This window comes from Lolium rigidum, chromosome 7, assembly GCF_022539505.1.
Source record: "Lolium rigidum isolate FL_2022 chromosome 7, APGP_CSIRO_Lrig_0.1, whole genome shotgun sequence".
NCBI lineage: Eukaryota > Viridiplantae > Streptophyta > Magnoliopsida > Poales > Poaceae > Lolium > Lolium rigidum.
In genome coordinates this window covers 322,632,906-322,704,550 of record NC_061514.1, presented here as the reverse complement: position 1 = coordinate 322,704,550, position 71,645 = coordinate 322,632,906, and the positions used below count along the sequence as shown (strand labels likewise).

At 47.2% G+C, this 71,645-nt stretch overlaps 3 protein-coding genes and 2 pseudogenes across 5 annotated transcripts in view; 2 read left to right on the top strand and 3 right to left on the bottom strand.

Annotated features, from left to right (window-relative positions):
* Positions 1 to 24,296: 24,296 nt before the first annotated feature.
* Positions 24,297 to 32,948, bottom strand: LOC124673304 (annotated as a pseudogene).
* Positions 32,949 to 39,388: 6,440 nt separating this feature from the next.
* On the top strand, positions 39,389 to 41,031 carry LOC124673303 (annotated as a pseudogene).
* Positions 41,032 to 43,865: 2,834 nt separating this feature from the next.
* On the bottom strand, positions 43,866 to 48,186 carry LOC124673302 (KNR4/SMI1 homolog). The gene is made up of 3 exons (XM_047209412.1): positions 47,755 to 48,186; positions 46,814 to 46,912; positions 43,866 to 44,539 (listed from the first exon to the last, which is right to left on the bottom strand). Exons 1-3 carry the CDS (start codon positions 48,184 to 48,186, stop codon positions 44,300 to 44,302), a joined length of 771 nt encoding a protein of 256 aa, XP_047065368.1. The 3' UTR covers positions 43,866 to 44,299.
* Positions 48,187 to 63,050: 14,864 nt separating this feature from the next.
* On the top strand, positions 63,051 to 67,545 carry LOC124679322 (probable carbohydrate esterase At4g34215). The gene is made up of 2 exons (XM_047215105.1): positions 63,051 to 63,735; positions 67,090 to 67,545. Exons 1-2 carry the CDS (start codon positions 63,055 to 63,057, stop codon positions 67,300 to 67,302), a joined length of 894 nt encoding a protein of 297 aa, XP_047071061.1. The 5' UTR covers positions 63,051 to 63,054; the 3' UTR covers positions 67,303 to 67,545.
* An 847-nt stretch (positions 67,546 to 68,392) lies between these two features.
* LOC124679321 overlaps positions 68,393 to 71,645 on the bottom strand; it is a 4,878-nt gene continuing 1,625 nt past the window's right edge. For 2 of the 3 annotated variants that reach the window (XM_047215103.1, XM_047215104.1), the window contains exons 3-7: positions 71,448 to 71,526; positions 70,818 to 70,909; positions 70,624 to 70,733; positions 69,835 to 69,912; positions 68,393 to 68,764 (exon numbers count right to left, since the gene is read on the bottom strand). In XM_047215103.1, coding sequence (XP_047071059.1) covers positions 68,719 to 68,764; positions 69,835 to 69,912; positions 70,624 to 70,733; positions 70,818 to 70,909; positions 71,448 to 71,526 — 405 coding nt within the window. In that variant the 3' untranslated portion in view covers positions 68,393 to 68,718. Of the gene's footprint in view, positions 68,765 to 69,834; positions 69,913 to 70,623; positions 70,910 to 71,447; positions 71,527 to 71,645 lie in introns of all 3 variants that reach the window. The other variant, XM_047215102.1, reaches the window with a different exon arrangement.

Sequence of the window (71,645 nt, the reverse complement as noted above, 5' to 3'; positions counted from 1 at the left end):
TCTTGTGCCTATCTTGCTTAGCCCTAGTTGCTATTGTTACACTTAGTTGAACTTAGCATACTTAGGGTTTGTGCTTGTAAACTAAACGTTAGTTTAATTCCGCATTCTTACAAGACAAATCCGCGAGAGTTTGTAATTGCCTATTCACCCCCCCCTCTAGGCGACATCTCGATCTTTCACCCCCATCTTGGTGGCGCCAAAAGAGAAGGAGCCTCTGTTGCCGTATATTGCGGCCACACCCGGGTAGTAAGCACGGTCCTTGTCGTCGAAAGGGAGGAAGAAGGAAAACTCCACGGAGTGCGAGAGGCCAGTATACTTTGTCAGCGAAGTTTTATCGCCCTCAAAACAAAGGTACCCTCAGTACCAAAAGCTAGCATATGGAGTGTTCACAACAGCACGAAAATTGCGCCACTATTTTTCGGCACACCCGATCATAGTGGTCAACGAAGCTCCCTTGTCAAATATACTAAACAATCCAGAAGCTACGGGTCGTGTCTCCCTTTGGGGAATAGAACTTTCCCCTCGGGACATCACCTATGAAAAAAGAAAAGCAATCAAGTCGCAGATTTTGCCAGACTTCATCGCAGAGTGGATGGAGCTGCAAAACACAGGACCACCAGATTTATCGAGAACCTGGACCATGAACTTCGACGGATCCAAGAGATTAGAAGGAGCTGGTGCAGGTGTAATACTAATATCACCAGAAGGCGACAAGCTGAAGTACGTCCTGAGGATGACGTTCCCAAACGCTTCTAACAATGAGGCAGAATACGAAGCCCTCATACATGGGATGAAGATGGCAAAAGCTTTCGGCGCAACTCGACTAAAAATCTTTGGTGACTCGTAGTTGGTGGCTCAGCAAGTCATGAACCAATGCGACGTAGTCCACGATAGTATGATAGCATACAAAGAAGTCTACAACGAGCTCGAGAAGTTGTTCGATGGATGCGAAGTAAATCATATCAGCAGATTGAGCAACGACGAAGCCGACGTTCTTGCAAACATCAGGTCGCAATGTCTTGCAGTTCCGCCAAGTGTATTTTGGGAAGAGATAACAGAGAGATCTACGAAGTCGACAAAACCAAAAAAGAAGGAGAAAAAAACCCTCGGGGGCTACCAAGGAAGAGCAAGAGGAAGAAGAAGAAGATCAGGACCTGGTCATGATGATACAGATACCATGGATGCAGATGTACATATCATACATCCTGAAGAAGGAAATACCCGACGATCCAGTTGAAGCGAGGCGAGTTATTAGACGATCAAAGGCTTTTTCTGTGGTCAAAGGGGAGCTATACAAACGAAGTATTTCGGGAGTACTACAGAGGTGCGTCACACCCGAGGAAGGAAGGATGATCCTGAAGGATGTACACGAAGGAATTTGCGGCCACCACGCAAGTAGCCGAGCTATTGCTGCCAAAGTCTTTCGAGCTGGATTTTACTGGTTGACAGCAATAGAGGACGCAAAGGAGATAGTACGAACCTGCGACGCGTGCCAAAGGTTTGCCGCAAAACCCCACTCACCTGCAGCAGAGCTGATGCCAATACCCTTGTCTTGCCCTTTGCTCAATGGGGCCTCGATATGGTGGGAAAGTTACACAAATCCTGGCCAGGAGGAAAGGAGTACATGCTAGTAGCTGTCGACAAATTTACAAAGTGGATAGAAGCGAAGCCGATAAACTCACCAGACGGGGCATCCGCAGTTAAATTCGTAAAAGGCCTCGTCTTCAGATTTGGAGTGCCCCACATCATCGTCACAGACAATGGCAGTAACTTCACATCCCACGAGTTCAAAGATTATTGCGAAGAAGTGGGTATCAAGTTACACTTTGCGTCAGTTGCGCACCCGCAGACCAACGGTCAAGTCGAGAAAGCTAATGGAATTATCTGCAACGGCATCAAGAAACGCTTGTTAGCACCACTGGAGAAAGCTCGACACACCTGGCCAGAGGAGCTGCCCAGTGTATTATGGAGCATACGAACAACACCAAACACAGCAACACAAGAAACTCCGTTCTTCTTGGTTCATGGAGCAGAAGCAGTACTACCAATCGAGATAGAGCATGATTCTCCACGAGTCGTGGAATATGATGAAGAGGCGTCGAGGAAAGCGTTAGAAGATGACGTCGATGCACTCGACGAGGCTAGAGACGAAGTACTGTCTCGGGTAACCAAATACCAACAGGACTTGAAGAATTACCACAGTCGACGTTTGCGGCCAAGATCCTTTCAAGTGGGAGACCTAGTTCTTTGGCTCACGCAAAAAAGTCATGAAAAGCTCGAGTCACCATGGCTTGGCCCTTACATTGTCACGGAAGTAATCGGAGGAGGAGCATACAGGATAAAGGACAAGAAGACAGGGGTGGAGGAGCAAAACCCCTGGAACGTGGCGCAACTCAGGCGGTTCTACGCCTAGAGTTGAAATAGAGTCCTTGTAAAACTTCAATGTACTGAAACGCCCGCGAGTTTTCAGACACACTCTTTTCCTTTTTCGGGGCACCGAGTGGGGCCGGGAAAGGTTTTTAATGAGGCGGGCTCGCGGTGCTGCAATATAATAAAGATAGTGACAATATAGCTTTTCTTCATCGACACGCTCAAAGGCTCAGACCCGACGAATTTCAATATAGTTCTTCGAAAAAAGAAAGCCTCGCCTTGGTATTAAAATACCTCGCGAGTCAATAAAAATACAAAATAGTACTCGACAAAGAAGCTCGGGGGCTGATACTCGCCAAAACTACATATTGAATAAATGCCTTGGTTCAAAACCTCGCAATACACAAATACAGAAAATAGCCACCGAAACACTCGGGGGCTAGACAAATATAGAAATATGATGATTGCTTCACAATATAATCACAATCGTGGTTTACAAAGAAGAGTCATCCACCAAAGGAAAATAATTAGTCGTGATTCAATATGTCATCAAGGGTAATTCCGCCTTCTTCGGGAGCGAGCGCCAAGAAAATCGAGCATAATGACCGTCCGCAAAAAAGTCGGCATCCATTCGAAGAAGGTCTTCAATCATTTCTTCGGCTATAGGCGAAACCTTCGTGTTAATTCGGTCGACACCAACTCTTCGACGCCTTACCTTCTCATGAACTTTCGCAACAACTTGGGTCGAGTCAAGCTTCGAGTGGCAGATCTGAAGCATGATAAGGGCAAACCTGGCGCCAGCTACCAGTTGAGCTTTGACAAAACCATGGATCTTGTGGGAATCCTTAAATTTCCCCATTAGCCCGGGAAGAGTTTGTGGCTGAATGTTCCGAGGAAACATGGAGTTATAAACCATAGACAGGGTCCTGGTACAGAAGTCAAGGAAGTCGCGAGTTTGAGAGGTGCGATCCTGAAATCTGACAATCTGTCGGGTCCTCTCCGGGGTAGCCCAGAACAGAGAACCATGGTCAAGGGCAAGGTTAACAAGGAGGTTTGTCCTAGTATTTACCCTCTCTTCTTCAGCAGCAGCATCAATAAAGGAATCTATCAAACAACAGAGCAGAAAATTTTAAGTGACGTGGCATGAAGACGGAAGGTATCGTGGTCTTATAACAAAAAGAGGGGGGAGGATGCGATAAGCATACCCGACATATCCGCGCTGGCTTCATTCATTAACTCGAGCATGAAATTTTCTCGAGTAGTCGCCTTTTCAGCCTCGGAAGCAGTGATTTCCTTAGCAGCCACGGCCTCGCGAGCTTGCTGAAGTGCAATTTTTTCAGCTTCAGATGCCTTACGAGACTGTTCCATCATCACAAGTGTTTGCTTCTTTGCATACTGAAGTTGTTGCCGAAGTTCATCCAATTCTTGCGACAAGGAATCTTCGACAGGTGTAGTATTAGTAAGAGTTCTCCTTGAGCGAGATGGAGAAGGCGAAGCATTGGAAGGAGCGGAAGACGGAGTATAGTTATCAAATACCAACTGAAATTTAACAACAAAAGTCGACATCAATCAACAAGCAAGATAGAGTTTTCATTAATCTTTCGGAATAATTACAAAGGCGTTACAGTGGAGCTAATGGAGTACGTGTCGCCAAATAACTACTTTAGCGACATCATTAAAAACAAAAGAAAGAAAAAGAGAAGGCGTTCAACTAGACCTCCGGCTTTGAGGAGCTGGGAGTCGAAGCTGGCTTGATCCCGAGATAGGCCAAGATTTTCTTCGTGTTGGGCTTAGCTGCCTTGATCAACGAACGCCATTTCTTTCGTTCTATCTGCTCGGTGGCGCCAACTTTCGTCCAGTCGACAGTTTGTTGGCTGTCCGCGACCAAGGCAATAGTGCTTTCGACAGCAACTTTCATGTTTTCCTGGCGCATCTTCAGTCCAAGATCTTCTGACGAATTAAATTCCTTGGCAAGGGCAAGGAAAGTCTTGGGCTCCTCTTTCTTGGGGAAGAAGTAGGGGAACAACTTGGATAAACCCGCGTCGGCATGATCTATGCCCTCGCGAACTTCAGTTCCATGAAATTCCAAGAAAGAGAGTGCGTCTAGAAGAGGATCATTGTCGGGATCTTCAAGCTCAAATTCTTGGTTTGTTTTGGCTGCCGAGGAAAATACACGTTGGTTGCCAGCAGGAGGGAAAATTAATATTAAAAAAGGAAAGGATAGAAGGGTACGATAAAACTACCGACAAAGCGCCGGTTCTGCGAGGTCAAGAGTTTGGTGATTACCTTTTCACGAGCAGCTTGGGAGGCCTTGTGTTCATCCAAAGCAGTTTCGGCGTCAGCCAATCTCCTCTGCAGATCTTCGACACCAGCAGCTTTGGCTGTGGCTTCTTCGACCTCTGTTTTAGCCCGGCTAGCATCAAGATCAGCCTTCTTGCGAGCCATTTCACTCTGCTCTAGTTTCGAGTGAGAGTGTCGACAAGCTTGTTGGCTTCGCAAGTTTCTCCGCAACAATAATCAAGAAGTTTTAAAAATACAAGCAAAGCAGGAGCAGGAAATCGTAAAGCGGGTGTCATAAAAAATTAGTACCTTCAGCTTTGCTAGCACATTCACGGTACCCAACAAATTGGGCACCGATGCGAAGAAGCTCTTTGACCATAGGCTGTCAAAGGAAAAAGAAAGCAAAACTGTCGATATGGGAAAAATACGAAGGCATGCAGAAGAAAACAAGAGGAAATTTAGACAGTGATAAGCAGATTGAGAACTTACGTCATCCAAGAAGGAATTGGAGGAGTTACCCAATTCAAGGGTAGGTTCCACGACTGGCTCCACCCTTGTCCTTTTTGGGGAAGGAACAAGGGGGCTCGAAGGAGGAGTGGGAGCACCAACATTCAGTTGAGGAGGCGAGGATTTCTCTCCTTCGAGTCGGTGTCTCTGAAACAACTAGAGTACGCGACGAGCTCGTTCGAGCAGCCGCGTCAAGAGTTGGTGGTTCTTCCTCATCATCACTGCGAACAAAAGACGACAGCATAAAAAGCAAGATAGACAAAACACTTCGAGTACAAAGATAAGAAGAAGTAAAGACAACTTACGAGCTGATGAGGGATTCAAGATATGGATCATAAGCCACCTTCTGACGTGAAGGATCAACTTCTTCGGCTTTGGAGGTGCCGGAATCCTCGGCGTCATTCCTTTTCCTTTTGTTCCTTGGAGAAACAGCAGGAGGAGGAGATTGTGCCGATGTGGTGCCCTCGGAGGCAGCATCTTTTTCGGAAGAACCCGCAGATTTTCGAGAATCTACGGGTTCATTCATAAACGAGGGGGCGTCTTGGTTGTCTTCGGCGACGATAGCCCTTTCTTCGACTTCTCCATCCTCAGGAAGAGGAGGAAGGGACGCCAAAGTAGGATGGTTCTACAGGAAAATAGCGACAAAAGAAAAATTATAGAGATATCAATAAAATATGATGCAGGAAAAGTTCGGGACAAGACAAAAAATTCGAGAAGACAAAATACCTGAGGGGGAGGATTGGCGGCACTATATGGTTCCACGCGGCAAGAGGAGGGAATAGGATCCTTCTTGCTGAGCGAGGAAATTCTTCGAATAAGCTTCTCCAAGTCCTTCAAAGAAAGATCCTTGGAGAGCCTATTGGCGTCATTTGCACCAGCATACGTCCAAAGGGGATTTTTGCGAGCCTGAAGGGGCTGCACTCTAATCCTAAGGAAGTAGGCGGTGATTTGGACACCAGGCAGCTCCTTGCCTCGAGTATTTTCAAGTTGATGAATACGAGACATAAGTGCTTCTGTCGCCGTTTTCTCTTCTTCGGAAGCTTCAGCATCCCAGGAGCGGCGGCGCAGAATTTTGGCACTTCCGTCAAAAGGGACTATGTTGTGCTCAACAGAATTGGCACTTTCTTCGTGTATGTAAAGCCACCTTTTGCGCCACCCTTGGACAGAGTCGGGGAATTTGACGTCGAAGTAATCAACGTCAGTTCGGACACAGATAACAACGCCGCCTATGTTATAGGTGGCGTTGTGGGAGCCATTGCGGCGGAGGCAGAAAATGCGTTTCCACAGAGCCCAGTTAGGAGGGACTCCGAGGAAGCACTCGCAAAGAGTGATAAAAATGGCGACATGGAGGATGGAATTAGGGGTCAGCTGGTGCAGCTGAATCCCATAAACAAAAAGAAGGCCGCGGAGGAAATCGTGAATTGGGGCAGAAAGGCCGCGGATGAGGTGATCAACGAAACTAACCCGGTACTCCATTGGAGGGGTTGGGTAGCTTTCTTCGCTGGGAAAGCGGATGGCGTCCTCCTTCTTCATCAGGCCTAGCCTCTTCAGCATGTTGACGTCTTGGTTGGAGATTTTAGATCTCTCCCACTCAAGATCTTCAGCGGCCATCTTGGATTCTGGAGTACTGTGGCGAGTGAGACGCGCGCGCGGTGGCATCAACGGCACTGGAGAAGCAAAGTTCGTGCGTGCGTAAGATCAAAGAGAGTTGGGCGCAGTGGAAGTTTTTGCAAAGAGGAGCAGTGGTGCGGCGCAAGCGAAGGTGCGAACGGAGGTTGAAGAAAGGTTTATATAGGAATTGCGCGAAGCAATGCACCGTTGGATGAAGAAATCGTGCGGTAAAAAAAGATCTTGCAGATGAAGGGTAAAAAAGTATTTTTACTGGGATGGAATGGAACAGGCATTACAGTACGTGCGCCAGGAAAAGCGGAGGACGTGTGTCCCCCACTTGTACGACGTGTCAACGTGGTGGAAACAATGGACCCACAAGGCAGAAAAATTACGACTATTAACAGAGATGAAGTAAATTTGACTAAGGGAAAAATTTCGACAGGGAAAATAAAAGAGGATTGACGACAGGGAAAATTATTGAATACTTCGGGAGCCTTTGATCAAATACAAGTTTTTGCCCAAATGCTCGGGGGCTACTTTGAAAAAAGTAAATTTCGAGTATGACAATATAGACATTGCGGGAGCCTATGATCAAACGCAAGCTTTTGTTCATAGCCTCGGGGGCTACTCCCGTCGGGAGCGCTGTTCGCGCACCCGAGAGATGAAAAGAAGAAAATATCGAGAAAGAATGACAATATAGCGACAAGGTGTACTAAAATGTTGAGCCTACAACCAAGCACAAGTCCTTGGCTGTAGCCTCGGGGGCTACTCCCATCGGGAACGCTGTTCGCGTTCCCGATGAAAATTATCAAGAAGAAAAATAGAAAGAAAAAAAGTAAGGGAAGGAAGAAGGAGCATATTTCGAGTTATAAAGATAACTCTACATATACTCCCATCGGGAGAGCAATATAAGTCATACATTGACTCGATGAAATGTGCTATTCCAACAGCCGAATAAGCACTCGACAATATATTCTCAGAACGCCAAAAGTTGCGAATAAATTCTGAATGTCGCAAAACACTGCGAAGGTAAGACCCCAGATCCGTTTTGTGCGGCGTGGCCCCATCTCTGACGATGGTTTGCTACTTTTATCCGTATCAACAGATACGAAGAAAAATCCTAACGGACGCGTTAGGTACCCGATAAATTTAACTGGGACTCGACGGAATGGTAAGACCTTAAGCGGCACTCGTCGAAGTTTACACCAGGTATCCCGAGATCATGTCCAGGGACGTGATCTTGAAGTAGGTTTTTGCGGATTGCCACTAGAGCAGTTAACTAGTACCTGATCCGTCAGATGAACTAGCCCCAACTACCATTATCCCTGTACAATATAGAAATTCATGTGAAGAAATATAGATAAGTCAAAGTTGTCGAGTAAAAATAAACAGGGGAGATTTTCCCTGACTCTACGATTCAAGCAAAATCTCGGGGGCTAATGACATAGGCATCCCCAATGGGCCTGCCAAGGATAGTACCCGGGGTTTGATGAAGGCCCACTACCCGAAATATAGGAAGACTCGGAAGCCCGAAGATATTATTAAGGAAAGTTAGAGTTGTAATAGGAAGAGTTGTTTGTAATCTTACGGGATGAGTTAAGAACCTTCCCGGACTTTGTAACGTGTACAATATGAATCCCTCGGCTCCGCCTCATATATAAGGGGGGGTCGAGGGACGAGAGGATCATCGAATCATTGTTGAACAAACCCTAGCTTTATTTCGTCGAGCACTTTTCGGCTGAAACCTTCTGTTGACTGTCAAAACCCACCGGCGGGCAGCGACGGTCAACACTGTAGAGCCGGGAACAACCTAGAGCTGCGGCTGGCTGAGGTCCCTCCGAGCGACGGCCCGCAAAGCCTTCTGGTCACACGTCCGATGCTGAGTGCAAGGGCGTGCCACCTGACCTATACCCGGTCGGGAAGGTGATGGAGATGCCTCGCTTAGTTTCCTGCATGGCATACACGTAAACATTAAATACGAGCCTCGATCGGCTCTCGAGTTATCCCGTGAATCGGCTCAAGGAGCCGATCCACCCATGATTCGTACGGGGTGCACGAATATATGGTGGTCCTGCTTGATCAAGATAAAGCTAATTAGATCTACGACGATTTAGGGTTTTCACCGCATAATCGGATCATCCTACTCCAGGTTGGGCCTCGCGGCCACGCACGGTGATCGTAAGCCGATCCTAAACAAGGCCTAAAAACCAACACGAAGTTGATCCCCGGAACATCCTGTTTAGGACTAGCGAACGACACCCTACGTGCCGCTGGATCCTCCCCCTTTGTAAGGCCTAACTATTGCAGATATTAAACTAATCCTTGTAGAACAAGGAGCAATCGTAACGGATCAGATCTACTAAATAATGATCAAGCGGGTGCCGCCCCCACACCTAAGATAGGTGTGAGGGCGGCTAGACATGCAAGGGTTGCACTACGATAGCATGTTACGCGAAGAACTATGCTAACCCTAACACATCTATGATAACTACGTTGCTCGCCATCAACAAGGCTTCGATACGAGCAACGCATGAACAACGTGGGGCTTGTGCGGCCTAGATCGCAAGATGCGATCTAGGCAGCATGTCGCTTACCTGGTAGAAACCCTCGAGACGAAGGAGTTGGCGATGCGCCGAGATTGATTTGTTTGGTTGAACGTGTGTTGTTGTTTATTCCATAAACCCTAGATACATATTTATAGTCCAGGGGACTTTCTAACGTGGGAATAATCCCCACCGTGCACGATACAAACTCTAACTTTTAATCTAAGATACAATCTACCATAATTAAAGATACACGGGCAATCCAGCCCAAACTCCTCGTGCAAGGCCGCTTCAGAGATCTTCTACACGTAATCTTCCAAGCCCATCTCTCGTACGGCCCACCTCCTGATTTGGCCAAAATCTGGTGATAACACATGCCCCCCTGGTTTTGGCAATGATAATTCCAAAACCACTCTGTTTTTCCTCTGAAGGGTCATGTTGTGGCAGAGCAGAGCTGTTGCAGTATCCGTCATCATTATGCCCTGTCTTCTCAGCTTCTCTGCAAAATTCGATAGCTCTGGCGTCATCTCCTCGAAAATTGTAATGACATTAAATTTCCACCAGGCTTCTCATTATTTAACTGTGCCGATCGATCAGCCCTCTTCATCACCTTCCTCCGTCCCTGCCATCGGCAACAAAAAACCCTCTTCTCCCTCAGCCATGTCGTCTTCTTCCTCGTCTTCCGTCTCTCTCCAATCCTCTTCCTCAAGCGAGTTGGTTCCAGAGCACGACAAGCACTGCGAGGCGTACAACCGCCGGCTCCCAAACATTGGGACAAGCAGAAGTGGGACTTTGACTTCGTGCGGAGGGCGAGGACCTCCTCCGGTCGATGGGGACATGCCCCTAACCGACGGGGAAGATGACCTCCGCTACCCGGTTGACGAGCATCGGAGGCGGAGAGCGAGAGACGACCCTCCCTTCCGGGTAAATTCACATCCGTCACCAAAGGGAAGAAGAGGATGTCGAAGACGAAGACATCTCCTCCGACATGAAGAAGGAACGGAGGACGACACCTCCTCGACGAACCGCCGTCGAAACGCATCCGGGCGGGCACGATGGACGAGGACGATGATGATGACGAGGAAGAAGCCTCCGGCCGAAGGTTACGATGCAGCAGCGACGAGGAGCTTCGCCGACGGCAGCAATGAGGACAGCTACCGCGGCGTCGACGAAGACGGCAACGACTCCTTAGAATAGGGACCTACTAGCGTAGGATTAGCACTAGGCAATCAGTCCCTCTTTGACTGAGCAATCGGCTCCTCTTTGTAAGAAATCTTATTATCAATGAAAAATTTCTTTTGATTTTGCCGATGTTCTTTATGCCGACTCAGCCGATCTGACCTTGACGGTTGCTAACCAATGCTTAATGACCAGCGAGACAAGCTAATTCAGTCATCCTTCCAAGTTAACTAGCCCTGCCGATGACGATAGCACTGGGTGCAGCCGATCGCAGCAGACCGGCTTCCTTTGATTTTGAGCGGATGTTCCCAAAAGAATCCCGGAACTGTTCTTTGAATCAGCTTGGATCGTTGAGCCGATGACTACGTAACCAAGCATCATTCTTCAGAACAGCTGCAACGTGGAGCCAGCTGATTCCAACAAAAATTGGCTCCCAAAGCCAAGAACCTCTCGGGCGAGTCGCCCTCCGAGCCCCATCCAAAGCGAGCCAACGCGTCGTCATTGATTTCCACGTTGTAATGCAGAAACAGCCGATTCCAACAAAATCGGCTCTCTAAAGATATTTTAGGGCGAGCTGCCCCCCGAGCCTTAATCAAGGCGAGAATACCGGCGAGGATGCACAGATCGTTGATCAGCTTTCTTCCACTGAACGTCGATGTTGATGCAAACTCTGAACATATAGCCAGTAGGTCTTGGTCTTGTGTAACTGTACTAGAGTCGATGGCTGCGCATCGGCTTCGCTTCTTGCGCAAAAAAAAATTTTTTATTTGGCCGATTTTTCTTAATCGGCCCCCAATGTTTCACTGCACGCATGTTTACACATGTTTATCTGCACATGTTCATCTGACTATATGCCCCCCGAGCCGAATCCGCCGAATGACCGCGGATATCGGCTTTTATGGTTAGCCAGGGTACTGCGCTTGCACGTCGGCTCCGCGAGGATTCGTGCTGACTTTCATCCGCCGACGTGGCCGCTGCCCAGTGGATCGATGCTGAACACAAGCAGAACATGTGGTGAAGACAATTTTGGCCGATTGCTGGAATCGGCCTCCATATCCATTGGAGCGCTGACTGAAGGTTCTGTAATGTTCCTTCATAATTTTGGGGCCGATCACAAGGAACAGCCTCGCCCCGTTTGCTCATTGGTTTAATCTTGCTACTCGGTCAGGCTGGTGGACAAAACCAGCCCAACCTCTGACTTGATGCGCCTGCTGTCGTCCACCTTGAGCGCATCGTAGAATCGTGGAGCACTAAGCTCCGTCGGAAGGACGAGCACCATGTTCGTGCCAGCCGATGTTTCATCATCGGCTTTCTTTTGCTTGGGACGCCACTCCATTTTCCGTGGACGACCCTCTTCATCCAGGGTTCGCTGAACTTTCGCAGCCAGATCAGGCCGTGCCTTCCTTAGCGTATGCAGGTATAACCTTTCGGCTTCCTCCAGGCCGCGCAATCGCCGAACCCCGCGCTTTTGTGAACGGCTGAGTCCGTCGGGGCACCACCTTGGACGGTGGTACCTGTCCTCTTCTTCTTCTTGTCCCTCGTCTTCGGAATCCTCGAGATCTGCCCACCGAGGGGACTCGACGCGTTTGCTTTGTGGCGGGAGAGGCCCTAAGCGCTCGAACACGTACACGTTGGCTGCCTCCTTCTTCTCTCGGTTGCATTCGGGCAATTGCCGATTGTGGGCAATCGGCTCATTCCTGAATCCCAGCAGTGTCTGAAGAAGGGGCAGTCCCAGTGTCTGGCGTTGTCATCTTGCTCCCTTGATTTTTCCGTGGCACGGCGCTCGTGCTCCTCCTCATCGCGATCGTGCCGACGATGTCCTCTCGGCTTCTCTAGCCGGACGATCTCCTTCATCATCATAGCGGACCGTCGGCGTTGGTCATACCGACTTACATACTTGTTGAGGAGGTGATCGAGAGGGGTCGCCGATATCTTATGTTCTTCACCTCTCCTCCGTGACGTAGCGCTTGCCATCATGATGGAGCCGATCGCGTGGAGCGGCCTCCTCTCGTGTCCTTGCTACGAGAGCAGCTGACCTCGTCTCCATCTTTGCCGAGTGGTTCCCAGTGTCCTACCATGTTGATGCTGAACGAGGATCCTGGCTGGCAACCTTCAGGGTAAGTGCACTCCACCATGTTAACGGCGGGAAAGGGCTAGGTGTCGACCTTCATGGCGTATCGGTTGAAAATTAGACGCCCTTTTTCTATCGCCGCTTGGATGTGCCGACGCCATACCCTCGCAGTCGTTGGTGGCATGGGAGAGCGAGTTGTGCCATTTGCGTATGGCTTTCCGTTCAGCTCTTGCACCGTGGGGAATTTGAGACCTTCAGGAATCGTCAACTCGCTTCTCCTTGAGCAGGAGGTCGAAGATTTGCTCAGTCTTGGTCACGTCAAAATCAAATCCCCGGGTGGGCCCGGTGGCTTTACCCATTTGCAGGACACGGGGTTCCTCCCCGAGTCCATTCAGCCATCGCTACCTCTTGGTCTCCCGCAGGAACTTCGTCTTCCTCCGCATCGACCGGGACTCACCGCACGCTTGAACTTGTCTTGGTACAGGTCCGGGTGGCGCTGTTCATATGCTCGACAGTTTCGAACCATGTGCGCCAGTGAGGGATAATCTGCTTGGGAGGCCATGTCCTTGAGCTGTGTTGCAAGGCCTGCTACCGCCAACTCGATCGCTTCTTTTTCAGTTATACGAACCGAATAACATCGGTTCCTAAGATTCCTCGAAGCGCTGGATGTACTCTGTCACAGCTTCTCCGCGCTTCGACGTAGTTGTGCTAGATCGGCAATGCCGGACTCGGAAGCCTCCGAATGGTACCGCATATGGAACCGCTCTTCCAACCGCTTCCAAGTCCGGATGGAGTCCGGTGGCAAAGAGGTGTACCATCCGAAAGCCGATCCCGTGAGGGACCGTGAGAAGAGCCTCACGCGTAGTTGATCCGACACCGAAGCCGGTCCTAGTTGCGCCAAATATCGGCCGACGTGCTCGATGGAGCTGGAACCATCCGATCCACCGAATTTGGAGAAATCAGGGAGCCGATATTTAGGTGGTAGCGGGATCATCTCGTAGTCGCTCGGGGTACGGCTTGGAATAGCCGATTGCCCTCCTTTTCGGCACCATGCCGAACCGGTCTCTCGGCATGGTACCGATCTGATCCGCTGTGCTGGTCTGCAGGAGTTGAACTCGAAGATTCGCCGGGTGGCGTACTTAGCCAGCCATGTTTGCTTTTCCAGCCTCCGAGCCAACCGCAGGAGCTGAGCTCCGGAGGTTCGTCGGGGTGGCGTACTTAGTTAGCCACGTCCGCTTCTCAAGCTCGTCGCCGACGTTCCTCCTGTTTTCCCGTAAGTCCCCGATGTTGTGGCCTGGTTTGTGAGTGCCCGGCTGCCACAATCCGGCACATACGTGCACGTGTACCCGTGAGGGATCTCCTTAGGCGCCTCGGGCAAGAACTCGGTAGTCACTAGGGTCACCACCGATCTTGTAGACGACGAATGCCGGTGTAGCCGGCACTTCCGGTGCTGCCAACGCATATGGCAGCGGTGGACGGGACCGGAGTGGCAACTCTCCTTGATGCGTCCCGAGAGCTGGTCCCGACGGCGAGTACTCGGTGCCTCATGATCTCCTCGGATCACGCGAAGAGCGACACGCTCCAACGTGTTGACCAGGTTCTCGCAGTGACGGTGTAGCGAGTGAGCCACCAAGTAGTTGATCTCCTGCCGCAGGGACCTGGTGCGTTCCTCCGACGGCGCGAGAGGTCTATCCCATCGAGTGCACCTTGCGGTGAGAACCCCTTCCATCTGATGCCATGGGAACGGGTTCTCTGAAAAGAGCCGATGAGGTCGGCTTCGAGGGTGACTTTGATCTCGTCATACCTCTTCTTGAGCTCGTCGGGCAGCTCCTCGTAGGTGACTGGCGTGCCGTCCGCCATCTCAGCTGTAGATGATGGTCCCACCGGGCGTGCCAGAATGTGTTGACGTCAGAAACCCACCGGCGGGCAGCGACAGGTCAACACCGTAGAGCCGGGAACAACCTAGAGCTGCGGCTGGCTGAGGTCCCTCCGAGCGACGGCCCGCAAAGCCTTCCGGTCACACGTCCGATGCTGAGTGCAGGGCGTGCCACCTGACCTATACCTGGTCGGGAAGGTGATGGAGATGCCTCGCTTAGTTTCCTCGCATGGCATACACGTAAACATTAAATACGAGCCTCGATCGGCTCTCGAGTTATCCCGTGAATCGGCTCAAGGAGCCGATCCACCCATGATTCGTACGGGGTGCACGAATATATGGTGGTCCTGCTTGATCAAGATAAAGCTAATTAGATCTACTGACGATTTAGGGTTTTCACCGCATAATCGGATCATCCTACTCCAGGTTGGGCCTCGCGGCCACGCACGGTGATCGTAAGCCGATCCTAAACAAGGCCTAAAAACCAACACGAAGTTGATCCCGGAACATCCCGTTTAGGACTAGCGAACGACACCCTACGTGCCGCTGGATCCTCCCCCTTTGTAAGGCCTAACTATTGCAGATATTAAACTAATCCTTGTAGAACAAGGAGCAACCGTAACGGATCAGATCTACTAAATAATGATCAAGCGGGGTGCCGCCCCCACACCTAAGATAGGTGTGAGGGCGGCTAGACATGCAAGGGTTGCACTACGATAGCATGTTACGCGAAGAACTATGCTAACCCTAACACATCTATGATAACTACGTTGCTCGCCATCAACAAGGCTTCAGTACGAGCAACGCATGAACAACGTGGAGCTTGTGCTGCCTAGATCGCAAGATGCGATCTAGGCAGCATGTCGCTTACCGGTAGAAACCCTCGAGACGAAGGAGTTGGCGATGCGCCGAGATTGATTTGTTTGGTTGAACGTGTGTTGTTGTTTATTCCATAAACCCTAGATACATATTTATAGTCCAGGGGACTTTCTAACGTGGGAATAATCCCCACCGTGCACGATACAAACTCTAACTTTTAATCTAAGATACAATCTACCATAATTAAAGATACACGGGCAATCCAGCCCAAACTCCTCGTGCAAGGCCGCTTCAGAGATCTTCTACACGTAATCTTCCAAGCCCATCTCTCGTACGGCCCACCTCCTGATTTGGCCAAAATCTGGTGATAACACCTTCGAGATCTACTTGCCCTCTACATCCAACGAAACCCTAGTCTACTACTTGTAGGCATTGACAAGTTAATACCTTGTCACTGCTGGCAGCTCTTTTGTCCCGGCTGGAGACACGAGCCAGAACATAAAATCCAACGGTTCGTTCCTGCGCGGAACCCGATCGTCCTCGTGATCACTGGCGCACAGAATTCGGGTCGCCGACGCGCACAGAATTCGGGTCGCCGGTGCCGGCGGCCAGCCTCTTCATCTTCACCTTCCTCACCTTCATATATGCTTAACATCTCCTCACCATTGCCACACATCTCTTCTCACATCTCTCATATCGCTCCCACAAAAGCTCTCTCTCCCGTCGACATTCAGGCCTCAATGGAGCACCTCACGCGCGCCAAGGCTCCTCGATCTCGGATATACCATCTCATGGCCGAAGGGATGGCTTTCAAGGTCACGGTCGCTCTCCGTGCATCAAGAGTGGAGAAGTAGATCCGCGACCTCAAGAGGGACTTTCTCGACTCCGCACCGACCAAGTGCGTCGGCTTGGACTATGAGTTCACCAACCCTCGCGAGGGTGATCAGCGCGCCGCCGTCCTTCAACTCTCAGTGGCGTCCAAGACTTTGGTATTCCAGATTTGTTGTGCCGATGAAGTGCCACAAGTTCTCAAGGAGTTCTTGCAGGACGGGAACATCAGATTTTGCGCCGCGGCTATCGGCAATGATGTGCAAATGCTGAGTCCCTACGGTATTCATATTACTTCGCGTACGACCTCCAGAAGATACTCCCGAACCCCACCAACAAGCCCACTCCGAGTCTATATGATCTGGCAAACTCTACCATTTGGAAAAATCTTGAGACGAAGAAGCGGAACAAGTACAAGAAGATGGACATCGCCATGCAAGAAAAAGAAGATGAGCTGACTTTTGGATGAGCCAATTTTCCATTGAGCTACGAGCAAGTGCATTATGCCGCTCTAGACGCTCGCATGGGATTCGAGATTGCTAGGAGGCATTGGATGCTGGTTGGCTACAATAGCCATGTTGATCGTCTCAATATTTAGAGATGATGAGTAGATGGTGGTCTTCTATATTTGTATGAACTATGAATCGTTTCAATATATCGAATATTTTTTTGTTATTTAAATTTCTCATATTTTTCGGCTTGCAGTTTACAGATTCCTCGCATATTAATTATGTCGTATCCAAATTCCCCACATTATTTGGCCATATTCTTGGGGATGCATATTCCAGGGTATATGATCGAGTTTTCTTATGTGGGATGCATAAGTATCTAGGATTGTGTCTCTGCCTTGAAGAAGGAGTGATGTTTTGGCACATGGGAGCGTATGCTCCCTTTATTTTGAAATACATGTTAGACACATTTTAAAATGTCAAAAAATTTGAAACAAAAATTTCGCACGTACATCTCCATGTGCTACGCGCTCACAAAGTCGTTTCATGAAAAATCGACATGTCATGTGGCGTGTGTAAAAAGACAAAATTCGGTGCTGAAACAAAGACTTGTCCCAAGATAAATTTTCTCTTTTTCGCTTAGACTACAAAAAATATCACTTTTTCGTGAAACTGGACGAATACACATATATTATGGAGATGTACATGTAAATTTTTTTGTCAAAATTTTTTAACACTTGGAAATATGTTTTTATGGTAGAGGGATCATACGCACCCGGGAGCCGAATTGAGTTTCTGTTGAAGAAGAGCAAACTATCATCTGAAAACTCATCCAAAAGGTTTTCACTGAATTTAAATTGTATCTCACCAAGGTGACACATGCTATTATCCAATCCACCAATATGAATACTGCATATATGAATAATTCGGTGATTGAGTTTGCGATGTTAAAAGATATGCATTTGTAGACTACAATTTCTAATACATAAAAAGGTAGAAAATAACAAGACAAGGTACTAGAATTCTTTATGTGCATTATGTCCATTTTAGATTCTTTACATATTAGTCGAGAGTTCTGGAGCACACAAGTAAAATGAATATCTTACCAGAAGTTCGTACGCTATGATTATATGAATATCTTACCAGATGTTCTTGTGCGGTTTAAACATTTAAAGATATTAATTATTTGGCCATACTATATGAATAATGCATATATTATATGATAATAATAATAAATGAATGAAAACAAAAATTATTTCATATTCAAATTCTTCATATTTTCTAATAGTTATGCATATATTATTTGTCCAGTTGTGGTTTAAACATTTAAAGATATTAATTATTTGGCCCTATTATATGAATAATGCATATATTATATGATAATAATAATAATAATAAATGAATAAAAATAAAATTAATTCATATATAAATTCCTCACATTTTTCTAATAGTTATGCATATATTATTTGTCCGATTATGGCTTAAACATTTAAAGATATTAATTATTTGGCCATATTATATGAATAATGCATATATTATATGATAATAATAATAATAATAAATGAATAAAAACAAAATTATTTCATATTCATATTCCTCATATTTTTCTAATAGTTATGCATATATTATTTTTCTAGTTACGGTTTAAACATTTAAAGATATTAATTATTTAGCCATATTATATGAATAATGCATATATTATTTGATAATAATAATAATAATAATAAATGAATAAAAACATTTATTTCGTATTCAAATTCCTCACATTTTTCTAATAGTTATGCATATATTATTTGTCTAGTTGCGGTTTAAATATTTAATGATATTAATTATTTGGCCACATTATATGAATAATGCATATATTATTTGATAATAATAATAATAAATAAATAAAAACAAACTTACTTCATATTCAAATTCCTCGCATTTTGTAATTGTTATGCATATATTATTTGTCGAGTTGTGGTTTATAGATTTAAAGATATTAATTATTTGGCCATATTATATGCATATTCAAATTCCTCACATTGGAATTCTATATTATTATCTTATGATAGTATTTACAACAAGGTACAATCACATTCGTGGAAGCACAGCAGGAAAGAACCGAGCAGTTAAGCATGCTGAAGATGGGTGATCGACCGGTAAGTGACCAAGTGTAGAATTTAAGTATATATTAAGTGTAATTAGTGTTAACAATGGTCAAAGTGAGAGAGTAACGAGTCAAACAAAAAGAAAATAAAAATGAAAAATGAAAAAAGCAAATGATAAATGATAAATGATAAATAAAAATGAAAAATGAAACCTTTTGTCCCGGTTGGGATTACGAGCCGGGACAAAAGATACTCCAACCTAATCCCCTGCATCGCAGCCACGTAGTGAACTATATATCCCGGTTAATAAGCGGGCCGGAATAAAAGGTTGGACTTTTGTTCCGTCTCTGTTATCCCGGTTGCCCAGCCGAGATAAAAGGGTCTTACGGGCCGGGATAATAGGTTTGTTCTGTACTAGTTAGTGACCGCTGAGTGTCATGCTAGGCTTCACTGTCCAAAGTTCAGCTTCGATCTGCTAGGATGCATTGGTTGCCTACATCACATTTTTCGTCTCGATCTGGCACTGCTGAGGTGAGCAGGGCCAAGCAAAAACAGGGATTCAGTTACGTTGTGGGTATCGTTTGGTTGTCTGCATACGATTTTTTTGCACGAGGAGAGCCGTTTGGTTGCCTACACTCCATTTGTTTACCAGATAAATTAACAACCATTAACATAGACATGTAAACAGTCATTAACGGCCACATGAACAACTGCAACGTGTTGCTTTCATCTGCATCTCCACTAGAACCGTGGCCGCGCCGCAGTCCTCATCTGGATGCACACCACCGACATGGCAGCGGCGCGTCAAGCACGCCCAAGTTCGTCAGGAAGGGGTGGCCTTCATCCTCGGCCACGAGCAACAGGACGACACTTACAGGAGAGCCGCAAGATGGACGGCAAGAATACTTTTTGTACTGCGAGTGAACAAAAAAAAAAAAAAACGAGTGAACAATTTTTTGTCAGTTGATTCCCACTTGCACACTTGCAACATGTAGAGGCGCATAAATTACAAATCAAATCTAAATATCTAATGGCTATGAAGCTGACCGAGCACTAACTAAATCTCAGTCTGATGAGAATTAGCAAAACAGATTTTATAGGGGAAGTCAGTTGTCAATTAAACAGGGTTACTGCAGCTCTCTAACGGGAGTAGTTTATCCAGATAGTGCAGATGGAACAACCTGCAGCTGAAGTCCGCTTTCTTTCAGCGTGAACAAGTTAAGACAAAGCTAAAGACATTCGCAAAAAAAAAGACCATTTCCTTGGTGAATGAGTGGCCATCCTGCAATCACATGTTGATTTCACTCCTGTAATGCTCCTACAGACTTGTACTTAGCTGAAACTAGTCGATAGGTACTTCCGTCGAAGCAGTACTACCGGGGCGAGCAAGACCAGGTGGCTGCAGTACAAGCTGTACTTGCTCAGTTGCTCCCGCTCTGTCCGCCTGTTGAGCATCGACACAATGACGACACAGTGAGTAGTACGTGCGTACTTCTCCCGGCGACCAGCAAGTAGCAGTACAACACCTCAGATGTCAGATCCTCTCCCTCGGCCGCACGAAAAGCTATAAGACCAAATCCTGAAGAAAAGGGATCGACGGCAAACAGATTTCGGTCAGCATCTTTACAAGAAGAATAGGGTAGCGCATATGCGAGGAAGTTCCTGCAGGGTCGAATTGGGAACACATGAGATGGATATGTCGATGAGTCAGTGGAGCTCCGGATGACTCCCACTCGTGTGTTCTCAGGTCGCCCCTGCCGGAGCACCCTCAGCGGACACCGATTGTGCCGGAGTACACGCCGCCGGCGACATCGCGTGAACCAGCCTCCCCATACGGCCAAGACACCGCGGCGCCATGAGGTATACGCCGGCGGTTTTTCGTTGGCCTCTTCTCCTCTCGCGCGTGCGCTCTCTGCTTGCTGCCTCGTCCTACACAAGCAGGGAAAATGTACATGCAGTCAAACCTCGGGCGTGTTGCTTCTAGGATCGCGCACCTAGAAAAGAGAATTCAAAACCCAAATTCATTGTGTATCAAATGTGGCTATGGATCGCATCGCACCTTTTCCAATTGGGATCATTCCCCTTTCAAAAATGGAATGTTTTTGGTAGGAAAACCCGCTGCATGGTCTCAGCATCGAAAACCATACTACGGGGTAAAAAACCTACCTTACCTATATAGTTCAACAAAACCAAAAGAAAACACCACACAACACAATCTAGGTTCCAAACATCCATACGACACAACTATCACCACATCTACCGATCACCCTTCTGTGATCAACAATTGACCTGGCACTGGAACAGTAGCTGAACAACTTGAAGCAGCACTTCCCATGAAACCTGTTAGGTCCGACGCCTTGGCCATCAGCTGATCTGTAAGTGCAAGACATACAAGACCTTCACTGCACTCATAGAATCCCCGTTTGAATGGATGCAAAGTAATTCATTTAACTGTTTGATCTGTGTATGGACTAAATTCAGAAGATAATGTACTTAACCAGGAGTTCATGGGTTGGGTTAACTGCATGCTACAGCTCCTCAGAGGAAGCTTATAAAACCAGAAAACAAGGCATGTAATCCTATCACCGTAACTGTTGATAGCTTACACAGTTGGCTGCTCATGCCGGACAGAACGCACACAAGTGCACGCATCTTGATTTCCAACTTTAAGCCCAATCATAGATAACAGCACACAGACATATCGAACTCCAGCAGGCTCAGTTGCATCGATGTCAACTATCCACGAGTGATGCCTAGTTTATCAGGTGCATGCACGAAGCTAAACTTTAACAAGACAGCAGGCAGCATCACCCATGCATACCAAACGGTGCACCTTCTTCAGAAGTACGCTTTTTACACTTCCTCAGAGAACAGCAGCTTGCCGCAGAGATCACTGCTGCACGTGTTAGAGCCTTAGAGGGTGCCATAGCATATTCCCTGACGAAGACGTCTCTAAGTTTCGCCCCCAGCTCGTACCGCCCAGTTTCGCTCCAAAATTGCTCTCTCAAGATGATCTGCAAAGCTCTCACGTCTCGCCTCCAGCTGCAGATCGGGGGGCTCGTCGACGCCGACCAAACGGGCTTTCTTGCCGGCAGGAGCATATCCGAGAACTTCGTCTACGCCACCGAGCTGGTACAGACTTGCTTCCGGCGCAAGGTGCCGTGCCTGGTCTTGAAGCTTGATTTTGCGAAGGCTTTCGACTCGATCGAGTGGGCGAGTCTGCGGCGGATCCTTGTGGCGCTGGGCTTCCCGACGATGTGGTGCGATTGGATGGATCAGATCCTCACCACTTCCAGGTCAGCGATCCTGCTCAACGGGGTCCTGGGCGGTGGATTGACCTCCGGCGGGGGCTCAGGCAGGGAGATCCCCTCTCCCCCAACCTCTTCCTCATCGTGGCGGATGTGCTGCAACGGATGATTAAGATGGACGGGCGCCTCCAGCACCCCCTCGTCGACGGCCTCCCCTACCCTGTGCTCCAGTACGCCGACGACACACTCATCATCCTCCGGGCGGAGGAGGGTGAGGTGCACAGGCTCCGAGGCATCCTCGACAGCTTCTCCCTCGCCACCGGGCTCGCCATCAACTTCCACAAAAGCACGGTGGTGCCCATGCATGTCGACGAGTCGGTGATGACCGTCGTTCGGGGCGTCCTCGATTGCAGTGTCGAGGGGTTCCCCCAGACCTACCTCGGTCTCCCCTTATCGGCGGACAAGCTAAAGCTGGCGGCGTTTGCGCCGCTCATCGCCAAGGTGAACAAGTACCTCTCCGGGTGGCGGGCGCTGCTCCTATCTTAGGGAGGGCGCCTCGCGCTCGTCAATGCCGTCCTCGACGCACTCCCCACTTACGCCATGGGGGCCCTCAACCTTCCCCCGGGAGTGTTGGAAGCTTTCGACCTCTGTCGTCGCGCCTTCTTCTGGGCGGCCACGGACCGCGTTTCCGGGGCGCAATGCCTCATCGCCTGGTCCCAGGTTTTCCGGTCCAAGGAGGAAGGTGGGCTCGGTGTTCGATCACTGCGTGAACGATTGCCTCCAGGTGAAACTCCTCCACAGGCTCCACATCGCGGCCGAGACCTCGTGGCCCGCATGGGTCTGGTCTCCCCTTGGCGGCAACTCTCTCGCGGCGGAGCGTAGCGTGGCCCTGTGTGGGCCTCACTGGAGTGCGCTCCGTCGCCTGCTGCCGTTGTACCGCTCCATCAGTGCGGTTTCCCTCGGCGACGTGAGTGCCACGTCCTTCTGGATCGACGTTTGGCTCCCCATGGGTGAGCTGAGCGTGGCCTTCCCTCACCTGCTCTCCTTCTTCGCCACGCCGGAGGCCACGGTCGCTCACGTCCTTGCGCGGGGCCTGGACGCTTTCCTCGCGCCCCGGCTATCTACCACCCGCCTCTGCTCAGAGGGCCCTCCTCCTGGCTGCTCTCAGCGCCGTCAGCTGCACGACGTTGCCCGATGCTCGCTCCCTGGTGCGTTGTGCCGCTCCCCATGGCAGACTCCGGGTTGTTGAGCTATACAAGCTCCGCACCTTCGGCGGCGTGCAATGCCCCTTCTTCGAGTTCGTCTGGCTCAACCACGCTCCGCCACGGGTGCGGGTCTTCACTTGGCTGTTGGTCCAGCACCGCCTCCCGTCGCGTGCCAACTTACTCCGGAAGACGATCCTGACGGAGGAAGAGAGTAGCTGCCCGCTATGCGGGGAGGTGATTGAGACCTGCTCCCACCTCGTCTTCGGCTGCCCTTTTGCCAGGAGTTTTTGGGATAGCATCGGCGCCTCGCCGCCGCCCAGGCTGCTGGCCTCGGATGCCGCCCTCGTCTCCCTGCCCGGGGATATCCCCGCTTCTACGAGCTCCTCCTTCCGGCCGCTTTGCCTGTGGCATCTTTGGAAGCATTGGAACGGGGTGGTTTTTCAAAACCTCGCCCCATCTCTGGCGCTGGTTCGCAAGTGCTGCCGCGACGACGCCCTTCTTTGGAGGTGTCGTCTCCCTCTGGACCGACGTGATGACGTGCTCTCCTGGGTCTCCTTGCTTGGGGCGCACGGCGGCTGGATTGCCCCGCGCCTCTCCCCTCCTCCCTCATGTATATAGATAAGAAAGTGGGGGCATTGGTGGATGCATTGTTTTGAGAGCGGGGACTATCTTCAGGGTGAAAACCTAAGATCTTTGATCGGGCGACGACGGTGTTTGAGCACTGTTCCCTTCTTGAAGGCGTCGTTTTTTGGAGGGTCTGTAATTCAGGTGTTGTCATGGTGGTGGATGTATTGCTGTTGTTAGGCCCGAGCTACTGTAGCGGGATTTTTGTTTCTTAGTTTTTTTTTTTCCTTTTTTGGTTGTGTGTGCATCCGTAGTGCCATTAGGGTGGTGCGCTGTTGCAGAGGCTGGATGTAATTGGTATCTTCTTGATATTAATATATTCCCTTTATCGAAAAAATATAGATAAGAAAGTTGGTTGGGTTGGGTTTGTGTGAGTTTGTAATATAAACTTGTCGGGGCCGCCGGGCTGTGGCGATTCCCTTCTCCCCTGGGATAGTCTAGCCCACATAAATCTGAAAATGAAAATTCAGGTGGGGAATTTGTACCCCCCCCCCCCCCCCCGGGGAACTTTGGAAGAAAAAAAAAGACGTCTCTAAGCATACGCGTGCAGTAGAGGGGTGTGATCAAGAGAGGCGACACAATTGCAGTGGCTGCTACAGCTTGCCACCGGAATTCACTCGCATTGTGGGTGATGAAAAGGAGGATCTGCAAGACAAAGGCAATGTTCTGCAGGAAACAAGAACGGAAAAAGCAGATTAGGTTATGAAAATGTTTGCAAAATGGCAGAAGTAATACATGCACAGCTAGCTTGGATGCAAAAGTAATAAGATACTAATATATATGTCAGTATCCTTGACAGTGTTTGTAGCCTGATGCTGTAGTAAAAGTGGTCACGGCCAATCTAAACAGACAATGGCAGAAACGGTGACCGAGTTCCATACTTCCATTGCATGAAAAGAAAACGTCATGTGAAATTGCAGTTTTCCCCTTCAGCTTTGGGGAAAGCAGGGTTGGGATTAATACTAGTGAACTATCTAGAATATACCTGATTCCCTCCGTCTATAAATAGATGTCTCAACTTTGTCAAAATTTGAATGTATCTAGACCCATTTTAGTATCTAGATACATTCAAATTTGTCCTAAGTTGAGACATCCTTTTATAGACGGAGGTTAGTACAAAAAATTAGTTGTACTATTGTCGGCCGTTGGATCACGAAAATAAATGGGCCAAAACTCATTTGATATACAGTAAAAGGACTCAGGAACTAACATTTTTGTGGCTATCCGCACCTTGCGAATAGTGTATTTTTGTATATGAGTATCATCTTAATTAGGACCCTGCTAAGAATCCCTGAAGAATTTTTGGCTAAAGAGGGGGGCCACAGCAATTTTTAGGCTTAATTGCGAAAACTAGGATTTGAACTCGAGACCTGGGGCTCTGACACCATGTTAAGCTTCATGCACTAGCCACTTGAACCAAAAGTCCGAACTGATGGAATGAGCTAGACAATCTACTTGTACACTTCACAACACTGACATGCATGTGTCCAATTTCGGCCAAATCGTGATTTTGCTTCATCAGAGCGGACACAAAAAACAAAAAACCACTTTTACTCAATTAAAGCAAAAAAAAAAAGGTTCGCCTAATCGTTTTCCATTATCTTATTATCCCATATGGATCTTTTACGGAACCACCTGAGCATTTGAAATGTAACTCGGCGGGTACAGCAGAGAGGCAATGTTTTTGTGATGATGATTTTTGACTTCTCGATCGGGGAATTTTGGAAGGATCCAAGATTCTATTATTTTTCCTGGTAACATATATAGGTTCAAGGAATAATACTAGTGATAATAAGAAGTATCATACATTAGTATCGTGCATACACTAGTAGAAAACCTCACATCCATCTAAGCCATTGGTACCGGTTCCCTTACGAACCGGTACCAATGGGGCCATTTGTACCGGTTTGAGGGCTCAGGTGGGCGAGGGGCTTTCGTACCGGTTTGGGAGGGGCTTTCGTACCGGTTCGTGTTAGGAACCGGTACGAAAGGTCTTCGGCCAAAATTCAGACGCGTGGTGGGGCCCGGGCTGGACCTTTGGTACCGGTTCGTAACACGAACCGGTACCAAAGGGTACCCGAGCCATATCAAAATCGCCCAGCTCGTCCCGAGCCCCCTGCTGGCTCTCATTTTCTCATCTTCCTCACACTCTAAATTTTTCTCCACCTCTCACACACTCCAATAATCTTTATTTTTCTCCACCATTTTAACAAGATTAACGGCATACATCTATCCAAGGGTTAGCAATATCATCCTTCCTTCCGGCGTTCCTAATTTAGCTCGAGTTCTTTGGTAGTTTTAACTCGTACTATTTTTGTAGTGCAATCAAGGTGTTCGATGAAATGCCTAAGTTAGTGATTTTATTTTTTTATATGCAATTTGAGCTGAAATTATGGTATGTTTTGTAGGTTTTAATTAGTATCATCCCCGTCCTCACCGCCGTCGATCGCTAGCGTCGTCCCCTAGCCGGCACGGTACCACCTCGGTGAGCCCCTCTTCTTTTTTATAAAAATAACTTAAGTTGGTCACTCATATATCCATGATGTTGTGTACTTAATGATTTTTGATATACATATAAAATGCAGATGAGTCGACAATGGATGTACGGTGACCGGTGCCATCCCGAGTTCATTACTGGCATGCATTATTTTCTCAACGTGGCTGAGGCAAACGGGCGGTCGAATGGTTTCATGTATTGTCCATGTAGTTCCTGTAAGAATATGAAGGATTACTCTACCTCGAAGACCCTTCACGTCCACCTGCCTGGAGAATGGTTTCATGCCCAGCTATAATTGTTGGACCAAGCACGGAGAAAGAGGAGTTATATTGGAAGACAACGAAGAAGAAGAGGATAGTGACAACTATCCCAGCTTATTCATCGAAGACGGTGGTAGTAGAATGGGGGAAGATGAAGGTGAAGAAGAGCTCATTTTCGATGAGCCGATTTTTGATGACCCGGATGACGATTTGGGTCGGGCCATTCTTGATGCGAAGATGAACTGCGGAAATGAAAAGGAGAGGTTGAAGTTGGAGAAAATGTTAGAGGATCACAACAAAGCTGTTGTACCCAAATTGCGAAAATGGTCGGAAAAAGCTGGGTACCACGTCTGGAATTCGCTGCGGTGGAAGGCGAGAGAATGGTACTTCGACAAGGGATTTGAAAAGTTGCTGAAAATAATAAAGAAGATGCTTCCGGGGAGAACGTGTTGCCCTCTAGCACGTACGAAGCAAAGAAGGTTGTCTGCCCTCTAGGATTAGAGGTGCAAAAGATACATGCATGCATCAATGATTGCATCCTCTACCGCGGGGAGTACGAGAATTTGAATGCATGCCCGGTATGTAGTGCATTGAGGTATAAGATCGGGCGAGATGACCCCGGCGATGTTGAGGGTGAGTCCACCCCCGGGAAGAGGGTTCCTGCGAAGGTGATGTGGTATGCTCCTATAATACCACGGTTGAAACGTTTGTTCCGGAACAAAGAGCATGCCAAGTTGTTGCGATGGCACAAAGAGGACCGTAAGAAAGATGTGATGCTTTGAGACACCCCGCCGACGGGTCGCAGTGGAGAAAAATCGACAGAGAGTTCAAGTCATTTTCGGATGACGCAAGGAACTTAAGATTTGGTCTAAGTACGGATGGCTTTAATCCTTTCGGGGAGCGAGCTCCAGGTCATAGCACTCGGCCGGTGACTCTATGTATCTATAACCTTCCTCCTTGGTTGTGCATGAAGCGGAAGTTCATTATGATGCCGAGTGCTCATCCGGGGCCCGAAGCAACCCGGCAACGACATTGATGTGTACCGAGGCCATTGGTTGAAGAACTTTTAGAGTTGTGGCGTGACGAAGGTGTACTCGTGTGGGATGAGCACGAACAAAAGGAATTTAACCTACGAGCGTTGTTATTTGTAACCATCAATGATTGGCCTGCTCTTGGTAACATTTCAGGGCGAGTCAAACAAGGGATACAATGCATGCACACACTTGTTTAGGTGAGGCTGATAGTATTTATTTGGGAAACAAGAATGTGTACACGGGGCATCGTCGATTTCTTCCAAAACAACATCACGTAAGAAAGAGAGGAAAGCATTTCGGAGGTGAGGCGGATAACCGAACCAAGCCTACCCGCCCTAATGGGGAAGTTATATATGATATGGTCAAGGATTTAGAAGTGATCTTTGGAAAGGGTCCCGGCGGACAATCCGTTCCGCATGATGTTGACGGACACGTACCCATGTGGAAGAAGAAGTCGATATTTTGGGAGCTACCCTACTGGAAATTCTTAGAGGTTCACTCTGCAATCGACGTGATGCACGTGACGAAAAATCTTTGCGTGAACCTGCTAAACTTCTTGGGCGTGTATGGGAAGACAAAAGATACACCGGATGCACGGCGGGACCAGCAAAGTATCCACGAAGGAAACAACCTGAATCCGAGAGAAGTATCAAGGTCCCGCCGGCTATGCTCTTACCAAAGAGGAGAAGGAGATCTTTTTTGAAGTCCTGAGTAGCATCAAGGTCCCGTCCGGCTTCTCGTCGAATATAAAGGGAATAATAAACATGTCGGAGAAAAAGTTTCAAAACCTAAAGTCTCATGACTCGCCACGTGATTATGACACAATTACTTCCGGTTGCATTGAGGGGGCTTCGCCGGAAAATGTTCGAGTACCCATTGTGAAGCTATGTGCGTTCCTCAATGCAATTTCTCGAAGGTGATCAATCCACTTACTCTACAAAATTTACTGAAGGATGTGGTCCAATGTCTAGTCGGCTTCGAGTTGGTGTTCCCACCATCCTTCTTCAATATTATGACACATCTCCTAGTTCACTCGGTCGAAGAGATTGGCGTTCTCGGTCTGTATTTCTACACAACATGTTCCCCTTTGAGAGATTCATGGGAGTCTTAAAGAAGTACGTTCATAACCGTGCTAGGCCGGAAGGAAGCATCTCCAAGGGCTATGGAACGAGAGGAGGTCATTGAGTTTTGTGTTGACTTTATTCTCGACCTTAAGCCGATCGGTGTTCCCGAATCGCGCTATGAGGGGAGACTGCGTGGAAAAGGCACGCTAGGAAAGAAATCAGCAACGTGTATGGACGGACATTCTTTCACTCAAGCACACTACACGGTTCTACTTAATTCCATCTTGGTGGCTCCGTACAAAGAGGAACACAAGGAGATCTTACGCTCTAAATACCGGAGCAACGTGAAGATTGGATTGATGGAGAACACATGAAGACTTTCGGCGGTTGGTTGCAAACACGTCTCATGAATGTCACCGATGACGAGCAGCTGTACTTGTTGGCCAAGCAACCATCTTCTACTATATCGACTTTTCAAGGGTACGAGATTAATGGGAACACATTTTACACTTTCGCCCAAGACAAAAAGAGCACCAACCAAAACAGTGGTGTCCGCTTTGATGCGAGAAGATGGCAATGGGAACAAGGTCACATATTATGGGTACATAGAGGAGATATGGGAACTTGACTATGGACCTAATTTCAAGGTCCCTTTGTTCCGGTGTAAATGGTTCAACTCTGAAAGACGGGGTACGGGTAGACCCGCAGTACGGAATGACTACAGTGGATTTCAAGAATCTTGGGTACGACACCGAACCATTCGTCCTAGCCGGTGAAGTGGCTCAGGTTTTTTATGTGAAGGATATGTCTAGCAAACCGAAAAAAAGGAAAGAAAGGCAAGAGGACACATCATACGATGAGCCAAAGCGGCACATAGTTCTTTCAGGAAAAGAAACATCGTGGGAGTAGAGGACAAGACGGACATGTCGAGAAGATTATAATAAGTTTGACGATATTCCACCCTTCAAGGTAAAAATTGACCCAAGCATCATCTTAAACAATGAAGATTGTCCATGGTTGCGTCGCGATAAGAAGAAAGGGAAACGAGCGAAGAAAACTCGGAAGACTAGCTAGCTACATATAGGGATCATAACTTGTGTATCTCAATATGGAAATCACTTTTGTGTAATGATGTTACTCGTATGTAAGATATTAACAATGGAGATGGTTGGCTTGTTTTACTAGTTAAGTCACGCGGGCTTGCGGGAAATTTTTCCGAGGCGGAACTTCCGAATATGCCATATATAGGGCATGTGCACCAAGGGCATATTCGAGAAGTTCCGCCACGGAGATTTCCCAACCCTTTCCTCCATCCATGATGATGAAACTCTCCATCCATGTTGGCTTGTTGAGCTGCTTCCCATGGTGTATCGATGCTCCTTTTATAGGCGGAGCGTCCTTATCCTGCCGACGGCTTTAGTACCGGTTGCGGACACGAACCGGTACTAAAGGTTACCCACGCGTCCTTATCCCACCGACGGGCGTCGTGCGCTACATACTTTATCTCATCGAGCAGGGCGTCCTTATCCTGCCGACAGCTTTAGTACCGGTTGCGGACACGAACCGGTACTAAAGGTTACCCACGCGTCCTTATCCCACCGACGGGCGTCGTGCGCTACATACTTTATCTCATCGAGCAGGGCGTCCTTATCCCGCCGACAGCTTTAGTACCGGTTGCACCCACCAACCGGTACTAAAGGTTACCCACACGTCCTTATCCCACCGACAGGGCGTCGTGCGCTACATACTTTATCTCATCGAGCAGGGCGTCCTTATCCTGCGACAGCTTTAGTACCGGTTGCACCCACCAACCGGTACTAAAGGTTTGCCTCGATCTATCTTCCCGCCTATTTTCTTCCCGCGCTTTCCACCGGTTCCCGCCTCTGTCTTCCCGCCTATTTTCTTCCCGCGCTTTCCACCGGTTCCCGCCTCCGTCCTCCCGCCATTTTTTCACTATATATATGTTGGCTTGGCCACCATTTACATATCACATCTAGACTCATATCACGCAAACCTCATCACCGGGTCACATGGCTTCCATCGTATCTCTAACCCTCCGGGAGGCGGAGGCGCTTTGCGCGTCGAACTACCCCTGCCCGCCGGGCTACCGCGTCCCTACCGGCTGGTTGCTGAGCGTCGGAGGCGTACCGGTCCCTCCTGTCCCTCTAGGTGTGGCGCGCGAGATGGCCATCACGAACCACTACTACTTCGAGCTCACGCCAGAGCAGCGGAGGAATCCCCGGTGGCATCCCGACTACAGCCCGACTTGGGAAAGCTTCTTCATCAATCGGCGTGAGAGGGCGCTTGCCGAGCACGAGGAGGGTGGCCCGCCTCCTCCGAACTTCAACGAGGCCGGCCGGTCGGCCGTGGTGGCGCGGCCGGACTCTCCGAGGCGTCATGGCCTACCGTGGCCCCCGCCTGCGCTACCCTCAGTCCCAGCCCACGCGTGCTCACCCGCCGACGTTCGAGTACCGCTACCCCGATGCCAGCGACGATGATGACGGCGACTACGACGACTACAGTGGCGACTACTACAGGGCTAGGCACGAGTATGACTGAATGACTCCAACAGTAGAATTTGGCCATGTATCTTTAATTTTCAGTTAAGCTATGCACTTTTAATTCGAGTTCACTCGTAATAAAATTTTATTCCCGCCCTTTCTTTCCCGCCTTTTTTCTCCCACGCGCGGCGTCGTGGCGGGAAAGTTTCCCGCGCGACGTCGTACGTGGCGGGAAACTTTCCCGCGAGGACGGCGTCGTGGCGGGAGTAAAGAAAACAAATAGAAAAGAAATATAAAAGAAAAGGAAAGAAAAGAAATAGAAAATAAAAAGAAAAGCAATAGAAAATAATAAAAAGAAAAGAAATAGAAAATAAAAGAAAAAGAAACAGAAAAGTAAAAAAGAAACAGAAAAGAAAAAAAGAAATAAAAAAAGGAAATAAATGAAATGAAATTGAAAAGAAAAAGAAAAAGAAAAGCAATAGAAAACAATAAAAAGAAAAAAAATAGAAAATAAAAGAAAAAGAAACAGAAAAGTAAAAAGAAACAGAAAAGAAAAAAATAGAAAAGAAAAGGAAAGAAAAGAAATAGAAAAGAAATAGAAAAGCAATAGAAAATAATAAAAAGAAAAGAAATAGAAAATAAAAGAAAAAGAAACAGAAAAGTAAAAAAGAAACAGAAAAGATAAAAAGAAAAAGAAAAACTAAAAAAAAGATTTGGTACCGGTTGGTGCCACCAACCGGTACGAAAGGTCTTTCGTACCGGTTGGTGGCACCAACCGGTACCAAAGGCCCTCTCCCCTGTGTTATCACTTAGGCGTGGCAAAACTTCGCCAAATCAATAGCTCCTCCGCGCGCAGACAGGCCTGAGCTCGCCGTCGCCCGCGTCGTCGCCCGCAGCTACTGCCGTAGCCGCCGCCGTCGCCATCGCCGAAGCTCCACGCGCCGCCGCCGTCGTCGTTGCCCGCAGCAGCAGGCCACCGTCGCGCGCAGCAACAGGCCGGGTCGCCGTCGTCGCCGCGTCGCCCGCCGCTCTCCACCTCTCCCCGCGCCGGCAACCGAGGTGAGCACCCCCTCCTCTCCCTCCCTCGCCTCGCCTCCCTCGCCTCGCCTCCCTGGCCGCCGCACGCCTCGCCGGGAGGAGCCCGCGCGCGCGTCGACTGCCGCGCCGCTGTCGCCGCCGGCCTTCCCTCACGCACGCCCGCAGCGTGCTCGACGAAATGCCGCTCCGCCACGAACCCCAGCGGCTGCGACAGCACGTCGCCGACTGACGCGCGAACCGACGCCGCGGCGGCGCTGGTCTTCCCGTCGCCGGCCTTCCCGCGCGGCGGCGTCTTAGTCACAGCTCCCGACCCGGACCCCGGCCTCGTGGAGGCGGTGGGGGCATCCGCCGGGGAGGAGGAGGCGTCGTCGTGCTGCGCCATGACGCGCACCGTGAGCCTCTGCCCGGCGTCGCAGTGCCCCGGCGCGCCGCTGATGAAGTAGAGGGGTCGCTCCGCTCGAGCCGGAACCTGGCCTCCTCGCCGCCGTCCAGCCGGAGGGCCGGCCGGTCGCCGCGGCACACCTTGTAGTCGTCGCGGGTCACCACCAGCACCGAGTCGTTCTTCGCGTACCTGAAGTCTGCAAGCCAAATGGACGGAACGGCCGACGTTATAATGGAGAATGCGAGCACGACCTTGATGGTTGCGTGCGTAGGTGGTGCTTACAGAGGAGGTCTCCGACGTGGAAGCGGCTCCTGCTGGCCCAGTGGTTGTAGGTCTCCTCGCCGGGCGCCGGCTGCCTCCACCCCCTGGCGTCGCCGCCGACGGTGAGCACCCGCGGCGAGGACGCGGAGACGGAGGCGAGAATTGCGCAAGCAGCGACGACAGCCGATAGGAGGAAGGTGGTGGCCATGGCGATTCTTGGCGCGCGAGTGGGTTCGTCTACCTCTTGAGCTCTGTACGGCCGGGGAGGAGGCGATCGAGGAGATTATATAGCGGCGAGGGAGGTGGGCAGCGTGCGTGGGTGAGGTGCGGGGCGGTTTTGTGACGAGACGTGGCGGGATCGGAGGCCGTTGATGGGGGTGAAGGTGGGGATTTGGACGGCGGCGAGCGTGCGTGAGATTGGTGAGAGTTATATGATCAGCACCGTGTCCGTGGCCGTGGCGGTCCGTTAGGGTTTTTTTGCTTTCTTCATTTCAATTGTTATCCATCTAGCAATCTGTTATATGATCATGACATGATGAATGAAATACAATTGCTTTCTTAATTTTGCAGTGACATTGAGATATGGAGGACGGCACCTTCGTCCGAGATGAGGAGGGGGAAGAAGCGGTGCAGCAATTGATCTATGAGAGTGCCCGTGGTCCGGAACCCGACAATGTAGATGACAACGATTTCCAAGACTTTCTGAATGATTTCGGCGAGGGACTTGAGTCTGAACAAATTAGAAGAGGCAACGAAGTGTCCATCACAAACTCCGGCGAGGTGTATATCTATGTATCAATTAGTCTATATGTTCATCCCTAGATGCATTCATTTATTTGTATTGCACTTATTAACGAATAATTTTTTCTTTTAGCCTTCGGATCATCGAGCAAGTCCGTTAGATCAAAACGAGGCCCGACGCGGGTGCTAAAGGGCGAGGGCAGATTAGCCCTCACGGCATTCAAGGATAATGGTGAACCAGGTGCAGCCCAAGGAGTTTTGCCGCAAATTTACAAGTCAATCCGGAGTTATTGTTAGGGACCATGTACCGATCAGCATTCAAGAGTGGCATAAGCCGAAGAACCCGGAGAGTGGTGCTAGCTATGTCAACGACACGATGAAAAAATTTCTTTGGGACACGCTACTGACAAAGTTCAGCCTACCGGAAGACATGACGGAAGGCCAGAAGAATAAAGTCAAGGAATGGACATGGAAGAAGATGGCCATACAATTCCAGACCTTCAAGAAAAATTTATGGGACAAATATAAGAATGAAGATCCAGTATTCGATGATAATCTAGTGAAGATAAAAGATCACTGGGCCGCATTTAAGGAGTATAAGAAATCGTCTAAGTTTGTGTCCCGATCGAAGAAAAATACCGAAAATGCTGCAAAGAAGAAACTTCCGCATCATTTGGGGTCAGGTGGCTACAAGAGTGCCATTCCGAAGTGGACAGCGTTTGAGAATAAACCGATGGATCATGGAATCACTCCACGGACATGGGACCGGCCCGAACGGTCCAAGTTCTGGTTGTTCGCTCATGGGGCGGGGTTGGACCCAAAGACAGGGTTGATCGTTGCGAAGGGAAAATGGAAGGAAAAAATTGAGGCAATTGTACCGAAGCTTGTAGATGCAATTGAAAAGGTCGAAAGGGAGAGTACATTCCCGATCGAGAGAATGACGAGCCGACACTCGCTCCGGGGAACCCCGAACATGTTGGACGGGTACGAGCTCGCCCGGGTCTCACCATGAAGGAAGCGTGGCCGGACGGCGCCGACACTTATAGAAGCCGTTCGCGAAAGAAGAAGAAGGACGCCGACATTGTAACGGAGTTGTTATCTAGGGTGGAGGCTCTTGAGAGAAATCAGAGGGCACCCGATCAGCCGCCGTTTCTACAGGATCCACAAGCCGATGCTGCCCCATCTCAGCGAAGAAGCAGTGTCGGTTCCTCGCATCTTGACGGATGTGGAGGAAGCTACCCCGTGGATTATGTCACGGAGAAGACAGATTGCGGGCTACATATGTTAATCAGGACCGCGTCTGTTAAGGTGGCGGTCGGCTATGTGTACCCAAGTGAAGATGGAGCAATGCACCATCATATGCCCATTCCACCTGGTTGTGTTCGTGTCGGGGTGGATGAAGTTGTTTCGGGGTTTGAAAAAGTGGAGCTTGATATTCCTAGAGGTGAAGATGAGAGGACACCGGGCGATGTCAAGCACGGTTTCGCCCTATGGCCGAAGAAGTACGTCGTCCTTTTGCAAAGGCCACCGACTCCTACACATGAGCAGCAAATGCCATCGACTCCTCCCGGTGGCGGTCCTGGTGAGCAGCCAAGTCCACACCTACCCGAGAGGGACCCCGGCGTGAGTCCACCATCTCGAGATCCTCCGCGTAAGACGGCGTCCGTTAAGCGGAACGGTACGCCGCCTAGGAAGAAAGCTAGAAAGGAGAAACAACCGCCGCCTCCGAGAAGTTACCTTGGGAAAAAACTCCGCGAGGAAAACGCGGAGGCCGTTAAGGCCGAGGTGAAGAAATTTTTGCACCGAAAGTGCCGGAGATACCTTTCGAGAAGACACTAGATCGGGAGAAAGTTGTGCGTACCGTTGACAATCTATATGACCCCGTACCATCGCCGCCATCCGACTATGCGCGTTCTATTGAAAGGTCGTATGACAAGATGATCGAGGCGACAAAACCCGTTAAATCGGGTATCGTGGAGATAAAAGGGATACACGAGTGTCTACCAGCTCGGACAACAACCCGTTCAATCGGTCGCCCCTCTCAAGGTGTTTGACGGGAAGACCGTTCAAAGTTCTCGACAAGACGCAACCGATTACGCCTTAGCTGAACGAGCATATCGGTTTGTTCAAGGGAAAGATTTGGTCGAGAATCTCGGGAAGGTACCAACATGTATGCGTAACTTGCATTCGTGGTACCTTAAGGCCTCAAAGGAAGGGATCGAGACTATCATGGTGCGAGTTAGGGAAGAGCACTACTTCCGAGAGTACCGTGTGAACGTTGACTTCGCCGAACTCTTTCGGTTATACAATCTCCGGGCCCTCGACAAATCAATCATCGGTTGCTATTGTCCGTAAGTGATTTATTTATTTAATTTGAGAAGTCGTTCATTGTCCGCAGATTATAATCTTTTGTGCGCTATATTATGCAGATCGAAGATGCTCGAATGCAAAAGGGACGATATCACAGACATTGGGTTCATTGACCCGAACACAATGCATGTCAAAACCATAGATGATCCCCTCTATAACAAGGATACACCGCAGACTTTGCTAAGGTTTTTGAAGCGACAACGTGACAAAAAGCTAATACTTTGGCCTTACAACTTCGAGTGAGTCTTACTGTCTTATAACACATTATATTTTGCTCACCGTATGTCAAAATTTTTAACTAATGACTACATATTGAAACGTGCGTAGGTTTCACTTTATTCTTCTCGTCATCAATTTGGAAATTGGAGAAGTTGAAGTCTTGGACTCACTAACCAAAGAAAAGGATCTATACGTGTCTTGTTTTTTAATGCTCAGAAGGTAATTTGAATTCTTATCGGTTTGTTTCGTTAATTTCCTGCTTTGAACTAATTGATGACTCTTTTATGCATTTTCTTTTGTCGAGCAGCGTATGGCAAACTTTCATCAAGGAAGATACGTCCCGTGAATGGCCACCGAAGCTGCGATGGCGTGCGAAAGTAAGTAGTACTACCTAGGTCCACACACCTTTCAATTATCATACTTGACTATTGTTTGATTGAATTATATTCTTGTAAAGAAATGCCCGCAACAACCTCCGGGGACCGATCTCTCGTGGATTCTTCGTTTGCGAGTTCATCCGCAGAATTGTCAACGAGAGAACGAATAATGAGAGAAATAAAGAGGTACAAAAACAATCTTCACAAATTTGTTTTGTTATCATAAGTTGTGCTGAGTTTCAGTAATAGTTGTTTCATGTATTCATTTGTATCTTATTCTTTTATAGTTGGCAAGAAAGCGGAACAAGCTCTCAATCGATGACCGCTTCATAGCAATAGGCGAGGAATTGGCGGGATTTTTCCTTCGGGACGTCATACCACCACTCGCGAGCACCACAATGAATGAAGATGTACATGTTACATATATCGTTGACTCGAAGAGTACCACTATGCTACATGTAATAGACATATATAGAGTACGCCTCGGAGAGCACCACTATGCATGAAGATCGATCTTCATGCATAGTGCTACTTAATTTGCGATCTCATGCAATAACATGTGTGTTATATTATATGCACCAACTTGCTATGCATCATCTTGATCTTCATGTACTACCTAAACCCAAACGCGTTTCTGGTGCATCGACGCGATATGAATCAAACCGATATCCCTAAACCTCTCCAAAACCCTAAAAAGCCAATTCTGCCGCGGCGCGAGATTTGGGAAAATTCCCCGCCGCGGGGGAACCTTTGGTACCGGTTCGTATTACCAACCGGTACCAAAGATCCTCAGCCCTGAGCTCTCCCGGTGGCCCACGTGGAGGCCCGTTTTATACCGGTTCGTAAGCAACCGGTACGAAAGGGGGGGGGGCTTTAGTGCCGAATAATTTGTACCGGTTGCAAAACCGGTACGAATGGCCCTCTGGAACCGGTATAGATGACCGTTTTTCTACTAGTGATATGATACTTGCTTATGATATCGCTCGTACAATGCATAGTATCATATTTCCATCATATTTAATGTTTTGTAGAATCTCAGTGAAAATATGTGTATCATGTATTTGCTATCAAATTTTCTAGCTTTATGTGTTATGATACAGTATCTACCTATGATACCAATCTCACCTCTCTCCTCAATAATTATTGTGCCACATTAGATTTTTACCAACATGACATACATGATACTATCTGGAGCTGCAATAGTGGCATGGGTGTCAGCTAACCGCTGTGATTTTTGGAGAAATCTTCACTAATTAGTACTCCCTCTGTTCCATTCTATAGTGCCTATTGTTTTTTGGCACGGAAATTAGCGCAAGAGTATTTTTTACACAAGACCCCTTGATGAACGATTTGAGATCAACGTAAAATTTGGTAAATCCATATCTTTCTAACTTACCATAACAATTTTTGGGAGCTGAACGATTTGGGAGCTGAACGGGGAGGGGTAACTGAAAAAAAGCTAAGCTACAACCTTATATTCTGAAACAAATGCCGAAAATCTGTAAGCACTATATAAAGGAACGGAGGGAGTACCAAACGCTGCTACTCCATACTTTGTATAAAATGACACCAATGAATTAGAGAAAATATGAAACTGACCCCAACGATACCTTTTCCTAGCTTGGTCCTTGACTATCTATGATACTTTTATTGTGGCTAGTCTAAAGGTAGGAAGTGAATCGATATGCCCTTGTGCGTGTTAATGACATTTTCCATGAGCAAGTTATTGACTTTGACCTAATTACAAATCCAACGATAATAATTACATATAATATAACAGATTTTGTTGCTTAATTTTTATGATCAAAGTACATCTTAAAATACGTGTGTGTCTTATTCCTTAAAACGGAAGTAGTAGTAAGCAACCTGCATAGTTAAGGCTGCCACTAAATATCATTGTTCATATCCAAATCCATACCCACATTTTTAGATAGGGTATGGATTAAGGAATAATTACCTATGCTGTTTTAGATATGGCAGGATAATTATCCATGAGACGATACGCCCCGTGCTGAACCAGCTAGCTAGCAGCATGAATCCATCTACATGTGTGTTTTTTATTTGTTTTGAAAAAGTATCAAGTATCAAGCTTTATTACGAAACTTGGGGCATATCACCGACCACAACGTTGGCAACATGTGCCAGTACACCATCATCCGAAGTAAAAGTCTCATTGGCATTACATGATTTGTAGCTTCTATACGTGAGCGTATTTGTCTGACTTGTACGTCTCACCGTATTATACAAGCCAGCTTGGTACGCTCTGTGTCTTGTCGGGAAGCTGCTTGCACTACAGGAAAACGATCCAGTACCGACAGTGATTGACGTCGGCGTAGATCTATGCCAACGGTGACCCTCGGTGTAAACCGTCGGCATAGAAACACCGTCAACGTACGTGGGCTCAGCGCCTCAGCCGATGGTTCTCCCTGGCCGTCGGCACACCACTTCTAATGAAGAAGAGCTAACGACGGAGGATCTAGGCCGACAGTGATAACCGTCGGCGTAGCTAGGAAACGTCTCACCATGTGGCTCCCCACCACTGGCACCATTCACGCCCTCCTCCATCGTAAGCTCTGTGTCTTGTCGGAAAGCTGCTTGAGAGCAACGATGCGGCATGGTTGTCGTGTATTACCGATAGACTACTGATACGTACATGTGTATATCATACCATACCAAAGCCTGGAATATTATCCTGTGGACGAGACTTATTTATTGGGCAATACCCGTTGTTTTTGTGTATGGGCAAACACAAGTTTCCATGGGTATGGATAACCATGCATGACATGGACATGGGTAAATCCAAACCCTCCCAACGGCAGGTGTATGTAGAGTTCACATTTGGAGTACAACACTTGCTGATCTCCTTGCTCATCTATATATTCCCGATTGTTATTTGCAAGAAGCATCTATCAATTGAGTAGAACCCCCCGCTTGTTGTTGAATGGATTCTTTGCTCAAAGTCGCAGCGCTCGTCCTGACAGCCTTGGCCTCGGCCATAGCCATCCACCTGATGATCCTGAGGAGAGGCAAGAAACCGTGTCCGGCCAACCTGCCCCCCGGCTCCATGGGTCTGCCGGTGATCGGGCAGACCCTAGGCATCATCCGGGCGGCGCACGCCAACGCCGGCAACCAGTGGATACGGGACCGGATGGACATGTACGGGCCGATCTTCAAGGCATCGGTGATGTGCATGCCCACGGTCTTCCTCACGGGCCCGGCTGCCAACAAGCTGATCTTCTTTAGCAGCAGCGTGCTGCGAGGGAGCACGCCTCTTTCCTTGAAACGTATCTTCGGGGAGAGGAGCATCCTGGACCTGCACGGCGACGATCACAGGCGCATTCGTGGGGCGCTAATGGAGTTCCTCAAGCCGGCCATGCTCAGGTAGTACGTTGGGGGGATTGACGCCAATGTGAGGCAACACCTAGAGGAGAAGTGGTGCGGCCAAACCAGTGTCACGGTGCTGCCACTCATGAGGCGGCTGACGTTGGACATCATCTCGGCGCTACTCTTCGGCCTTGAGACGGGCGCCATGCGCGATTCCCTCAACGACGACTTCGGACGCATGATCGAGGGCGTTTTCACTGTCCCACTGGACCTGCCCTTCACAACCTTCAGCCGGAGCCTCAAGGCCAGCCGAAGGGCTTGACGGGTACTCCAGGGGATCATACGTGACAAGAAGGCTAAGCTGGGCCACGACAAGGCCTCGCCCAACACCGACATTATCACCCGCCTGCTCAGCCTTACAGACCACCATGGTGAGCAGCTGCTGACAGAAGAGGAGATCGTCGACAACGGCATATTAGCCCTGATCTCTGGCAACGACACCACCTCCGTACTCATCACGTTCATGGTCCAGCACCTTGCCAATCACCCGGCAACCCTCGTGGCTATGATGCAAGGTAAGTGCCTCTACCTAGTCTAGTCACGCATTGTTGTGTGTCCCTGGCCTTCTTTTATTACCACTCTACTGCTTTTGCATGCGGCTTAATGTTGTGTGTTAATTTCGGGACACAGAGCATGAGGAGATTGCAAGGAGCAAGGCTGATGGAGAGGCTCTGACCTGGGAAGATCTGTCGAAGATGAAGTTTACATGGCAAGTCGCGCAGGAGACACTTCGCATCGACCCTCCAATCTTCGGCAACTTCAGAACAGCACACGAGGACATCGAGTTCGACGGCTACTGCATCCCAAAAGGATGGAAGGTCAGTTAGCATCAATGTATTTTTTTCCTTTACGAACACCAATTTGCAGCAAAAATAAGGCTAATCCAACAAGCTCTTATCGCATGTTCAGGTGTTTTGGTCGGCAAACGTGACGCACATGGACCCGAGCATCTTCCCCGAGCCGCATAAGTTTGACCCCTCCCGGTTCGCGAGCCAGTCATCTGTGACGCCACCGTGCTCCTTCGTTGCGTTCGGTGGCGGCCATAGAATATGCGTCGGGATCGAGTTGGCCAAGATCCAAACATTAGTGATGATGCACAACCTAGTGAGACACTTCACATGGAAGCTCTGCGGCAAGGAAAACTCTTTTCTGAGGGAACACGGCCTGCCAATTGAACTCCAGCACAAGAACCCTCTCTGAATGCGACCACGCTACGGATAAGTTGCAAAATAAGAAAACGAATAAGGAGGCTGGTGCTATGACACCGGAGTTTCCTCTCAGGAAAGTTATGCATGTCCTCACCTGATGTAGGCATGTAACTCGACGTTCCTACTATATCATGGGTGGCATGCCAACTGTTTTCCATTATAACCTTTTATTTGAACTATATAACTGCTAGTGTCAGGGAAATGCTCAACTGAACTCGGGCTCAGATGAGCTCTTTTGCTGGTTCGTCCATCAGCGCCAAGATTGGTGGTACTGGCTGGTATTCACACTCGTATGCTCATTTTCTAGCGGGGAGTCTGGAATTCTTGGGCCCACGACTGCGCACGTATTAAATTCAATTAAATTTCACCGTCACAGTCGAGCGTTGCCGGTAACAGATGGGCAGGTCAATAAAAAAACACTCAGACGTACTGGACCATCGAACATAACAGAACCGGATCCTCTAACTTGAAGGGGAGAAGTTAGAGAAGCTACAGTATCCTTACTTTTCTTCTTCCAAACCATGTGATTGAGTTCCAAATGATTTAAATTAATTTTCATCATACAAATTATGTTATGCATTTGAAGTACTTACATACAACAAAATTATGGTGTAATAAATTTCGCAAAAGTAAAAAAGTTGTGGTGGGAGGCAAGGAGTGCTAAAGCAGCAAAAGTACATGTTAGTAGAATAGTTGTTTCTAAGTTTTTTTTCATGTTCTTCATAGTTGTATCTTACCCATATTAAAAATTGAATCTCTCGAGGATCGTTCATTTTGTTGTGTATACTTGCATTTCTGCTTCAAAAAAGATCTAAACTATTCGCCCCGGCAAGCATCAATTCCTAGGTCCGGCATTGTCCTGCTGGTTACAAAGAATCAGAGATGGTAGTGCAGAAGCGGGTCACAAGAGGAAATCTTTCTAACGTTGAGGATCAGAAGAGGGCATCCCTGCACAAGTCCATGACCTGCACCAGCAGCGAAACCTCTGCACATCAGCCCCGTACAGCTAGAGACGCATCATAATAGTGTCCTGATAACTTACGGTAATGCATAATTTGAAGAGGTCGCAACATATGCGGAAGGAGAGGCCGGCCGATCTTGCGCGCCATCGGCCTATCGTACCAGTGCCCGTCACCGACGAGTCTTGTGCAAAGTTAGCCGATTAGGAAACTTACACGGCAAGCCTTGTATGTACTGTATATATAATTCTCTTTTTTCCTTCGGGCAGCTCAATTGCTAGACCAGACGATCGATCCATCGATAGCTACTAGGTAACTAGATTTACCCTACAAAAACACACATCACCGCCGGCCAGCCATGGGGCTGGTCGTGTCCATGCTAGCAGGGATATCCGTGGGCAAAATCAAAGCGTGCAACGACGACAAAGCCTTCCACGAGAACCGCGTGGACAGGGGCGGCTGCCTCAAGGAGTTCCAGAGGGCAACGAGCAAGTGCCACCCCCGTGAGATCCCTCACGACGGCATTGTCGACGTGGAGGCGTGCGTCAAGGCCACGGTGGCGCTGCGCGAGTGCTTCGCCCGCAACCCCGAGACGTTTAGGCACCTCTACCTCCCCCGCATGGACTACGGCCTCGACGAGGACCTCAAGCCCTCCCCGGAGGAGGTGAAGCAGGAGAGGTCCTACTCCTACAGGTGGTGGACTGGCATGAGGAGAAGCTAGTGTTACATTAATTAGTGATGCACGCATTGCCAATCGATTTTATGTATCCGTGTGCACCATATCGACCTATATGCTGGTGCACTTTCAGTTTCTTATGTTCCCTCCGTCTATAAATAGATGTTCGAGGTTTGTCTAAATTTAGATGTATCTAGACACTAAATAATACATTCAGATTTAAATAAATCTCAGACACCTATTTATAGACAGAGCTAGTATATTAAGAAACGATCTGGTTGATTTGATTACTGAAAAGATGCGTTTTTACTCTTTATGTAACCGTTGTGTATAATTATCCAGATGAACAACGCTAATCAGCATGCAGCGCATACCACAAGAGGAAGAAAGCATGGAATTATCCAGATCAACGACGAATTAACTCATCCCCAAATTCAAGAAGAAACACATTTACTTGCATTTACATACCTTTACAATTTCAGCACTTATTTAATCCGAAAATACAATAGCATTTATCATACTTGCACTTAGTTCTTTCATAAAGTTTACATCACTACCATTACCATACCACTTTACTTAGTTAACCTTTCTTTTTACATTTAATTCATTTTGTTTACTGCATATTTAATTTGTTATTTATTTTTCAATTCTAATGCGGAACCTTGTTCTTGAACGGTGGATTTGGGGACATGATAAAACATTATTTTTTTGGTATGTTGTTTGATGAGAAAAGAGCACAATTATTACCTATTTCCCCCCGGAGTTTGATATAAATCTTTTAGTTACCCTTGTAAAGAAAGAGCTTTTGCTACATATAAATCTTTTAGTTACCCTTGTAAAGAAAGAGCTTTTGCTACATCACTCTGCTTAGATTCTAAACAAATCGGTATCCTAGTGGATCTGATCCCATCAACATCTCCAGCGGGCCATCCGGCAAATCCTACTTGGCGTCATGTGCCGGCACTCCCATGCCGGTCCCTACGGGTTGGGGCCAACCTAGAAGTGCCAGACACATTATTGGGCCACACCTGTTGCCGACAATGGCTCGGAGCCCATTTCATGACCGGCGCTAGAGATGTCATTAGCTTCTACAACCTTTAAACCTGGAGAGTAGTAACAAAATAGAGTATATATTTCTGATAGATTTTTAAACCGCATAGATCTAGTGTACTCACAGAATTCCCGTTTGGATGCATGCAAAGTAATTCATTTAACTGTTTGATCATGGTCTATGGTTAAATTCACAAGACAATCAGGCTATGTACTTTGTTGACTAAGCCAAGAGTTCATGGGTCGGGTTAGCTGCATGCTACAGCTCTGATCTCAGAGGAAGCTTACAAAACCAGAAAACAAGGCATGTAATCTTATCACCGTAACTCTTCACAGTTGGCTTCTACTACCAGACAGAACACACAAAAGTGCACGCATCTTGATTTCCAACTTTCCGAATCATAGAGAACAGCACACAAACATATCAAACTACAACAGAGTAAGCTGCATCGATGTAAACTATGCAAGAGTGATGCCTAGTTACCTGGTGCACACACGAAGCTAAACTTTAACTAGACAGTAGGCGGCAGCACCCATGCATACCAAACGGTGCACCTTCTTCAGAAGTACGCTTCTTACACTTCCTCGGAGAACAGCAGCTTGCCACTGAGATCACTGCTGCACGTGTTAGAGGGTGACATAGCATATTCCCTGATGAAGACGTCTCTAAGCATAGGCGTGAAGTAGAGGGGTGTGATCAAGAGAGGCGACACAATTGCAGTGGCTGCTACAGCTTCCCACCAGAATTCGCTCGCATTGTAGTAAACGGAAACGTGGGTGATGAAAAGGAGGATCTGCAAGACGAAGGCAATGTTCTGCAGGAAACAAGAACGGAAAAAACAGATTAGGTTATGAAAATGCTTGCAAAATGGCGGAAGTAATACATGCACAGCTAGCTAGGATGCAAAAGAAGATAATATGTATGTCAGTATCCTTGACATTGTTTGTAGCCTGGTGCTGTCGTAAAAGTTATGTTGGTTACAGGCAATCTAAACAGACAATGTGGTCGTTTCATTTTTGAGAAATGGAACTATGCGGTTCTCTGGCAGCTCCATCTGAATTCAAAAACTCAACATTCAAATAACTCTTATATATGTTAAGAGTCTCCTGGAAAATATCCCCTTCGTATTTCACATATATAACTAAAAACAGACTTCTAAAGATAGGTCCGACGTAGTGGGGTTGATTTGAGTATGACCAGTTTAAGGGATATGCTTTCAGTTTCTGACAATGGTAAGGTTTTTCGGAAACCGGCTTGTATGGACCGTGGACTCAAGATGATGTACACATGCAGAGCTGTTGGATACAAAGTCCCTAGTCCTGCAGATCAATTACGCTGGGAACAACTTAGCGACTTTTTAAAATTATCCGTTTATGTTAATCCATAACTAGTATGTCAAGTATGGGAAAGTTTAACTGCAAGGAGCTGTACATACTACAAACAAATTGAAGCAGTGTAATGTACAATAATTTTTTTAAAGGGGCATACACTTGGTTTTACAACCTTTGAACCATGAGTATAACAAAATGGACCATATGGACTTCATTTTATTCATAAAATTCCCATTTGTATGGATGCAGAATTATTTAGCCAAAACGAAACTAGGCAGTCCTCCACTTTGGCAGCTCCATCCCAATTAACAACCTCAATGCTGTAACAATCCTCTATTCCTCTTCTACTTTAAAAGGGTCTCCTAGGAAATATCACCCTCATATTTCACATACAGAATTAAAAACAGGCTTCTAAAGACAGGTCTAACGCACTCAATGATGAAGGAATGCAACAAAAAGTTCTTGCAGCTGACTTAAGATTGGAGTTCAGCAGAAATACAGAAAAGTTAAGAATTTAAGTGTCTAACTGTGGTCCCAACAAAATGCCCACAAATTACTGTATAATGTGCACACATATAGACTACAAAACCCAACTTACACAAGCATATCGTGAAAGCATGCACATGAAATAAATACATAGTACTCATGGCTAGATAAGATTCCAGGTAACGATGCAAAGCTGAGTTGACTGTGCTTACGAAGCCGTGATATATCAGACTGGCCAGCTTAGGCTTGGTGATGGCCAGCTTAAAGTTTGGTAGAACGATAGAAAATATAAGTAATTTAAGTGCCTAGCTATGGCCCCAACAAAACGCAACCAAAGTTCCGTACAATTAGCACACCTATATGGTAGAAACCCCATTTATGCATTTGCAATTTTAATTTGGTCGTGGAATAACATTAGCGGAGGAAGGGTTGATTTGAGTATGACAGGTTTAAGGGATATGCTTTCAGTTTCTGACAATGGTAAGGTTTTCAGGGAACCGGCTTGTATGGACCGTGGACTTAAGATGATGTACACAGGCAGAGCTGTTGGATACACAGCCCCTAGTCCTGCAGATCAAGTAGGCTGGGAACGACTTGGCGATTTTCTTAACATTACCCATTTATGTTAATCCATAACTAGTATGTCAAGTATGGGAACAACTTAGCAAAAGAAGAAGTTTAACTGCAAGGAGCTGTACATACTACAAACAAATTGAAGGAGTGTACTGTACAATATTTTTCTAAAAGGGGCATACACTTGGTTTTACAACCTTCGAACCGTGAGTATAACAAAATAGAATAATATGGACTTCATGTTATTCCTAAAATTCCCATTTGTATGGATGCAGAATTATTTAGCCAAAATGGAACTAGGTGGTTCTGCCCTTAGGCAGCTCCATCCCAATTAACAACCTCAATCTGTGAAGATCCTTTTCTACATTTTAAGGGCCTCCTAGAAAATATCACCCTCATATTTCACATATAGAATTAAAAACAGGCTTCTAAAGACAGGTCCAACGTACTCAATGATGTGCAACAAAAAGTTCTTGCACATGACTTAAGATTGGAGTTCGGCGAAATACAGAAAACTTAAGATATTAATGGACTAACTGTGGTCCCAACGAAATGCCCACAAACTACTGTACAATGTGCACGCATATAGACTACAAAACCCAATTTATACAAGCATGCACATGAAATAAATACATGTTACTCATGGCTCTAGATAAGATTCCAGGGTAATGATGCAAAGCTGGGTTGACTGTGCTTACGAAGCCGTGATATATCAGACTAGCCAGCTTAGGCTTGCTGATGACCAGCTCCTCCTCCCCCTCTTCCTCCTTTAAGCCTTTCTTGATGGGTGCATTGCCCTACAAATGAAACAGCAAAGAACATGAATTGTGCCCTAAATAACGATGTAAAGCACAGAACGATGGTAGTAATGCTTAAAACAACTCCTGGACAACTCGGTTGTTGTTATTTCTAATGGGGATAAAAGTAAGATGTAATGCTTTAGATGCACAGAGATGGGGCATGAAGTGAATGACAGCAAGGATACAATGTTTTGTGATATGCGTGAACACGATGATCTGTTACAGGCTTACAGCTGCACCATCAGCTGATTCTACCAAACAGTAAAACATACCCCAGACGATAGTTAGCATTTAGATAATTGCTCATGGGGATAAAATCAAGATGAAATGCTTTAGATAAATAGAAATAGGGCATGAAGTGAAAGATATCAAGGGCATACACTTTTGTGGTGTGCGTGAACATAACGATCATGTAGGCTAGAAACTGCCCTGACCTGATACTACCTCAACCAGTGGCTAGCTTATGTGGACATTAGGCAGGAGGATTTGGATTGTTTCACATCCCAGTGACCAGTGAAGTGGCAATGGGGTTTGAAAAATAATTGCAATTTTAATCAACAAGGCTCACAAGGTTTAAACTAAAAATTTATGGAGCAACAACGGGATCGGGGGATGGAACCCTAAAACTACCGCAGAATTTTTGTCGACCACATTCTTGGTAAAGAATTATAGCGTGTCTGGTGAAATCAGGGACTATTCTTCAGATTTTATGCCGTGGGTTGGTTCAATTGAGCGGCCGGCGGGCAATCGGGCTCCATCATCCATGGCTACGACCTGGAAGGGCTCCGCCGCACCGGAGTTGGGGGGTACAGAGGAGGAAAACCGGAGAAGGCCCTCACCTGAGCCACCGCCGCGAGGAAGGACGTCTTCTTGGCGGAGGCGGAGATGGCGATGGACGCCCACTTCTTGGTCTCGGAGGCCGCGTCCGCCGCCACGGACGCGCACTTCTTGGTTTCGGAGGCCGCTTTCGCCGCCACGGACGCGCACTTCTCGGCTTCCTTGATGGCTTCCGCCACAGTTGTCTCCCAGTCCTCGGATTGCGCGGCGGCTCTCGCCGCGACGGACGCCCACTCCTCGGCTTCCGCGGCGGCTTTCGCCGCGACGGAGACCCACTCCTCGGCTTCGGCGATGGCCTCTGCCGCGACGGCCACCCACCTGTTGGCCTCGGCGACGGCTTCCGCCGCCACGGACGCCCACTTCTTGGCTTCGTCGGCGGCGGAGAGCTTGTCGCCGGCGGCGGCGGAGAGCTTGTTGTACCCGGCGGCGGCCATCTTTTGGGGAAAAGCCCCTCAGAGATCTGGACCTTAAAAATCTCGAAGCCTGGAAAGGTGGAATCCGGTAGTCAGAGGCCCAATCCCAGAGTCTGGGCTGGCCAACATGGCCCATGGGAGTACAATTTAATTAATATGAAATGCTCAAAAAAATTTAAAAGCTCTACATCCTGCCCATTCAGGAATTTGAGGACACGGGCACGGAGAAAGCAAGCTTGGAACTTACTTCTGCTTCAAAGTTCAAACTTACTGCTTCAAACTTAGTTTTAGAAATTTAAACTCGTAAGCTTAAAGCAGAAGAAATAACTTTGAACATTGGAACATCAGATGGTGGGCAATGGGCAGAAGATGCGGCATAAAAGATGGTGATTATGGAAGAAACACAGTAGGAGTAGGTGTCTTTCATCATGTTATAGTAAGTTAAATGTCTCGGTCAAGTGTGTGTCACGTTCTCACTTCCCGGATACGTGATGACGGACACAATGGTCGACCCATGATAGGTGGTCGGTGGTTTAGTTGGCACCGAATAGTTGTGTGTGTGTTGTGGTTTGTTGTTGCTGAGTTGTTTGCATGAGCGGGCCAATGAATTGTTGGGATGTACCAAATTGATATACCTATGGGCTATGGCATTGATAAATATTAACACACTAGGGTGGCCCATGGACGATGCGGTTGGCAAGCCCATTGGGTTTCCTAAGTACGAAGGACCAAGACGAAGGCCCGACTGGTTAGGAGATAGTTAAGAGGGAGCCTGGTTAGGAGCAACGCGGAGACTTGGAGTACAAGGCTAGGAGCACATTGTCTAGGCTAGGACTATATATCTGTTATCACCAGATTTTAACCGAGTCAGGAGGTGGGCCGTGATTGAGATGGGCTTGGAGAATATACACGGAGAATATTCATGAATCGGCCTTGTACAAGAGTTTGGGCTAGATTGCCCGTGTATCTGTAAATTATAGTAGGTTACGTGTCGGTTAGAATTAAGAGATAGAGTTTAGCTCGTACACGGTTGGGTTTATTTCCAAGTTAGGAAGTCTACGGACTATAAATATGTATCTAGGGTTATTGAGAAAGGAGGACGATCACGTTCACAACAAACCAATCTAGGCGCATCGCCACCCCTTGTTTCGAGGGTTTCTTCCGGGTAAGCGCTATCGTTGCCTAGATCGCATCTTGCGATCTAGGCAGTATCTTGTTTATTCGTTGTTCATGTGTTGCTCGTACTGAAGCCTTTTTGATGGCAAGCAACACCGTTATCATAGATATGTTAGGGCTAGCATTGGTACTTTCTCGGCGTATTTGCTTAGTTATGCTGCCCCTAGATGTCTAGCTGCCCTTGCACCCATCTCAGGTGTAAGGGCAGCACCTTGCTTAGTCTTTATTTAGTAGATTCGATCTGTTATGGTTGTTCCTTGTTCTTCAAGGATTAGTTTGATATCCATATGGTTAGGCCTTGCAAACGGGTTGAATGATCCAGTAGTGCGTAAGGTACGGTTTGGTTGATTCTAGAAGGGATGTTCCGAGGATCAACTCCATGTTGGTTTTTAGGCCTTTTCTAGGGTTGGTTTTACTGTTATCTTCCGTATCCGCCAGGCTCAACTACGTGTAGGACGTTCCGGTTATGTGGTGAAAACCCAAAATCGTCGTAGATCGTTTTAGCTTAGTATTAACCAAGCAGGACCACCATGTTATCGTAGATCCAATACGAATCATGGGTGGATCGGCTCCCTGAGCTGATTCACGGGATAACCTGAGAGCCGATCGAGGCTCGTATTTAATGTTTACGTGTCTGCCATGCAGGAAATTAATCGAAGCAACTCATCACCTTCCTGACCAGGTATAGGTCAGGTGGCACGCCCTTGCACCAGCTTGGACGTGTGCCGGAGCATTGCGGGCCGTCGCCCGAGGGACCAAGGACCCACCGGCCAGTCCTGGGAGCCTCCCGGCTCTACGTGTTGCCCGTCGCTGCTCGCCGGTGGGTTTTGGCAGGCAACACATTCTGGCACGCCCGGTGGGACACTCTACAACAACTGCGTCAACATCTGCAACTGAGATGGCGGACGCACCAGTCACGTACGAAGATCTGACTGAGGAGCACAACAAGAAATACGATGAGCTTAAAGCTCTCTTCGAAGCCGACCTCATCGGCTCTTTCGAAAGGACCCGTACACATGGCATTAGATGGAAAGGGTTCTCAGCTGAAGGCGCCCTCGATGAGGTGGATCTGTCTACCGCTTCAGAGGAACGCACCAGAGCTCTGCGCCAGGAAGTTAACTACATGGTAGCTCATTCGCTACACCGTCATTCTGAGAGCCTGGTGAACGCTTTTGAGCGCGTTGCGGTTCGCGTAGTTCAGGAGATCATGAAGCATCAGTACTCCCCGTCAGGACCTACCCTAGGGACTCACCAGGGAGAAATACCGTTACAGACCAGACCGTAGCTGCCTTTCTCGTTAGCAGCTCCAGAACCGCCGGGTTCACCGGCGTTCGTCGTCTACAAGATTGGAGGCGACCCTGCTGATTACCAGTTCATGCTGGAACCGCCTAAGGAAATCCCGCATGGATACACGTGCATGTATGTGCCAGATTGCAATAACTTGGCGCGCACGAACCAGATTACAGCAGGAGGAATTTCTGGAGCCGCAGGAGGAATTACTGGAGTGGAGGCCGATAAACAGGCGTGGCTAGCTAAATATGCCACTGCAACGAGTCATCAAAGCTCGGCCCCTGCAGCTCCTACAGTGGACCAAATCAGTGCAATCTTAAGAGATCAGTTCGGCATGGTGCCGAAAAGGAGGGCAATCGGCTATTCCAAGCCATACCCCAACGAATATGATTTGATTCCACTGCCGCCCAAATATCGGCTCCCTGAGTTCTCAAAGTTTAGTGGGTCAGACGGCTCTAGTTCGATTGAGCACGTGAGCCGATATTTGGCACAGCTGGGCATGATCTCCGCATCAGACCAGTTGCGTGTGAGGTTTTTCGCACAATCCCTCACAGGACCAGCTTTTGGGTGGTACACCTCGTTGCCACCAGATTCAATCCGGACGTGGAAGCAGCTGGAAGAGCAGTTTCACATGCAATATCACTCAGAAGCTTCCGAGGCTGGCATTGCCAATCTGGCACAAGTGCGTCAAAAGCGTGGAGAAACGGTGTCTGAATACATTCAGCGTTTCAGGACTGTCAGGAACCGATGTTATTCGGCTCGTTTGAATGAGAAAGAAGCAGTCGATCTGGCAGTATTGGGCCTCGCAGCGCCGATCAAGGATCTTGCTTGCCAAGCGGAATACACTTCACTGGCGCATATGGTTCAGAAATTGCCTTTGTATGAACAGCGCCACCCTGAATTGTATCAAGATAAGTTCAAACGCCCTATAAGCCTGGTTGAGACAGGAGAAGCTGAAGACTCTACAGAAGACCAGGAAGTAGCGGTGGCTGAATGGGCTCGGGGGGCAAACCCCGTGTCCTGCAAATGGGTGAAGCCACAAGGGCCTGCAAAAGGGTTTGACTTCGACGTAAGCAAGGCTGAGCAGATATTTGATTTACTGCTTAAGGAGAAACAGCTGAAGTTATCTGAAGGCCACAAGATCCCTACGGTGCAAGAGCTGAATGGAAGACTATACTGCAAGTGGCATAACTCGTTCACCCATACCACCAGCGACTGCAAAGTGTTGCGTCAGCAAATCCAAATGGCGATAGAACAAGGCCGTCTGATTTTCGGTCAATATGCCATGAAAGTGGACACGCAACCATTTCCTGCCGTCAACATGGTGGAGTACGGTCACCCCACGAGGCGTCAGCCAGGTTTCTCGTTCGATATTAACATGGCAGGGCCTGTATACCACCCTGGCAAGGATAAAGAAGAGAGCAGTCGTTCTCGTGGCAAGGACAAGGAGGAGGTCGGCCCGCGTGACCGGCCCCAATATGATGACAAACGGTACGTCACCGAGGAACAAGTGAGAAGCGTGCGGTATCAACGACCACTCTCCGAGCACCTTCTTAACAAATATGAGCGTCAGTATGACCGACGCCGGCGGTATGACACAGCCGATGAAAGAGATCGTCGGTCTAGCGTAAGCGACAGAGAGTATCGTCGGTATGATAGAGACGACGAAGGATATGAGCGCCGCGCTAAGGGAAGGTCAAGGGAGCAAGAAGACATGGACAGGCACTGGGATTGTCCTTTCTTTAAGCATTGCTGGGATTGAGGAATGAGCCGATTGACTACAATCGACAACTGCACGGTGTGTAGACAGAAGAAGGAGGACACAGGTGACGTGTCAGTGTTCAACCGTCTAGGACCTCTCCCATCTCGGAACAAACAAGCTGAGCCATCTCGGGTAGACGATCTAGAGGAGTATGAAGACGAATCAGAAGAAGAAGAAGAAGATAGATACCACCGGCCAAGGTGGTGCCCTGATGGACTCAGTCACTCCCAAAAGCGTAGGGTGCAGCGGCTACGTAGCTTGGAGGAAGCCGAAAGGCAATACCTGCCCACGTTAAGGAAAGCGCGGCCCGATCTGGCCGTGAAAATTCAGCAAACTTTGGACGCAGAAGGTCGTCCACAGAAGAAAGAATGGCGCCCCAAGCAAATTAAAGCCGATGAGAAGACATCGGCTGGCACAAATATGGTGTTCATCCTTCCGGCGGAGTTTTGTGCTCCAAGAACAGAAGAAGCATCGGTAGCACAGTTCGACTGTGGTCCACGGCCAATTATCTTTGAAAAGCCACAGGAGAAGGGCTACAAACATCTGAAGGCCCTATACCTAAAAGGTTACATCAATGGGCAGCCTGTCAGCAAGATGATGGTTGACACCGGAGCGGCAGTCAATATAATGTCGTACTCCATGTTGCGACATTTGGGACGCTCTACAGAAGATCTGATCAAAATCAACATCACACTAAGCGACTTCAACGGTCAAGCGTCAGAGACGCAAGGCGTTCTGAACGTCGATCTAACCGTAGGCCAAAAAACCATCCCTACATCGTTCTTCATCGTCGACAGCAAGAGCACCTACGCTGTCCTGCTAGGGAGGGATTGGATTCACGTCAACTTCTGCATTCCATCCACAATGCACCAATGCTTGATACAGTGGGATGGAGATGAAGTGGAGGTCGTTCATGCAGATGACTCAGCCGAAATCTCAACGGCTGGCATGAACATTTGGGAAGCGGAAGACCAAGAGCCACTCTCTGGAGTCAGTTTGGACGGCTGTGAGCGCATCGAAGTGACAAAAAACGGGGTGAGGCTGGTCTTATCCACCGGCCTGACAGTGTAGCAAGAGCAAAGTCTATGGACGTACGTGGCAAGACCGATCCCTGCGATCGGCCCCAAAAAATAAAAAGCAATGATCCTACCTCAAACACGTCACGTAGTCCTAGTAGGGAGGCTCCCTCCCGTAGTAGAGCATGAACAAGTTGTAAACCTTCTTTGAGCAATGCAATCAAAATGGGGGCCGATTCCAGCAATCGGCCCATATTATCCTCGTCACACGTTTTGCCTGTGTTCAGCATCGATCTAGCAGGCGACGGAAAGCTAGAGTATGGGTTTACCTCGGCTGATGAGCTAGAAGAGATTGACATTGGTCCTGGGGATAAGCCACGACCAACTTTTATCAGCAAAAAGTTAGATCCGCATCTGAGGAGCCTGATGATAGCTCTGTTGAAAGAATACCCAGATTGCTTTGCATGGGATTACACAGAAATGCCTGGGTTAGACAGGAGCATCATTGAGCATCGGCTCCTCTCAAGAAAGGATTTCGGCCGTTCCAGCAACGTGCACGTCAGATGAAGGCCGATATTCTAGAAGAAGTCAAGAAAGAGATCGAGAAAATGTTGACCGCCGGATTCATCAGGCCATGCAGGTACGCTGAGTGGATTTCTAGTATCGTACCTGTGCAGAAAAAGGACGGCCGATGGCGCGTCGCCATAGATTTTCGAGATCTCAATAGAGCCACTCCAAAGGATGAATATCCCATGCCGATAGCGTGAGACATTGATCAATGCAGCTGCTGGTCACAAGGTTTTAAGTTTCATGGATGGCAATGCTGGCTATAATCAAATTTTCATGGTCCAGAAGATATACACAAGACTGCATTCAGAGTTCTAGGTTCAGTGGGCTTGTTTGAATATGTAGTCATGACTTTTGGACTGAAGAATGCCGGCGCAACGTACCAAAGAGCCATGAATTACATCTTCCATGATCTGATCGGCAAGTTGGTGGAGATATACATCGATGACGTGGTGGTAAAGTCTGTTTCACTAGAAGGACACTTGGATGATTTGCGACGCATCCTGGACCGAACTAGGAAGTTCGGGCTAAGAATGAATCCAAAGAAGTGTGCTTTTGGTGTAACGGCCGGTCAGTTCGTGGGTTTCTTGGTTCATGAACGTGGAATTGAGATCGGCCTGAAAAGTCAAGAGGCAGTGCAAACAATGCAACCACCTACCACGAAGAAGGAACTCCAGTCTCTCATCGGCAAAATCAACTTCGTTAGAAGATTCATATCTAATCTGTCAGGGCGAATCGAGCCGTTCATGGGACTGGTGAAAATTAAATCTGATGACGAGTTTCACTGGGGGCAGAGCAACAGCGGGCGTTTGACGAGATTAAAGGATATTTGACGAAGCCACCTGTGTTGGTTCCGCCCCAGCAAGACAGACCATTCTATATATACTTATCAGTGGCTGACACTTCCATCGCCTCAGTGGTGGTTTTACTGTATGATGGTCTGGAGAGAGTTGCTTTCTACCTCAGCAGGAGGATGCTGGATGCAAAGACGAGGTACCCTGACATTGAGAAGTTGTGCCTCTGCCTGTTTTTTTACCTGCACCAAGCTTCGTCACGTCTTGTTGACAGCAGAAATTATCATCATATGCAAGTCAGACGTCGTCAAACACATGCTGTCGGTTCCTGTGTTGAAAGGCCGACTCGGCAAATGGATGTTTGCATTATCGGAATTTGATCTCCGGTATCAGCCTGCGAAGGCAGTCAAGGGACAAGCGTTGGCCGATCTGATTGCTGAACGAATCAATACTGATATAGCAACACTGTCTGTACGTGCATGGGCCATGTTCTTCGATGGATTGGCTTGTGATGATGGTTGCGGCATCGGCATTCTACTCGTGTCGCCCCGGGGGGCAACATATTCCTTCTCCATCAGATTATCTACCCCTTGCACCAACAATGTTGCTGAGTATGAAGCAATATGCAAGGGAATGGAGTTGCTTATAGAAGCGAGGCGAAGCAGTGGAGCTTTTTGGAGACTCTAAATTGGTGATTTCCCAACTCACGGAGGAATACAAGTGTGAGAGCGAGTCGCTCTTCCCATTATGGATACAATGCCGTGAGTTGATGGCACAATTTAGGTATATAAACTTCAATTGGATCCCAAGGTCGCAAAATACCGAGGCCAACGATCTCGCGCAGATGGCATCAGGCTACAAGGACGTAGCAGAAGGAGCCGATGTTCAGGTACAGTTCCTGGAACCAGATGACTGGAGAGCCGATATCTTCAATTACTTGAAAGATCCGGCTCGGGGGGCACCTAAACGGATAAGATACAAGGCCATGAAGTACGACCTTATAGAAGATGACATGTTCTACAGGACTCTGGAGGGATTACTCCTCAAATGCCTGGGGCCAGCCGAGTCGAATCGGCTCTTACACGAGGTACACGAAGGCGCCTGTGGAACTCACCAGTCGACTCATAAGATGAAATGGCTGATCAGGCGATCAGGGTTTTACTGGCCCACCATGCTTGAGGATTGCTTCATGTACTATAAAGGATGTCAAGCGTGTCAGATGTTTGGGAAAATTCAGATGGTACCTGCATCAGCAATGAACCCCATCATCAAGCCTTGGCCATTTCGAGGTTGGGGCATGGATATGATCGGCAAAATCCATCCTGCATCGAGCAAAGGCCAGGAGTGGATTTTGGCCATTACAGATTACTTCACTAAATGGGTGGAGGCTGTCCCTATGAAGTCAGTAAAATCCCAAGATGTTATCAATTTTGTGAAAGAACATGTCATTCATAGATTCGGGATTCCCCAGACTATCAGGACCGATGGAGGTTCGGTCTTCATTTCTAAAGAGTTCAGAAAGTTCTGCGACGACATGGGAATTAAGTTGATCCGATCGTCTCCATACTATGCTCAAGCAAATGGGCAAGCTGAAGCGTCCAACCAGAGCCTTATCAAGCTGATTAAGAGGAAAGTTGACGAGCACCCTAGACGTTGGCATGAAGTATTGTCAGAAGCTTTGTGGGCTTATCGCATGTCATGTCATGGAGCTATAAAAATCTCGCCATACCAGTTGGTCTATGGACAAGAAGCCGTATTGCCTTGGGAAATTACGGCTGGATCGAGACGTGTTACGTTTCAGGATGATCTAACAACTGAAGAATATGCAGCCCTGATGAGTGATAGTATTGAGGATCTAACGGAACTCAGACTTTGATCGTTGGAGAAGATTAAAGAGAACAAAGCCAAGGTAGCTCGCACATACAATAAGAAGGTGAGACCAAAGGAGTTTCAGGTTGGTGATCTAATATGGGAAGCTGTGTTGCCATTAGGAACTAAGGATAAGGTATATGGTAAATGGTCTCCTAATTGGCACGGACCGTACAGAGTCGACCAGGTTTTGAAGGGTAATGCATACATGCTCGAGCAGCTGGACGGTGTTAAATTCCCAGTAGATGTCAATGGTCAACATCTCAAGAAATATTTCCCAAGCATGTGGGAGGACGGACAGTGAAATATGGGGGCCGATGCATAAAATCGGCCAGTTAAAAAAAAATTTACATACAAATCACAGCCGACGCACAGACATCGAATTTAGAAAAATATGCAAAACAACAAGATACAAGTACAGCCGATGCACAGACATCGACTTCAGACTAAAAGTCGATGCACAGCCATCGACTCTAGAGGTACAAGCCCAATTGAGCAGTTACCAGATTACTTTCAGGCCAGAGACCGTGGCATTGGCGTGGGATGATTCTGCCATTGGATTCGCTGAGAAGAAGTTGAATCTGCGTGATTGAGATCTAAGATTCGCGTGGCCGTGAGTTGGATCTGTTCGAGCGGCGATGTGGGGATCTGAGTTTACTCTTTCAGACGGAGGTTGCAGGTTACCGTTTGAATAGGCAACTGATTTGGCCTTACTCGCGTTTTATGGTAAAGGCCGATGCGCTGCAATCGGCTCTTTGCGCGTTGACTTGCTTTGACAATCGGCAAAATTGATATGAAAGCAAAATCGACATAGAAACGCTTTCTTCATTAATAAAGGGGGGTTTTTTTTACAGAGAAGAGCCGATTGCTCAAGAAAAGAAGAACAAAAGAGGAGCCGATTACTACTACTAGTCCTATGGTAGTAGTCCCTAATCTAAGGGCCGTCGCTGCCCTCGTCGTCGCCGTCGTAGCTGCCGTCGGCGCTGCTGCCGACGAGCTCCTCGTCGCTGCTCCCGTAGCCCTCAGCAGGGGCTTCTTCCTCCTCCTCCTCGTCGTCGTCGTCCGACCCGACGCGGAAGCGCTTCGCCGGCGGGTACTCGTCGGAGGAGTGGTCGTCCTCCTCTTCCTCCTCCTCGTCGGAGGAGGTGAAGTCGTCCCAGGAGAAGAAGTCATCTTCGCTCTCCGCTTCCAGCTCCCCATCGGCGAGGAACTGGAGGTCGTTGTCTCCGTCGGTCAAGGACTTGTCATCCTCGGACCAGACGGAGGAATCGTGGTCCTCCATGTCCTACTTCTCTGGGGCGCGGCGGTCGTACGCCGCCAGCGAGTCCCACTCCGGCGTCGGCTCACGAGAGGAGGAGGATAGGGAGGAGAGACCCGATGAGGCGGAGGAGGAAGAGGAAGACATGGCTGCAGAGGAGGGGGTTTTTTGCCGATGGCTAGTACGGAGCAAGAGGATGAAGAGGAGAACTGCTCGGCGCGGTTAAATAAAGGGGATATAGTGGAGATTTAATGCTACAGCGGTTTCCGAGGAAGTGGTGCCAAAAAACTGTCAAATCGTGCAGAGAAGTTGAGAAGGCAAGGCATCATGATGAAAGGATTCTACGATGGTTCTGCTCTGCCACGACGTGACCCTACGAAGAAAAAACAGAGTGGTTTTGGAATTATCATTGCCAAAACCAGGGGGCATGTGTTCTCACCAGATTTTAACCGAGTCAGGAGGTGGGTGATACGTCTCCGACGTATCGATAATTTCTTATGTTCCATGCCACATTATTGATGATATCTACATGTTTTATGCACACTTTATGTCATATTCGTGCATTTTCTGGAACTAACCTATTAACAAGATGCCGAAGAGCCGATTCTGTCGTTTTCTGCTGTTTTTGGTTTCGAAATCCTAGTAACGAAATATTCTCGGAATTGGACGAAATCAACGCCCGGGGTCCTATTTTGCCACGAAGCTTCCAGAAGACCGAAGAGGAGACGAAGTGGGGCCACGAGGCAGCCAAACCCTAGGGCGGCGCGGCCCCTGCCCTGGCCGCGCGGCCCTATGGTGTGGGCCCCTCGTGCCGCCTCCTGACCTTCCCTTCCGCCTACTTAAAGCCTCCGTCGCGAAACCCCCAGTACCGAGAGCCACGATACGAAAAACCTTACTGAGACGCCGCCGCCGCCAATCCCATCTCGGGGGATTCAGGAGATCGCCTCCGGCACCCTGCCGGAGAGGGGATTCATCTCCCGGAGGACTCTACGCCGCCATGGTCGCCTCCGGAGTGATGTGTGAGTAGTCTACCCCTGGACTATGGGTCCATAGCAGTAGCTAGATGGTTGTCTTCTCCCCATTGTGCTTAATTGCCGGGTCTTGTGAGCTGCCTAACATGATCAAGATCATCTATCTGTAATTCTATATGTTGCGTTTGTTGGGATCCGATGAATAGAGAATACTTGTTATGTTGATTATCAAAGTTATGTCTATGTGTTGTTTATGATCTTGCATGCTCTCCGTTATTAGTAGATGCTCCGGCCAAGTTGATGCTAGTAACTCCAAGAGGGAGTATTTATGCTCGATAGTGGGTTCATGTCTCCGTGAATCTGGAGGGGTGACAAGAACCTCTAAGGTTATGGATGTGCTGTTGCCACTAGGGATAAAACATTGGTGTTATGTTCAAGGATGTAGTCACTGATTACATTACGCGCAATACTTAATGCAATTGTCTCGTTGTTAGCAACTTAATATCGGAGGGGTTCGGATGATAACCTGAAGGTGGACTTTTTAGGCATAGATGCATGTCTGGATAGCGGTCTATGTACTTTGTCGTAATGCCCAATTAAATCTCACAATACTCATCATAATATGTATGTGCATGGTCATGCCCTCTTTATTTGTCAATTGCCTAACTGTAATTTGTTCACCCAACATGCTGTTTATCTTATGGGAGAGACACCTTTAGTGAACTGTGGACCCCGGTCCAATTCTTTATACTTGAAATACAATCTACTTGCAATACTTGTTTTCTTGTTTTTCGCAAACAATCATCTTCCACACAATACGGTTAATCCTTTGTTACGACAAGCCGGTGAGATTGACAACCTCACTCTGTTTCGTTGGGGCAAAGTACTTTGGTTGTGTTGTGCGGGTTCCACGTTGGCGCCGGAATCTGCGGTGTTGCGCCGCACTACATTCCACCGCCATCAACCTTCAACGTGCTTCTTGACTCCTACTGGTTCGATTAAACCTTGGTTTCTTACTGAGGGAAACTTGCCACTGTGCGCATCACACCTTCCTCTTGGGGTTCCCAACGGACGTGTCAACCACACGCATCAGTGGGCCGTGATTGAGATGGGCTTGGAGAATATACACGGAGAATATTCATGAATCGGCCTTGTACAAGAGTTTGGGCTAGATTGCCCGTGTATCTGTAAATTATAGTAGGTTGCGTGTCGGTTAGAATTAAGAGATAGAGTTTAGCTCGTACACGGTTGGGTTTATTCCCAAGTTAGGAAGTCTACGGACTATAAATATGTATCTAGGGTTATTGAGAAAGGAGGACGATCACGTTTACAACAAACCAATCTAGGCGCATCGCCACCCCTTGTTTCGAGGGTTTCTTCCGGGTAAGCGCTATGCTGCCTAGATCGCATCTTACGATCTAGGCAGTATCTTGTTTATTCGTTGTTCATGTGTTGCTCGTACTGAAGCCTTTTTGATGGCGAGCAACACCGTTATCATAGATATGTTAGGGCTAGCATTGGTACTTTCTCGGCGTATTTGCTTAGTTATGCTGCCCCTAGATGTCTAGCTGCCCTTGCACCCATCTCAGGTGTAAGGGCAGCACCTTGCTTAGTCTTTATTTAGTAGATTCGATCTGTTATGGTTGTTCCTTGTTCTTCAAGGATTAGTTTGATATCCATATGGTTAGGCCTTGCAAACGGGTTGAATGATCCAGTAGTGCGTAAGGTACGGTTTGGTGATTCTAGAAGGGATGTTCCGAGGATCAACTCCATGTTGGTTTTTAGGCCTTTTCTAGGGTTGGTTTTCTGTTATCTTCCGTATCTGCCAGGCTCAACTACGTGTAGGACGTTCCGGTTATGTGGTGAAAACCCTAAATCGTCGTAGATCGTTTTAGCTTAGTATTGACCAAGCAGGACCACCATGTTATCGTAGATCCAATACGAATCATGGGTGGATCGGCTCCACGAGCCGATTCACGGGATAACCTCGAGAGCCGATCGAGGCTCGTATTTAATGTTTACGTGTCCGCCATGCAGGAAATTAATCGAAGCAACTCATCACCTTCCTGACCAGGTATAGGTCAGGTGGCACGCCCTTGCACCAGCTTGGGTGTGCCGGAGCATTGCGGGCCGTCGCCCGAGGGACCAGGACCCACCAGCAGTCCTGGGAGCCTCCCGGCTCTACGTGTTGCCCGTCGCTGCTCGCCGGTGGGTTTTGGCAGGCAACAATATCATAGTTTGTAGGGACTTACATGTAAACCCTAGGTTTGGCATCTTTCTTTCGATAAAGAGTGTTTTATATTACTTAAAAGGCTTAAGCATTACATCTGGACTCTACATAACCGAGATGCACACAACGGATCAACATCCATCATAGCAATATTTAGGTTTGGCCTCCTATATAATCTAACCAATCTTATTGTAACCTTCACTTGTTGCTCTTAGTGCATGTCCAATCGGGAGCGCTTATCCAGACGCTTAGAGAAAAAATAAATTATTATCAATTTAAAAATTCATTGAAGCGTATGTTCTTCTATCGTTGGATGCTAACGGTCGATGCAAAATTGCCCGGTCACCATGCTGCATGCGCTCCTTGCTTCGTGTCGTACAAGAAGAAACAAACTAAGCGCTTGCGTCCACTTTTTGCATCGACGTCACATAGACGCTAGGATTTTCAACCGTAATTGTGCGTCGACTGGGATTATGAGCCTAGCGCCTGCAACTAAGCATCTCTATTGTACATGCCTTTATAGTTATTATAGAAAGAGTAGACACTGGCATGTGGTAAACCGTGTGTATCACTGTCTCAGATTTCCACCCACCTTACGTCCACGTTCTTCCCGTCCCCTAAGGACCCCCCTCATAGCTATTGTATACAAAACCACGACAGGTGTCAGGGCAAGGCATCGTTATAAAGCATATGTAACTTTTTTTTAGATCAACGCGGAGCGCTCCCCAGCTCCATTCTCATTGAAAACGAAGCATACCAGCGTAGCAGGGTTTTTAATAGAAGATTCAAACATAAAAGGAAAAGAAGAACATGGCGAAAGCCGCACTAGGACCCAAAACCCATCACTAAGCAGAAGTCCTTGCGACTCCTACAACTATCAGACATGCACATCACCACCGGATGATAGCAGAGAGAGAACACCAGTAGCTGAACTAAAGGAAAACACCTAACACAAGCTATCGATCTCGGAAGCCCCGAGGCGCGCCCCGCAATGCTCTTTTTTCTTATGTCCACGTTTTCTGAATCTTGAGGGTGCTCCAACAGGAAAGCTTCATAAGCACGACCGCCATATGGGGAGGGTGAAGTAGCCTTCCAGGTTGAGATCCAGTCGAAAGATGTGCATCTTAGTCCGGCATCAGTGATGGCAGCTTTCTTACGAGGGTGGCCTTGTACATCTCCACTTGATCCCACCCCAGCGCCCAGGGTTTTGAATGGCACTTGCCAGGACCTTAGATATGTAAGGATTAGCCCCAACACCTGTTTCACAGAAATCCAAGTTTTCATGTGAAACACCAGATGATTTATATTGTTCCAAATGCTCAGACAACAGCAGATGAAACTACATTAAACTGCTCATACCTCTTATTGCAAAGCCATTAAGAAGCAAGAGAAAAAGTAATCATTGATCTCTAACCAAAGATTTTGGTTACTTCGGACCATAGCAATTTTTAGATATAAGGCAGTCAAAGAAAACGTGTTTAACAGATTGAATTTCACTACACATCTCACATTCAAGTGTTTTTTGGAATACCCGTGTGTCTAAGATTATCTCTAGTTATAATTTTATTTTGAGACAACAACCAAAGAATTTTGTAACTCTAGGAGGAATTTTTAGGTTCCAAACAACTGGCAACAAAATACCTATGTAAGTTTGTAATTTTTCCAATCGGATCATATTGCTGAAATAGAAAGAACTTTGAACTCTCATCTCTTTTCCATAAGACATGGTTTCATTTCACAGGTCAAAAGAAAGACCTGGTTTCAGGTACGCGTGTGTACACCTGAGCAGGAGATCTCAGGCGTTCGTTTCCGATCGGGCGGCTGACGTGCTCGACGAGTGGCATTCCACTCCGTGACGAAACGTGCAGGTCAACCAACGACCACCCGTGCTGTGCTCAGAAATACTACACCCGGGAAAAAGTTCCCATCTTTTCACCTGTTCGCCTCTCGGTGCCGATGAAGCCGTCGCGGCGGCCGCTGCTGGGCGCGCTGGCGCTGGCGGCGCTGCTCTCCTTCCTCCTCCTCGCCGCGCCGCCCAGCGGCCTCCTCCCCTCCTCCTCCTCCTCCTCCCGCCGCCGAGCCCCCACCTCGCCCTACGCGCACCGCCCCAAGCTGCTCTTCCTCCTGGCCGGCCAGTCCAACATGGCCGGCCGGGGCGCGCCGCCGGCGCCCCTCCCCGCGCCCTACCTCCCTCACCCGCGCCTCCTCCGCCTCGCCGCCGACCGCCGCTGGGTCGCCGCGTCCCCGCCGCTCCACGCCGACATCGACACCCACAAGACCTGCGGCCTCGGCCCCGCCATGCCCTTCGCGCACCGCCTCCTCCTCTCCGACCCCGCCCCCTCCTCCCTCTCCGAGCCCACCGTCTCCGAGCCCGTGGTGCTCGGGCTGGTCCCGTGCGCGGTCGGCGGCACCAGGATCTGGATGTGGGCGCGGGGGCAGCCGCTATACGAGGCGGCCGTCGCCAGGACGCGCGCCGCCGTGGCCGACGGCGGCGGCGCGCTCGGCGCCGTGCTCTGGTTCCAGGGCGAGAGCGACACCGTCGAGGCCGACGACGCCCGCTCCTACGGCGGCAACATGGAGCGCCTCGTCGCCGATCTCAGGGCCGATCTGGGCCTGCCCAGCCTGCTCGTCATCCAGGTCAGAACGAAAACACGCCATGTGGTTGCTCCGCTGGCGGTAGCTACAATTCTGCTCCCACTTGCTTCTCGCGCTGAACAATTCGTGCCTAACTTTGGTTAAAGTCCGCTCCTTTTTCACCGACACGTTACCACAAAATTGATACTCCCGTAGAAATGCTGAAATTGGTGATCAGTGTCAGATGATGCGCTGACTACACTGTTTTCTTACACACTCGTATCAGTTCAGGCTTGAATCACATGTGAACCAGCACCAGCTGGGAGAAGTAACCTTTGAGCCTACTACTAGCTAGAGAACTCAATCCAAGAGAAGTACCACAAGTCTCCTAGTGATTCTTGTACAAAACATCCATCTTGTCATTGTTGTACCACTGCTCCTTGGTACTTGCTTTTCGTCGTTGCGCAGGGAAATAATGTACAGAGGCGCATACTGAGACTCTGCATTTCTGCAATGACTATGACATGAATAGAAAATTAAGTAGGAGTACCACATTTCTCACATGTTTGAGTAAATCAACTGGTGGTTTTTTTATAACTAAGGACAGAGACATGAGTTGAACCATCACCAAGATTGATTACAAATGATTAAATGAAAGCTTCTCAAGTTCCACATGGGCATTAATGGAATGATTCAATCACTCAAACCAGGCGTCGTGATTCCTCATAGTTAAGCATTATGAGGGAACGATGAGTTGGTTAGTTCGCCCTGTGGAATTTGATCTTGGCCATGTGGTGTCCAGTTCAATGCTTTGAAGTTGTGCTAGGATTTTGGACCAGTGTGAGATATGTGACATGCGACCTACTTCAACTTGCCTTCGTTTAGTGCTGAATCTGCCAGCTAGACTGGCCCGTGCTCTATCAGAATTGGGGAATACAACAGCCTTTAAGCTACCAGGCCTTCCACAAACAAATATCTCGTCCGGTCCCACCTAAAGTCTCCAGCTCGTTACATCAAAATAGCTAAGGATAGAGATGAGTTGAACCATCACCAAGGTCGATTACAAATGATTAAATGAAAGCTTCTCAAGTTCCACATGGGCATCAGTGGAATGATTGAACCACTCAAACTTGATGTCGTGGCAGTCTAAGTATGACGACGGAACGAAATGATCCCCTGGAGTCAGTTAGTTCGCACTGTGGAGTTTGATCTCAGTCATGTGGTGTCCAATCCAACGTTTTCAAGTTGTGCTAGAATTTTGGACCAGTGTAAGATATGTGACTTGTGATCTACTCTGTCTTTCGTTGGTTCATTGCTCAACCTGCCAGCCAGACTGGCCCGTCCTCTATCAGAATTGGGAAATACAACAACCTAAAATCTACGAGGCCTTCTACAAACATTAACTCCTATGGTACAACAGCCTAAAATCTACTGGCTCGTTGCATGGTAAATACCACTATATCATAGTGCCAAACGCCACCAAATAAGTGCTAGCAATCATGGAAAAAAAGAAAAAAAAGATGTACATGGAAATTGTTGTTTCCGAATTGCCCATAACTTGAAGCATTGTGCACCAACCTGTCTTGCCAATCTAACTTTGGACATGGCATCTCCAAAGCAACACATTAAGCAGCATACCACCTAGTACTGGCCTGTCTGTACTATCATTTTTCTTGTCTTTGACTCCATGCGGTTATATGTATGGTATTTATGAGTGGATAACATGACTGGTGACCAGTTTAACATGTTTCTGATAGTACTATGACAGAAAATTAGGTTAGCAGTACTGCACTTGTCACATGTTTGAGTAAATCAACTGGTGGTTTATTATTATATTAACCAAAGACAGACATGAGTCAAAACATCACCAAGATCAATTAGAAATGAGTAAATGACAGCTTCTCAAGTTCCACAAGGGCATATAATGGAATGGTTTAACCACTCAGACGAAATGTTGTGACAGTCTATGATGAGGGAATGATGAGTTATTGATTCCCTGGAGTCAGTTAGTTCGCACCGTGGAGATTGATATCAGCCCATGTGGTGTCCAATCCATCGTTTGAAGCTGTGCTAGGATTTTGGACCAGTCTGAGATATGTGACTTGTAACCTACTCTGCTCTGTCTTGCCTTAGTTTGGTGATGAGCCTGCCAGCCAGACTGGCCCATGTTCTATCAGAAATGGGAAATACAAGAGCCTAAAATCTACCAGGTCTTCCACTATCTCCAATGGTCCTACCTAAAGTTGCCAGCTGGTTGCATGTAAAATAATACTATAGCATAGTGCCAAACAACACAAAATTAGTGCTAGCAATCATGGAAGAAAATAAAAATCAGATGTAAATGGAAATTGTTGTTTCTACATTGCCCCTAACTTAAAGCATTGTGCACCAATCTATCTTGCCAAACTATCTTTCGATGTCTGCCTTTCAAATCAACGTGTGAAAAAGCATACAACCTAGCACCAACCTGTCTTTTAATATGATTGTATCCCCATCGTTTTCTTGCTTTGACTCCATGTCGTTATATGTATTGTGTTTATGAGCGGATAACATGACTGCTGACCAGTTCGATATGTTTCTGATAGTACTATGATAGACCAGTCTTATTATGTTTCTGATAGTACTATGATAGACCAGTTCGATATGTTTATGAGCGGATAACATCCAACATTTAAAACAAGGGCATGTTGCCAACCAGCACCAGGAGGTGGTTATGCAGTCACTCCATTCTCTGTCTAGAATCTGTGGGTCTGATGTTTCTGAATACTACCTCCGTTTCAAGGAACAAGGCGTCCTCGATTTACGTGCTTTTTGTTTGACTAAAAATTACTTCAAATAGATAAAGATTGTTTGTATGAAATTAGTATCATTAACAATACGAATCCAACCATAGTAATTACATATAATATAATCAAGATTTTATTGCTCAATTTTTATGGTCAAAGTTCGTCTTGGAATACGCATGCGCCTTATTCCTTGAAACGGAGGTAGTATTGGACATTGGTTGAATCCAGATTCCATAATCTGTATGAATGCTCTGTTTTTAAGTACACGTCACTCAAACATAACAGAACAACTTTAGGGTGCAATCATGTGAAAGTGTGTTGCAAATTTCATTTGACGTAGAAAAGACCTGCATTTGTTTCCACATGGCATAATTTTAGTCTGCTGTCTGCATATTCACAAAGAAATAAGTTGTGCTTGGGAAGTTTGTCAAGTGTACTAGCGTAGTTTTACAAAGCTTGTACCGAAGTGATCTGGATTTTGGGACTGGACTATTCATAACCTATTGCTAAAGCCTTGATCCTAGCACAACTTTCCGAATACATTTTTTAGTACACAAAATTAGCAGTACACTTTTTCTTTGTTAACTCATAGTAAGATTTTTTTTTATATAATGGTTCTTTTTCTTTCCAGGTTGGTCTTGCATCAGGGGAGGGGAATTACACGGACATTGTGAGGGAAGCTCAGCGAAATGTCAATCTTCCTAACGTTATTTATGTTGATGCTATGGGCCTGCCACTCAGCGATGATCAGTTACACCTCTCCACGGAAGCTCAACTCCAGCTTGGTGAAATGTTGGCGCAAGCCTATCTAGAATTCAACTCATCCAGAGATCCCAATCTATAGCATCGATAACATTAACGGGTTTGCTAGGTGTATATACCATCATTCTTTGGAACATTCCGCTGTAGAGTGTAGATGAATGTACACGGGGAGATCTACCCGCATATGCATTGTTGTTCGCTATACGACAATAAAACAGTTTCTCGTAGAATTTTAGGTCAAACTGTTCGAGTGTTGTACATTAGGGAGGATGACATGTCTTCTGTTTGTTGACGTATAACTGAATGACATTTGTGGTGGGATTCATATGATCATGAGTGCTTATAAGTAGGGTAAACTGGGAAATTCGAACGTGAACCTGAATACATATGCTCGTGAATGAGAAAATCAATTTTCTAAATGTGGAAAAAATTGAGGAAAAATAATGTAAACGGTTGTGTTCTCCGTGTGCATGTACTATAGGTTTTTGAATTAAGTTTTAAATATCAAAAATCTGACAAGAAATTTTGCGTGTACATTTTGACATTCTATGTGCTTATAAAGTTGTTTCACGAAAAGCCAATATTTTTTGTATCCTTAAAAAGACAAAATTTGGTCCTATAAGAAGTTTTCATAAGACATTTTAATACATGACACAAGAAATGTTGTTTTCCTGCAAAACTTTGAGCACATAGAATGTAGCGATGTACCACCAAAATTAATTCGAATTTGGATTTTTTTTTTTAGATTTTAAAATATTTTTCCGGTGGTAGGAGCATATGCACCCAAGGCTGTTAAAAATAAGTGTGGTGCTTGAATATACTGGTTTTTGTTATTTTCTTTCATGAAACTCTGCATGCAAATCCGAGAATTGACTATGTTACCCTGTTGGCAAGATACTCGTGGGTATTACCAGTTTTCGCATTTAAAATTCGAACGTCTGAAACATTTCCTCATCTTGCAACAATGTAAGCAACTGTGTCTTCCTGTGTAGTTTGAATCTGTGATTTCTTTCTATGATATGTCATGTTAGGCTTCACAAACACAATTTAGGCCACTAACTAAACGAATACCTTTAGCAGGTCTAAATATAATGTATGCATTTCCGAAAATAACAAAGGTGCTATCAACTGAATAAAACAATGAAACAGGATATGACCTTCACACAAGGTGGTTCAGAAAAATAATAGAATCCTGCATAAGCACTTGGAAATAAATCAAGCATTACATTACATTCTGTCGTATCTGTCTGGATAGTATATCTGTCTGGGTACTAAGAGTAACAAATTGTTCCAACAACTGAATGGTACACTTGAACATACATGAAAAAACATTTTATTCTAGACATAAACAAAAGCAAACTTCAATAAGCAATATTAGACTTTCAGACAAAACCCCAAACAAACAACAATCCTGGTGGCCCAGCTACTAATCAGCTTGCAGCAGAGCTAAGGAATCTCCAATACTTGAATAACCGCGGTGGCAAAATGCACAAGTAAGCTACAGCGCGCCAGGATGAACTGAAGATTCTTTCTGAGATTTGCACCTGCAAGAGATTTCATTCCCGAGTTAAAACCACGAGTCAACTTGCTGCAACGACTGGACAGACACTTCAAAACAGGAGGCTGTGAGAATGTACCATCATATTCAAGGCACAGTCAAGCATTAAAATGGTAACAGCAATGCAATGGTTGATTGATGTTGAAATGCCAAATATGTGGAACACTTAAATGCGGATTTGATTGAGGTCATAGTGAATGACTATCCAACAGATCTGGGCTGACTCAGATACCGAACGGATTTGGTTTGGCCAAGGTAATTACTGGGTGATATGGGATCTAACTTGGCCTCATATGAGTTGACCCATACACAAGGGTGACACCTGCTTAGGCCTCGTTCGGCCGGAGAGTTTTGACAGGTTTTTCCGTGTATTTTTCTTACCGGCTCAGTACAAAACACGTAGAAACACTTTATAGCATGTTCGGTAGACCGGATTTGGACGGGCTGAAACACAGAAAACTCTAGAAAACTCGTAGGGTTGAAGTGGATCTGAGACACGCCAGAGTCCTCGCGTTTTTGACGCTCGATGCGTAGAGCTCTAGCGACGCAGCATGAAGGCCAAATTTGCAACTCTGCGCGACGCGACCTCTCCAGTCCATTCCTCCGCGGATGGAGGGTGGTCGTTGGTTGCCTTGGTGAGAGGTTGCAGTTCTGGGATAGGAGACGACGTTCGCGAGTTTCTTCCTGTGATTGAAGTGTTTCCAGTTTCCACCCAAGACACGGCTCAAAATACTCGGTAATACACGTGTGCCGAACGAGGCCTTAGGGGCTAGGTCAGCCACCCATTATCAATTAAGCAAAAGAATAAACCAGTTTATCCAAGTCCTGCGGTCCAGCCCATGAGGTGTGGCTGCCGGCAAGGCGCCAACACGCATCTGCTGTCCAGTATTAACTCGAATCAGGTGTAAACAGCCCCTATCAACCCGCAACACTTGGCAAATGCATCCTATGAAAGGGAAGAAAGATAATCTATGGACGACAAAGACGAATTTGATGCATGTTGACACAAATAGAAAAGGGGGGCATAATGAACAAAAAGAGACCAGAACACCATACCTGTTGCAGAATGAACGAGATGCATAATTATGATTGTTGCAGTTGCTGCACAGCCAGTCCCCTTCGCGCCATTTTGCTCTGGTAAGGCACAAGAACACATGTACTCAGTTAGCTACTTCATGTCCAGTGCAAAATTAATAGTAACTTGCATAAGCAGGCACTTTTCAGGATGCATTCATTCATGAATGGCGACACCAAGATTGTGCCACGAGACGTTATATAGGTCTACAAGAGTTAGTCCAAAATAACTACTCGTAGCATAAGCAGCACTTTTCAGGATGCATTCATTCATGAATGGCAACACCAAGATTGTGCAACAAGACGTTATGTAGTTCTGCAAGAGTTAGTCCAAAATAACTAGACAGTATTCAGTGCCAATTTCAATTTTACTGTGCGACGAACAGAAAAGGTCCATGCAAATGAATACAAAACAATAAAAATGGTGACGTAATCTTGGCAATCACTCCCAAATTTCATATTAAACAAAACATATCTTGCTTCCTGACATAATCTTGGTAATCAATTCCCAAATATGGTGACATAATATTGGTAATCAATTAAGATAACACCGGTAAACAAGTATAGTGACCTTTTGATGCTATACCCTCATCAATGTCTTGCGCACATTAACATTTTCAGAGCATATAATGCACTGAACCAAATGCACAAATTTTGTACTACCAGGTTTGCTGCTGGGCCTTAAGATGCAACCTAGGACCAATTTAATGAAAACAGTACTACATGTGTTGGATTTGTCACATGAGAATCTATATTTATGAGAAATATTACCCTTGTCCAACACCAGGCATCGCTGAAATTTGTCCAGAGGGTAATGCCGTTGTGTGCCCATTGTCATACCCCGAATAAGCCGTCTGTCCAGCTCTGTCTGAGCCTGCTATCTTCAATAAGATTGGAAAATACATCAAGATCATGTAAGTATTAGGTAAACCATCAATGAAAAGTAAAAGGCCCACAAGACATACTGAAAGTGGATAATCAGCATTTCCTGGATTAAGTCTTTTATTATCCCAGTCATTAGCCAGCTCTTCTGATGCCAAACGCTTATTACCTAGTGCTGAAACAGCAAGAATTTTCAGAATGATTACTGAACTACACATTGATACTTGATAGCAGTTAAAAATGTAACGTGCCACTTGCCACTTGCCACAGCGAACTAGATTAAGCAAAAGAAAGAAAGAATGGCACAGTTAACTGAATACGGAGTATGATAACACTATGCTACATGAATCACTACAGCAGCCAAGTCAACAGATTCAGAAAACAAGAAGAAACAGTGTGCGTGGTTATTATCAACGTTTTTTTAGAGGTTTACACACTATGTTGATCATGGAGAAGTCACGCAGAAACATCTGCCAACATTAACCCATTAATTAATTTTAAGATGACATATATTTCAGCTGTGAAAAACAGCACTTCTGAATTTGCATGTAATATCAGGGTAATTAACCTATTTGTGATGGCAAAGCAGAACACAACCTTTTGAAAGGCCAGTAAATAGGAAAGTTCTCTACCCATTCGACTCACAAGGTATATTTTTCTCAGTTAAGAGCGTGAGTTTTAAATTATATGAAAGCAGAGCAGAGATGTCTTACTGGAAGAAGTATCTGTTCCTGTGGTTTTCATTGTTGTAGAGGCCATGCCTGATGGGACAGGTGCATTACACTCTTTGCACTGGAAAAGATAGAATAAGGAAAATAGTCAAGCACGCTGTGCACTCCATATACAATAGGCATAGTAAAGAGAAATTGAAACTAGAATTAGTACGTAAGTAGAGAACAAACAGCAAGGAA

What these genes read in the sequence shown, in the direction of transcription:
- LOC124673302 (XM_047209412.1), bottom strand. Translation starts at nt 48,186, where the DNA reads ATGGCCGCCGCCGGGTACAACAAGCTCTCCGCCGCCGCCGGCGACAAG. An exon ending in TCCTCGCGGCGGTGGCTCAG is followed by an intron (nt 46,913 to 47,754) that starts GTGAGGGCCTTC and finishes TTTCATTTGTAG; the next exon opens with GGCAATGCACCCATCAAGAA. An exon ending in GTCTGATATATCACGGCTTC is followed by an intron (nt 44,540 to 46,813) that starts GTAAGCACAGTC and finishes TGTTTCCTGCAG; the next exon opens with AACATTGCCTTCGTCTTGCA.
- LOC124679322 (XM_047215105.1), top strand. Translation starts at nt 63,055, where the DNA reads ATGAAGCCGTCGCGGCGGCCGCTGCTGGGCGCGCTGGCGCTGGCGGCG. An exon ending in CCAGCCTGCTCGTCATCCAG is followed by an intron (nt 63,736 to 67,089) that starts GTCAGAACGAAA and finishes TTTTCTTTCCAG; the next exon opens with GTTGGTCTTGCATCAGGGGA.